We start from the raw sequence: 71,630 nt of genomic DNA on the forward strand, positions 1-71,630 counted from the left end.
AGTTGATGCAAAATGTACTTTTACTTGACTTTTACGATACTGTGAACATGGACAGGGTTTGAGGCGAGCCGGAACAGATCCGATCCTTTCTACAGCTGAGGCCCTCGAGATACGGGACATTACTGTATACACATATATGACCTGTAATATTATATATATATATTATATGTGATGAATAAAACATACGTTAACACTGAATTAGTGCAATGCAACAGTTTGTATATTTTCTTTCTAGAAAGATTTCATGTGGCCTGTCGCCAACACCGTAGGGGCCTCCACCTTTAACACCTGAGCATGGGGCTATGGTCACAGAGGATCACCTTTATAATAATAATAAGCCTCTTGTCTTACCCGTTTGTCAATATCAACCTTAGCTTCACCTTTTCCAATTATTGGCCAGATGAACATATCTAACTTGAATTTGACAGTTCAAACACTCATAATCCAATATCTACAATGAAGGTCCTCAGATGTCATGATAATTTGTTGGATATATTGGACTATTTGTTGTGTACATGTGCAGAATATGGCCTAGGGCTAAAGCTAAAGCTGACCTTTGTGACTCGTCATCTGGTTATTATGAATCACCACAGCACATTTCAAATTGTATTTATTTAATAGATACTACATTGTTATTAACCAAGTCCTGTTCAAAAAGCTACTTTTGCCAGACAGCGAAAGAAGGTCAAGAATTAAAAATAAATACAAAAATCGTTAGGACTTGTCCTCTTGGGACCATGAATATTTACCCAATTTAATAGCAATCTAGTTCTCAGGATCTCCTGGTCTGAGCCAGAGTGTTGGTAGATAGATGGGCTGTCGATCCTTTTGCAACCAATGAAATGGTTCATAAGGAGATTGGATTGCTTGGTTAAGACTGTACAAGTGGAAGCATAAAAATCCTTACCTCTCAGAATAAAAAGGTGGACGTTCCCTAAGTTCGGTTTTGTGATATTTTCATTTCAAAGGCAGAACTTTTACCTGCAGCCGCTGCGTATGTCCACTGAGAACATGTCCATGATGCTTTAATAAGAAGCGGGTTTGTCTCGGGGACAAGGGCCCAGTTATCTCTGTGTTTCTAACTTGGGATTTCCGCACTGAAACGCTCTGTTTGAGAACTAAGTCCGATTTAGAGGAGAGAATAAGAACCATGTGTGTTTAGACTGAGGAGCACAGTGCAACCCAACTCTCACCATTCATTCCTATGCGTATGCTTCCTCCGGGTTGGGGTTTTTGTCTGGATGATCTGTGATAGTTCAGGCATTAGACCGTGTCAGAAACTCATCACATTCATATCAGACGAGCTGAAGCCAAACGATGGTTAGAAAACAAGTTGATTTAGAGAGAATTGACAAACAGGAACCTCCGGATCCTTTACTGTTTCAGACAAAGACACAAGTGGATGAATCTATCACAACATCTTTTGATCAAATATGTGTTCACCTACCTTTAATCACTATCAAAAGAAAATGTATTATTATTATTGTTAAGATTCTATACAATACAATGTATGTAATAAGTAGTGTGGCCTTTATTTCTTATCTCATCATTTATTTATATCTATATATGTATTTTTTTTTAATCATAACTATATCGTTCACTAACGTTTATGAAGTGCCAAGCCCTAAGCATTTATTTTTATCATTGTTTATTTGCCATAACCACAATCACACGATCTATAGTGTGGAAAAGAGATTTAGAAGCGTTGATTTAATGTCTTACATTTTGCCATTAAATGTAATCCTGAATTTTGTCCAATATCCATGCTATTGGCTGGTGAAAGGCTTTGTACAGGGGTTTTTAAAGTTTTTTTAAAAAAATGGATACAATATAAATGATGTGTATTGGCATACCAAGTCACGCCCCTAAGAGGTTAATTGTTCACATCTTCTCAATGCAATGAGATATCAACAAAGTGCAAGATATCGTTTGATCAAATTTAACCAATGATGATCCACAGAAAGTTTCGTAAGAATCGGACATAATGTTTAGGAGGAGGTGGAAATAAAGTGTTTTTTACAAAATTCAAAATGGTGGAAAATCTAAGTAGGCGGAGCTTAACCGGACGCCAATATTTTTTGTAGAGTGGATGGAACCGGACATGTGTGTAAAATATCAAGTCGATCGGTCATAGCAGGCGATGGGTATGAGCTGTCAATCCTAAATTCAACTCTAGGGGGCGCTATCAAACTTTTTTCCAACACCCCAATAAAATTGCAATTTTCAGTCAGATTAGTGTTACATTTTTGAAAAATGTAGGTTAATCCCAAGCACCTCTTTTCCCTACACAAAGCTCTACCATGAGAATAATAATAATACACATTTGAATAACAATAGGTCCTCAGTGCTCGGGACTAATTACACAAAAATCCAGGTAAAGAGTTGATTTAAAAAATGTAGTTTGTAGTTTTGAGCATTATTCTTTTTGTCGGTACAGATAGTGAGGAATAATCAGCAAATCCTTTTTGTTTTCTCTTCTCTTGATGCATGAATAACTTGCGTACTAAACTGCAGCGGCCCTTTTCTCCTTGAAGCAGGAAGCATGTTGGACAACAATCAGTTTTTTCTTCGTAAAAATCTCTGTATTTTTTAATAAATATGTCAACACTTGGGGCATTCGGGGTTAACGGTGATGTGAGAATAAAGGTCACAGGGTCACAATAATCCTTAGATGTCGTGGATATCCATACACAATGTCATGGTAATGACAGTGACATAGTAATTGGCTGATGATGAAAAAGTCATTGTTCATGTTTACATTACATAATCACAATATGATTTATATGAGTAAAGCATTGAATACTGCCTCAAAACCATTTTTACCTAAAGTCAGTTCATTTTGTAAGAATATTAAAGTGACTTTATCAGTTTTACTGTGGACATATTTCAGTCTTCCAGCCTTCATGCTTATGAGACCACCTCTCCTCTGGAGCTCTGTACTTATTCCCCAACTAATAACAAACCAATCAATACATGGAGCAAATTTAACGCTGCAGCCGAGGGACCGCCCGGGGATTGAACCGTCTTATGAGAAGAGACACCGACGCTTCAGTGAGGAATCATTTGGTCTTTGAGGAAGCTTTCATAAAGCAGCATGACACATAAGTACACCACTAAAAAGCTTTAATTACCTCCTGCCCTGCAGTGATTGGACGTGCAGTGAAGGCTGAAGTTTACTGAACTGTTGACGACCTTGTTACACGACTCAGGAACGTAAGATATTAGAGATACGTTTCATTTTCCTTCCACACAAAGATGTTTACTACATGCTCTGTGATATTCTGTTAATATCATGTTTGAGTTATTGACAACAACATTATTGCTTATCATCACTTGCCCTCTATTTCCCTTTATAACAGAGTATGTTGAGTATGTTGGGTGGTGTTTGTGTCCATCTGATAACTGGAAGTCTAATATTCATTCTCCTTTTGGCTCGGCTTTAGTCTCCAGCAACTCCTGAGGTTAACATCTCTCTCATCTGGACAGTGGGAGTATCAGAGCGGTCTGCTGCTGCTGGAGGACTGCTGTATCTTATTAAACCAATCACAACTATGCAGTGCAGCAACAGATAGAGGAGGAGAACTCCAGATGAAATAGGCAGCCAATGGCCGGTGTTTACCCACATCTTCATCAGGCCTGCAGACTAATGGCATTGCATCAAGAGAACACTTAATTGTTGAACATTCTTGAATCTTTGTAAGCTTTTTTTGAGACAAACAAAGGACCAAGTGGCCTGTTTCGGGTTTTGCAGTGTAAGAAATCAAATCAGCTAATATGTCTTTCAACTGCACCCTTGTCTCATGAAGGGTGCTTCAATATTTCAGCATTAGTTGGTTCTCTAGATGTTGACCTGATTGTTTACGAATACATGAAAAACCATTTCAACTCACTAGTATAAACCACCAGTATAAACCTCTATTATAAACCACTAGTATAAACCACCAGTATAAACCACCAGTATAAACCACCAGTATAAACCTCTATTATAAACCACTATTATAAACCACCAGTATAAACCACTAGTATAAACCACTAGTATAAACCACCAGTATAAACCACCAGTATAAACCACTATTATAAACCACTATTATAAACCACTATTATAAACCACTATTATAAACCACTAGTATAAACCACCAGTATAAACCACTAGTATAAACCACTAGTATAAACCACTAGTATAAACCACCAGTATAAACCACTATTATAAACCACTATTATAAACCACTATTATAAACCACTAGTATAAACCACTAGTATAAACCACCAGTATAAACCACTATTATAAACCACTATTATAAACCACCAGTATAAACCACTATTATAAACCACTATTATAAACCACTATTATAAACCACTAGTATAAACCACTATTATAAACCACTATTATAAACCACTAGTATGAACCACTATTATAAACCACTAGTATAAACCACTAGTATAAACCACCAGTATAAACCACCAGCATAAACCACTAGTATAAACCACTAGTATAAACCACTATTATAAACCACCAGTATAAACCACCAGTATAAACCACTAGTATAAACCACTATGATAAACCACCAGTATAAACCACCAGCATAAACCACTATTATAAACCACTATTATAAACCACCAGTATAAACCACCAGTATAAACCACTAGTATAAGCCACTATTATAAACCACTATTATAAACCATCAGTATAAACCACTATTATGAACCACTATTATAAACCACTAGTATAAGCCACTATTATAAACCACTGTTATAAACCACTATTATAAACCACCAGTATAAACCACTATTATAAACCACTACTATAAACCACTATTATAAACCACCAGTATAAACAACTATTATAAACCACTATTATAAACCACCAGTACAAAACCACTAGTATAAGCCACTATTATAAACCACTGTTATAAACCACTATTATAAACCACCAGTATAAACCACTATTATAAACCACTATTATAAACCACTATTATAAACCACCAGTATAAACAACTATTATAAACCACTATTATAAACCACCAGCATAAACCACTATTATAAACCACTATTATAAACCACCAGTATAAACCACCAGTATAAACCACTAGTATAAACCACTATTATAAACCACTATTATAAACCACCAGTATAAACAACTATTATAAACCACTATTATAAACCACCAGTATAAACCACTAGTATAAACCACTAGTATAAACCACTATTATAAACCACTATTATAAACCACCAGTATAAACCACTATTATAAACCACTATTATAAACCACTAGTATAAACCACTATTATGAACCACTAGTATAAACCACTATCATAAACCACTATTATAAACCACTATCATAAACCACTATTATAAACCACCAGTATAAACCACTATTATAAACTTCTATTATAAACCACCAGTATAAACCACCAGTATATACCACCAGTATAAACCACCAGTATATACCACCAGTATAAACCACCAGTATATACCACCAGTAAAAACCACCAGTATAAACCACCAGTATAAACCACCAGTATATACCACCAGTAAAAAACACCAGTATATACCACCAGTACATACCACCAGTATAAACCACCAGTATATACCACCAGTAAAAACCACCAGTATATACCACCAGTATAAACCACCAGTATATACCACCAGTATATACCACCAGTATAAACCACCAGTATATACCACCAGTATAAACCACCAGTATATACCACCAGTAAAAACCACCAGTATAAACCACTATTATAAACTACTATTATAAACCACCAGTATAAACCACCAGTATATACCACCAGTATAAACCACCAGTATATACCACCAGTATAAACCACCAGTATATACCACCAGTAAAAACCACCAGTACAAACCACTATTATAAAACCACTAGTATAAACCACCAGTAAAAACCACCAGTATAAACCACTATTATAAACCACTAGTATAAACCACTATTATAAACCACCAGTATATACCACCAGTATAAACCACCAGTATATACCACCAGTATAAACCACCAGTATATACCACCAGTATAAACCACCAGTATATACCACCAGTAAAAACCACCAGTATATACCACCAGCATAAACCACCATTATATACTACCAGTATAAACCACCAGTATAAACCACCAGTATACACCACTAGTATAAACCACCAGTATAAACCACCAGTATAAACCACCAGTATAAACCACTATTATAAACCACCAGTATATACCACCAGTATATACTACCAGTATAAACCACCAGTATAAACCACTAGTATAAACCACCAGTATAAACCACCAGTATAAACCACCAGTATAAACCACCAGCATAAACCACTAGTATAAACCACTAGTATAAACCACTATGATAAACCACCAGTATAAACCACCAGCATAAACCACTATTATAAACCACTATTATAAACCACCAGTATAAACCACCAGTATAAACCACTAGTATAAGCCACTATTATAAACCACTATTATAAACCACCAGTATAAACCACCAGTATAAACCACTATTATAAACCACTATTATAAACCACTAGTATAAACCACTAGTATAAACCACTAGTATAAACCACTAGTATAAACCACCAGTATAAACCACTAGTATAAACCACTAGTATAAACCACCAGTATAAACCACTAGTATAAACCACTAGTATAAACCACCAGTATAAACCACTAGTATAAACCACTATTATAAACCACTAGTATAAGCCACTATTATAAACCACTGTTATAAACCACTATTATAAACCACCAGTATAAACCATTATTATAAACCACTATTATAAACCACTATTATAAACCACTATTATAAACCACTATTATAAACCACTAGTATAAACCACTAGTATAAACCACCAGTATAAACCACTAGTATAAACCACTATTATAAACCACTAGTATAAGCCACTATTATAAACCACTGTTATAAACCACTGTTATAAACCACTAGTATAAACCACCAGTATAAACCACTAGTATAAGCCACTATTATAAACCACTATTATAAACCACCAGTATAAACCACCAGTATAAACCACTAGTATAAGCCACTATTATAAACCACTATTATAAACCACCAGTATAAACCACCAGTATAAACCACTATTATAAACCACTATTATAAACCACTAGTATAAACCACCAGTATAAACCACTATTATAAACCACTATTATAAACCACTAGTATAAGCCACTATTATAAACCACTGTTATAAACCACTATTATAAACCACCAGTATAAACAACTATTATAAACCACTATTATAAACCACTATTATAAACCACTATTATAAACCACTATTATAAACCACCAGTATAAACAGCTATTATAAACCACTATTATAAACCACTAGTATAAACCACTATTATGAACCACTAGTATAAACCACTATCATAAACCACTATTATAAACCACCAGTATAAACCACTATTATAAACTACTATTATAAACCACCAGTATAAACCACCAGTATATACCACCAGTATAAACCACCAGTATATACCACCAGTATAAACCACCAGTATAAACCACCAGTATATACCACCAGTAAAAAACACCAGTATATACCACCAGTACATACCACCAGTATAAACCACCAGTATATACCACCAGTAAAAACCACCAGTATATACCACCAGTATAAACCACCAGTATATACCACCAGTATATACCACCAGTATAAACCACCAGTATATACCACCAGTATAAACCACCAGAATATACCACCAGTAAAAACCACCAGTATAAACCACTATTATAAACTACTATTATAAACCACCAGTATAAACCACCAGTATATACCACCAGTATAAACCACCAGTATATACCACCAGTATAAACCACCAGTATATACCACCAGTAAAAACCACCAGTATAAACCACTATTATAAACCACTAGTATAAACCACCAGTAAAAACCACCAGTATAAACCACTATTATAAACCACTAGTATAAACCACTATTATAAACCACCAGTATATACCACCAGTATAAACCACCAGTATATACCACCAGTATAAACCACCAGTATATACCACCAGTATAAACCACCAGTATATACCACCAGTAAAAACCACCAGTATATACCACCAGTATATACCACCAGTATAAACCACCATTATATACTACCAGTATAAACCACCAGTATAAACCACCAGTATACACCACTAGTATAAACCACCAGTATAAACCACCAGTATAAACCACCAGTATAAACCACTATTATAAACCACCAGTATATACCACCAGTATATACTACCAGTATAAACCACCAGTATAAACCACTAGTATAAACCACCAGTATAAACCACCAGTATAAACCACCAGTATAAACCACCAGTATATACTACCAGTATAAACCACCAGTATAAACCACTATTATAAACCACCAGTATACACCACTAGTATAAACCACCAGTATAAACCACCAGTATATACCACCAGTACAAACCACCAGTATAAACCACCAGTATATACCACCAGTATAAACCACCAGTATAAACCACCAGTCTGCGTCTTGGTGCCAGCTGGTGACAACCGTCAGACTCACCTGAAGACGCAGGTGACATAAGGACTGGCCTTTTATATACACTCACACTGCTAATGTAGCCGAAGACAGGTGTCAGCCATCTTGAATGTTTATGACAGCGCTCTTTTTCCCTGTGTGCTGCTGATGTCATCAAGAGCCGGCTGTTATTAATGAATAATGTCTGGCAGCGGGAGCTTAGGTTTCAGTGCAAGTTCAGGCCTAAAACGAGTCCATGGCTTCAAATGATCTTAGCAGAGAAGGAGCTCTTTGTAAAACAATAAACAGATCAGCGTCATATTACAGGCCACAGGGGCCACAGGGGCCTCACGCAATGACAGACTTGTAGAATGGGGCCATGACCATACTCAAATATTAGGTTCATATAGTACGGCACTATTTGCTTCACAAATGTATGTTTTATAAAATAACCTTCTGACACGCAGCTATTTAGCAGATTTCTTGTGTTTGCATGGCTTGACGTCTTCATGGTAAGAGAGGTGTCCCCTCAAGAGGAGCGTCAGCAGCACCGGCTCGGCAGGAGGAAAGTGTGCGGCGGCTCTGAGGGAGAGCTTCCACCAGCAGCTGTGCTGGCTCAGAGACAAGCCCAGAGCCGGACTCAGAGCGGGCTGCTGGAGCCACGCTGTGTAAGCAGCTCCCTGGTGCTGCCTTTGGCTCTGACTGAGTTTATCCCAAAGCGACACACACTCTACTCCCAGCAAAGTGGCCGCCTGGCGGCGTCGAGGACGAGGCGTGGTAATGGTTGTGTTCTCATTGAATTTAAACCAATAAACAAATTATCAAAACGCACACGGACCAGGGATTTTATTATTGACATGTGCAGTTCTACTTCTTCTGAGGACACACCGGATGTTAAGGTGACTCACTATCGCCTCTCAAAGCATAAATATAAAGTATAATTATAAGACAGGACGGGCCAGTGCTAGCTAGTTAGCATGCTAATTCCAATAGCTATCTCTGCAACACAATACATAGACGTCTTTGACATAATGTCAACACTGTAGCCTCTTCACATTCACTTCCTTTTTTAATATTTTAAACTAAAATCAAACAATGGCTGCAGCTTCAGTGACGTCACTTACTGGCTTCTGGAGGACATCTTGAAGCTTGGATTGGGTTTACTGGTCATTAATATCATTCTCAGAGTCAGAAAATCTGAATTGTGTCAAACTGAGTGGAGGCAAGCAGCATAGACTGATATGATATGCTATGAATATGAGTTCCTCATCAGAAAGCATTGGGTGTATCTCTGCAGGTTGGAGCCTAACGGACTACAATTCCCTCTGAAAAGGAGTAAATTCCACAAAAGAAAAGTCCTCAATGCCCAGCTTCAGAGCAGTGGCGCTACGGAGCATGAATTAGTTGCTGAAATGAGGTTGACACAGTCTTAGAGAATGCAGTCAGGCTCTTTTTGAAGTCTGCCATTCTGTGCAAACTTCAAAACAAAAAGGTAAAAGGAGTCCAACAAGAAATGTGAAGAGTGCAGCCCTGGTTTTAAGGAGGCGCTGAAACCCATCAAACACGGAGCGTGTGGACAACCTGCCCTCCGGCCGCCCGTCATCCGCCTGAGACACAGACGCATCAAGGCTTTTCTCCAAGGTGTGGAGAAGTATGGGAGCAATGTGACTGAGGGCAACAGGTTACGGAGCTGGGCAGAAAGTGAGTTTGTTTCCGAGGTGTCGGGGTCGGCCAATAGAAGGGCCCGCCATGGACGGCCCACCTGTCCCCGGGGTGGAGAGCCGGGTCGTGTCTGCGTGGCGGCTCGGCCAGATTGACTGCTCTGCTCGCTCACACCTGTGATGTCAGATCAGCCTCGGATAAGACGCGTAGGAACGGTGCGCTGTCAGAAGCTGTCTCACAGCTCAGTGCAGCGGGCCCAGAGCGGAGCCCTGGGGGACGCCAGCAACACACACTCACTATTTATCTCATATTTACAGAGGAGCGCCAAGAATGTGGCATGTGTGAGGATTAGAGTTCCTGTGAGTGAGATCAGATCTACAGACGTGGAAGAGGCAAAGCTGCCTTCACTCATGTTCAGCAATCAAATCTCACCTGATTCTCCAAAACACGCAGCCCTGCATGTTTGTTTTGAACAACTCTCCAACATTCACTTGATCTGTTTCTGAGCTTGACATCCAACGAAGATGAACCTCTTTTTTTATGTGCATCAACAACTGAACATCATTTTTTGATATGTTGACATGAGAATGAAGTACCATAAAAGTAAGTATGTCAATCAAAAAACAATACAAACAATTATAAAATGCTACATCAATGTAATAAAGGGTTTGTTTTAAGTTAAGCCCTAGCGTCCCCCAATTGGGGGACCCTTTTATATCAGGAAAATCAAGAAAAAAATCATGGTATAAATCCCTCCCCCCCAAAAAAACAAAGATGTTAGGTATCAAATTAAACATAAAAATCAGGGCTACAATAATATATAATCCCAATGTACAACCTCTAAACACAACTCAAACAATAAATAGGATTAGGGGTTAGGGTTAGGGTTAGGGTTAGGGCTAGGGCTTAAAGCTTAAAGGGCTACATGATCCAGGTGTTTTAGACAACTATAGGAGTAGTTCTTACATTCCCTTAGATATTGAGAAAGCAGATTACAACTTTCTACATAACAGTTTCTTTTAGGTGTTTCTGTCACGGCACACGGCACATTTTCTACAATAAAAGAATCCCGCGGAACACCACAACCAAAAACGTTACAAAATGTCACATTGTAGCATAATACAGCATGGTACAGTATGGAAGGTAATTATTGCGCAACCTACTGGCATGGAAGAGTATTTAACTACCAGACCAGCCACTATGTTGCAGCTCAGACGCTCAACAATAGAAAATGATTTGCGGCAACTAAGTAAAATATATATTTTTTAACATAAGTGAAATTGGACATTTTCCCACGGCACACCTGACGATCTCTCAGTGGTTGAAAATCACTGGTCTAGAGGGCATCATAGCACAGAGACACAGATGACGTGGACCTGTGTCTGTACTTGCCGTGTTGGATGTAATGCTGCAGTCGACACATCAGAGATTGGAACATGTAACTGGCATTAGCTGGTTTAAGTCTTTATCAGATTGATCTTTGTTTGAACATGTTCGAGGTTAATCATCCAATTCCAATTCCACTCGCCTTTTACATGCTTCTGTAAGCACATATTATTAGGAAACACGCCATAAACTAATAAATTGTTATAAGGAGGATAGGATATCTATTGATCAAGCCAGATAAAAGCAACCATTTAGCTAAACTATGCCCTCAGGAGAAAACAACTGGATGACCTGCAATTGTGTTGTTTTTTATGCTAAACCAGACAAAATGGAACATATTGTACGAGGCCTCAAACACCTTATAGATATAGTTACCGTAGATCACTTTGCCCTGATCTCCATCGCCACTGTAAGGAACTGCTGACTGGTTTTTGATCAGGAAATGGTTCCTCAGGTCTAATGGGAGCCATCAAGCTCTTCTCCTGTGGAACCAGTTACCAGTTCCAGTCTGGGCGGCAGACCCCCTCTCCACAGTTAAGAGTAGTCTTTCCTGTGTGAAAACACGATAGTTAGGCCTGGCTCAGGCGTGCCCTGGACCAGCCCCTAGGTATGCTGCTATAGGCCTAGACTGCTTGGGACTTCGCCCTTTAAGGCCTAACCCGAACCCTAGAGACGTGTGGCTACAGGTGCGGCGCTTCAAATAAGGCCTTTGCTGTGTGTATTGGGTAAAAACAGCGTGATCTATGTAGCAGGGCTGCATGCAACAGGCAAGCAGACGGGACACATTTTCATTTAAGCAGACATCAAGCTCTGGCTTTATAATAATTATGGGGTGACCTTGAATTATATACTCAACCATTCGTCTTCATCTGTCCCACTGTTATAAACAAGCATCTATTCTAAACAGAGGAACAAGGAAGTAACGCCCGCCTCTCCCTTGATTCGATTGGCTGTCATTGGTTAAGTTGTACTCAAACTCATTGCTGACACACTTGTTATAATCCAGTAGAGGTTCGCTGTAGAAACATTGTGTTTAAGATACATGTCGCTCCCTCTCACGAGGAGTTGTGTGAGCACGTCTCGTCCCTCTGGCCTCTGAATCCCCTGAGAAATGTTTGCCGGTAACGCCGAGGCCAAACGTTGTTGGGCGGCAGGTTTCATCGTGCAGAAAGCCACTGACATCTGTCTCCCTCTGTACCTTCCGCCCGACTGACCTCAAACCATGAGCCGTCTTTGTGTGCTGCCGCGTATACGCATCATTTTTTTATGATCAATTGTTTGGCAAAGAGGCAGCTGTTTGTCTTTCATCCAGCGGCCTGTCGGAGCGGAACTAATGGGAGTTATTCCACTCACGGCTCATACAGAGGAGGAAGGGATCTGCAGGTAAATATTGTTGCCGTCTGTCAGTCATGAAACCAGGCTGAGAGGTAGGGGAACCACATGCACGTCTGAGTGAACCAGATACTGCACGTGCACCTGCCAGGTAGGACCTCCAGAAGGGGAATCACACTGCAAGGACAACTGGACTAAACTCTGAGGCGTGAGGGTTTGCAGAACCTGTCTGGGCCGATGGAGCGCTGTGTAGTTGCAGGTGTGCATTAGTCCACTTTAGGGGTCAAAGGTCTCCAGGGTCAGAAAGGGAGGAAACCAAAGGATTAGTTTAGACAACAAGATCTAGATGAGGTGTGAAGTTAGGTCGATGCAGCTTTAACTTGGGTCAACGAGGGATGAGGTGTAAGTTATGAATCTAATACAATTAATCAAATATATAATCATTTGAACATCGTACATTGACCACGAGAGCCCAACGTCCCCGAACAATGAACTTCAAGTGGAGAAGAGTTCATCACCGATTACAGATTGTTTGAGCGGTAAACACTAAATGTTGTCCGACTTCTCCTGGTGGGGAAATGTGAAAAATGCAAAGACCGCATATTTGCATCATAAGCTCTCATTCCACAACCCCAATTTGCACCAGTTACTTGTACATGCCTTAGTGTCATTTAGAGTCCTTTCTCCTCACCAGACAAGGAGGTCACATGGTCCCAGTAACTCTGCAACGCTTGTTAATGTAACCGTAAATATGAGACCTCTTTACATCCTAATAAAACAGTTCTGTAATACAACTCAGAGATCCCGGCTGACAGAGAGGTGCATTAAAGATGGACAAAATATTAGACACTTTCAAAGTTATAATCCTAAAATTAGAACTTTTAAAATTATAATCTAACTATGAAGCAGGGGATCTGTGTGTGTTCGCATATCTCAAGAAACGCTCATCTGATGTACTTCAGGCTGTTATGATGTGGTGTGTTTTGTGTTCCTGTTTTATTTTGTAGTCTTTGTCTTGTGTGTCCTCTGTTTCCTGCACATCCTCCCCCTTTTGTTTCTTACACCTTTTTCCCTCTCGGCCTGTTGGAGGCTCATCCTTAGTTTTTTTGTAAATAAATATTCTTCTTTAACTGTTGCTTTGGCGATTGGGTCCTTTTTTGTACCCCACCCCGTAACACAGGCGCTCTGCTGGAGTGCTTTGTGACATTTGGTGCAATTGGGAAACAACACGTTTGATATTAACAAACCAGGAACAGACACACGGGAACAACGCCACTAATGATAAATAAACTGTGCTTGTATCTCTTCCGACCACTCACAGCTCTTTAACACCATGTCATCATTCACCCATTCACACCCATTCACACACTGATGGGAGGAGCTACCATATAAGGTGCCACCTGCTCATCAGGACCATCTAATCATTCATACACTGCTGGAACAGCTACATGAACCAGTGGAGCCAGAGATCGAACCACCGATCCTCTCATTAAATAAGATCCAAAACAATGTTCTTCGCTGCTCTGTTAATGCGTAATATTTACTCTCTGTGGGAAAGTACTCATGAGGAAAACAACGGCTCAGAATATGCGTATTAAGACGAGGCAGAAGCCCCCGATGAGTAAAGGCCTTGAGAATACTTTAGTGGAACGGCGTCTGTGAGGTTAGTTAAGGTCAGCATAACAATCTATTTGTTGCCTGGAGCAAGAGAAAGGAAAAGGGGAAGGAGAAGGCGCTGATGAGTGATGGAGAGCCTCCTCCTTCAGGGTGATCGCAGGAGATGAGAGGAACCAATAAGGAAAGAACAACCCGTTCTGAGAGAGCTGCTGCTTATCAAGACAGATCTCGGCGAAGGTTTGGGGAAAGCGAGCTGAAGCGCAGTGTGGAGCTCTGTGCTGTCAGGATGATGGAGAGCCGGCCAGGTGTTGCCTCACATCTCACGCTGTCGCACACCTCGGGCGAAAACTCTCACCTATGGAATCCTGTGAATTCCTCACCTCTTTCCTCCTCACTCTTTAAACTCTGACTTTCTCCCTCCTCCTCGTTTATCTCTGCCTCTCTCCGTCTCTTCTACCCTTTCATTGCATCACAGCTTCCCTCATGTCATTACCAACATACTGCGTACTAGTACATTAGTGTGTGATACATACTGCGTACTAGTACATTAGTGTGTGATACATACTGCGTACTAGTGCATTAGTGTGTGATACATACTGCGTACTAGTACATTAGTGTGTGATACATACTGCATACTAGTACATTAGTGTGTGATACATACTGCGTACTAGTGCATTAGTGTGTGATACATACTGCATACTAGTACATTAGTGTGTGATACATACTGCATACTAGTACATTAGTGTGTGATACATACTGCATACTAGTACATTAGTGTGTGATACATACTGCGTACTAGTACATTAGTGTGTGATACATACTGCATACTAGTACATTAGTGTGTGATACATACTGCATACTAGTACATTAGTGTGTGATACATACTGCATACTAGTACATTAGTGTGTGATACATACTGCGTACTAGTGCATTAGTGTGTGATACATACTGCATACTAGTACATTAGTGTGTGATACATACTGCATACTAGTACATTAGTGTGTGATACATACTGCATACTAGTACATTAGTGTGTGATACATACTGCGTACTAGTGCATTAGTGTGTGATACATACTGCATACTAGTACATTAGTGTGTGATACATACTGCATACTAGTACATTAGTGTGTGATACATACTGCGTACTAGTGCATTAGTGTGTGATACATACTGCGTACTAGTACATTAGTGTGTGATACATACTGCGTACTAGTACATTAGTGTGTGATACATACTGCATACTAGTACATTAGTGTGTGATACATACTGCATACTAGTACATTAGTGTGTGATACATACTGCGTACTAGTACATTAGTGTGTGATACATACTGCGTACTAGTACATTAGTATGTGATACATACTGCATACTAGTACATTAGTGTGTGATACATACTGCGTACTAGTACATTAGTGTGTGATACATACTGCGTACTAGTACATTAGTGTGTGATATATACTGCGTACTAGTACATTAGTGTGTGATACATACTGCATACTAGTACATTAGTGTGTGATACATACTGCATACTAGTACATTAGTGTGTGATACATACTGCGTACTAGTACATTAGTATGTGATACATACTGCGTACTAGTACATTAGTGTGTGATACATACTGCGTACTAGTACATTAGTGTGTGATACATACTGCGTACTAGTACATTAGTGTGTGATACATACTGCATACTAGTACATTAGTGTGTGATACATACTGCGTACTAGTACATTAGTGTGTGATACATACTGCGTACTAGTACATTAATGTGTGATACATACTGCGTACTAGTACATTAGTGTGTGATACATACTGCGTACTAGTACATTAATGTGTGATACATACTGCGTACTAGTACATTAGTGTGTGATACATACTGCGTACTAGTACATTAGTGTGTGATACATACTGCGTACTAGTACATTAGTGTGTGATACATACTGCGTACTAGTACTTTCGTGTGTGATACATACTGCATACTAGTACATTAGTGTGTGATACATACTGCGTACTAGTACATTAGTGTGTGATACATACTGCGTACTAGTACATTAATGTGTGATACATACTGCGTACTAGTACATTAGTGTGTGATACATACTACGTACTAGTACATTAATGTGTGATACATACTGCGTACTAGTACATTAATGTGTGATACATACTGCGTACTAGTACATTAATGTGTGATACATACTGCGTACTAGTACATTAATGTGTGATACATACTGAGTACTAGTACATTAATGTGTGATACATACTGCGTACTAGTACATTAATGTGTGATACATACTGCGTACTAGTACATTAGTGTGTGATACATACTGCGTACTAGTACATTAATGTGTGATACATACTGCGTACTAGTACATTAATGTGTGATACATACTGAGTACTAGTACACACTCAATTAGTATGTGATACATACTGCTTACTGGTACACACTCAATTAGTATGTGATATATACTGCGTACTAGTACACACTCAATTAGTATGTGATACATACTGCTTACTGGTACACACTCAATTAGTATGTGATATATACTGCGTACTAGTACACCCTCAATTAGTATGTGATACATACTGCTTACTGGTACACACTCAATTAGTATGTGATATATACTAACCTATACTCTAAATGAACAATGTTCATGGTATTACCAGCACACTCAAGTCCACTCTAACGATGAGTCTTCACATCAGTATCATTACGACGTTGGCGGTGGACTGGATTGACATCATAATAAAAGTAATAATGCATTTTTATAGATTATAATGTATTACAACTATGGCAATTATAATACACTATGATAACTGCTATAATAAACATGAATGTGCTTTGATTATTATTATAAATATATACCGTAAAAGTCGGGTTACAAGACGCTCCTACCTCCGGTCAGTGTCCCGCTGTAGCAAGCTAGGAGCAGCGCTAGCTCCCCGCTGCTGCTAGCTCCCCGCTGCTGCTAGCTCCCCGCGTCCCCTCTGCCCAAGTCAGGTGTCGAGCCGGGGCTGGTCCCGCTACCTTCGGTGGTTGTTGGGGAGCTAGCAGAAGTTAGCGGGGGAACTAGCATGAGCTCCAGCTGGCTACAGCGGGGAGCAAACGGGGTTTAGTAGTTTAGTAAACTAGTTTAGTGAACTACTGTTTAGTAGCGGCGTGTAACCCGACTTACATGTTATATACATTCATGCAGCGTCTCTCAAGTCTTACGACCACTCAAAGCGCTAAAGGTACCTCACATGTCAGGCGACCACACACCTGATCACCAAGATGTAAACTCATGCACATTCACGCAATTCAACAAAAGACGACAACAATTCAAGAGAATGCTTTTTTAATTTTATTTCAAGTACCAACACTTAAGTTAAGTTAGCAAATCTAAAATGCCCTCTTGACAATGTCCATATGATCTCAATGGAAAAATAAATAGCAAAGCAATAGTAATTTAAACACTCATTAAACAATGCAAATAACATGATAAATAGCAGAATCAAATCATCAATGAATTAGGATGGGTTTTGTACTTTTTAAATAGAATTTCTTGATTTATTGTATACCAGCACGTTGGTGATGAATAAATAAAGCGCTGTCTATACTAACATGCAAAACTGGATGTTTTTCTGAAGAACAGTAATTACATTTAGAACATTATATACATCCTATCAATCAGTTGGCCCACTTTTATTTTACACCAGAAGACCTTGGTAGTCGGCTAATATTACATCACCAAAACTACATTTGTCTAATCGTCCCATCAAAAACAACTTAAAACTTTATTAAAGTACCTATTAAGCTGCGTTACAGACGGAGAAACACGGAGCCGAATGTTTCTGTGACACAGTTTGATTTGGAGTCAGTTTTTCCAACTTTTCATAGCACTAATAAACACTTCCATTGTGACATCTGTACAAATGTTGACATCCAACAAAATGGAGGCCCACTGCTGCAAACGTGGGAAGTTTCAGGTTCAAGTTTTCCCTTTTCCTTTGGCTGATGGAGGTCGGTCAGGTATTTTTGGTGGGTCCGGTGTTGCGGTCACATTTCCCTCCTCACTGAGTCGTGTCTTACAGGACTTGTGTCTCGTGTCTTCACCGACCGGGCTCACCTGTCCGGGGCCTGGGATCACGGTGCGGCGGGTTGGCGGGTGCCAACGGCGGTGGGGGGTTCTCAGGAGGCAAAGTAGGAGCTCTGCATGGAGTACAGGCGGTCGATGGGGTTTCCCGCCTGGGCCTGCAGGGAGCCGACATCCGGAGTGGCCATGAAGCAGTCGCTCAGACTGGTCAGAGAGGTGTCACTGTCCATGTCATGGAAGATGATGTCAGTGCCTGAGAAGAGCAGGGAGGAAACGGTGGAGTCAAACACAAAGGCCGTGGAAACAGGGTTCATACACATTCATGACTTTTCCATGACTTTTAATCAAATTTCCATGTCTTTAAACCAAATATCCATGACTTTTCACCACATCTCCATATTTCCATGACTTAACCACAATCTTTTCCTGAACCTAACCAACTACTTTTGTTGCAGGTGTAAACCTACCTTGGAATTTTATTTTGAAAAAACACTACGGAATGAGCAAAAACTACAGGAGTACCTAGAGCCAGGGTTCAGACACATTCTGACCAATGGATTTCATGACTTTAAACCAAATTTCCATGAGCAAAAATGTCGTGAAATCTGGGTGTGAACAGTAAAAAGTGAGTAAATGTAGTATTTAAACTAACAATGAGAACACAAAGCATACAGTAAACCTTAAATGACACAAATGAATGAGACAATAGTTTGATTAAATAATAAACATTTATATAGATGCCTGTATGTATGCCTGCTTATATTTTGAGTCTTTCTTTTAAAAGCATAATTATTATTTCAAACTCAGCGTAAATGAACGACATGAACACATGAATATAACACATTTACATGACTTTTACTAAACCTTTGGGATTTTATTTTTTTCAAGGACTTTTCCAGGCCTGGAAATAACCATTTTAAAACTCCATGACTCTTCCAGGTTTTCCATGACCGTAAGAACCCTGAGTGTATGAAGTCCACTTTAACACAGATATCTCTACTTAAAGCTGCATTCAGTGATTTGATTGGCCACAGAGTTGACAGAGGAAATGCACAACCAGCTGACAGACCTGACATATTGCATTACTGCCATATGAAAGTCTTTGAAGACATGAAACCACGAACAATGAGTGTTGATGATAGCTCTCTGTTGGGTCGCTTCCTTCAGAAGCTGTTGCTTTTATATAAAACGATCATCAAAGTTATAGACACATTGCAAGTTGAATAGTCTTTTATTAATAAATAATAATGTTCACATTGAATGGGACTTCCTGGGTTGACACTGACGAGGCAGTCGGTATGGAACGAACACCAGCAGCTATATTTAAACGTTCATTTTCTTCAGATGTGGAATGATAGTGAAAGTGCAAAAGAATTAGCAGTTGTATATTTGATTCATTGAAAAGAGTCTCCACAACCTGTTGAGCCCTGAGTCCCCCTAGGGGGGAGAAGCCCTTCTAGCTCCTTCGTGAGGTCTGTTCAAGTAGTCGTATGAACCCCAAATGAGTTCTAACACTTGTGTTATTTTATTTAGAATTTATTTGTGAAACAAATATATATATTTAAAAAAAAAGTATGTTCAGGGCCTAAACAACCGCCCACATATAAGACACCTTTTTGGAAAATCACAATAAAATAAAGCATTGAGGTGTTACGAAGGAGTTTCAGTCAAAAAACTGTGTGTGAGACGTGTGATGCGTTCTAAGAAGCAATTTAAATGAAGTTAATCAACGCTGTGGTTCCGGAGATCCTTTAGGAAACGTCACTTGACTTATGTTCCTCTTTTCTTGTCCGATAATGGACGCCGCGGGGGGCGGGGCTAAAAAGCAAAGGAAACAGAGTGAACCCAGAGAACAGGTCCTGTAGAGGGAGGCGCTCACCGTAAGGGTTCATGTGGTCCCCGGGCATCTGTGGCGGCGTGAGGCCCTGCTGGAAGGGGTCGGCGTGGTAGCCGCTGTGCTCCATGCTCACCAGCTGCTGCTGCTGGTTGGGCGCTAGATGCCCTGAGTAGGAGCTGCGCAGGCCCTCCATGCAGCCCGGCATCCCATCTGCAACAAGCAGGGCAACAAGCAGGGCTACACCTCTGGAGCCACGCAGAACATGCACACATCGTCTTCCTCCACCGACACTGAGTAAAGTAAACCTTCTTCATCCACACCTCCGGTCTAATAACGGTGTTGGGCAGTTAAGTTACAGTGACGTGAATAACATTGAACATTACATGAGTCACTGATCCCACGTTGACGTTTGGGGTCGCTGTCTTACTGGGAGTCAGATGGAGGGTTGTAGAGTTTGGACTCGTCTGGGTCTTGCTCCATCAGAGGAGAAACACAACTCACAGTTATCCAGAGTTGTGTTATTCGTGGATTAGACCTGGGTGTGTGACCTCGTCTATGCGTTTGGATCTATGGCTGAAGGGCTTATAGTTAGGCCCCTAGATATGCTGCTTATTATCATTATTATTCTACTATATCCACTGCTGCTGTTATTTTTGGTAGTTGTAACTTTCTCTCCATGCGTATACTACTCATTATATGAATACTTTCTGTCACATTCATGTAATGTGTTGTAACTCTGTTACGTTGTTCATTCTGGTCAGATATTGCATATGTTGCTTCTGTGCATCCTGATAGAGGATCCTCCTCTGTTGCTCTCCTGAAGGTTTCCTCCTTTTTCTCCCCCTTAAAGGGTTTTTTGTTGGAGTTGTTCCTGATCCGATGTGAGGTCCCGGGACAGAGGATGTCTATGTGAACAGATTGTAAAGCCTCTGAGGATAATTTGTGATTTTGGGCGATACTAAATAAATTGAATTGTTAAACCTGGAACATAACAGCTCCCATTTACACTTACATCTACGGCAACCATTCAAGTAAGTTACTACAAGCAGCCCCGGATGCTTGATAATAACTCCGTATATTATTATGCATCTCTTGCTCTGCAGCTTTGAGCTCCAGCACCGTCGTGAACACAGACCCTGATCATCTGTGTTTTCTCTCTACAGACTACGGACGCTGCACAACAAATGGTTTCCTTATAGGAGCGCATATCCTGTCAAAGCATTGTCTAAACTGACTGGCTGTTTGATCCTGAAGATATCTCAGCAGTCATGCGTGAGGCTTCATCTCATCCTAACATCAATGTCAAACAACCCCCCCGCTTGCTGGTTTGCTCAGCTCATTTGGTTAACAACAGCAGTTTCCACTATAATAAACCCTGCTGCTCTGCCAATATTGACACGCTGGAAGTCCCTGAACAGATAGATGCAGCGCTTGCCAAAGCACTGAGACACTTATCTAAACTGTCTGCTCGTATCCGCGGTGAGACCACAGTGGCAATAAGCCCTCAGCGAGGAGGAGCAGGTCCACGTTTACTGCCGGGGAAAACTCACATCCACCAGCGGAGACGTCACTCTGCTTCAGAGCATGGGACTCGCTCTAAAGCCGACAAAACTGGAAGTGTTTGATGAGCGACTCCACTCTGTTATTGCTCCCCTAATAAATGTAATATTTCAAGCTGTTTCTCCAAATAAATCATAAATTACCTAGCTCTCAGTAATCACTGTCGTTACAATTATAATGGGCAGATTAAATCATGCAGATGGACACCAATGATGCTGTTTCAGAGAAGGCAGCCAGCAGTACAGTATATATATATATATATATATATATGTATATATATATATATATATACACACAGATAATTCCTCACCTTGGCCGAGCCGTTGGCTGTTGTGCTGCTCCTGCTGTTGCTGTTGTCTGCGGGCTAACTTCTTCATCTGTAAATACATTAACAGTAAAAAAGAGAGAAGCTTGGTATGTGGCTGAGAGACATGTATTGAGACACGGAGCTCACGTGTTAACATCTTCTGAATGATGTTTTTAAAGTATCAAGTGAGGAACACAGGTTTGAGCTGTGTAATAAACAACATGTCCAGTATTAATAACAATAAATACAGAGGTGTGACGGCTTTGGATATCGTGGTGTTTAGGGTTAGCAGACAGTGATGAAATATCATTTAGTGACATCATTCACAAGTTAAAAGATGAGATCATGATAATATACTTTTCACACACATCTCAATGTCATACTTTAATCTAAACAAGACAAGAGTAAAGTGAAGGAATGGGCTGATGGGCCTGTATTCATTTTACTATGGACAATCTAATAAATAAAGAGACATAAAACATCTTCATTGGACGTGTCTGTGTCGGTTAGCGTATCACTGTTTCCCTCAACAAGAAAGCCAACGAGTTTTCTATTGCAGAAAATATGCTCTGTGGCAAACAAACGGGAATTTAAAAAAATCAAGGTTGGGATATTAACTGGCGTATTTTATGACACAGAACAAAACATTAAAATCTCTTCAGCTTGTTTTAACCACAGTCCTTTATTCCAGGCATCGAACCAAGAACCCATTCAGAAGAACCATTGACTTTCAGGCGAGGAACTCATTCCAGCAGCACTACAGGGACAGAAGGAGATGCTATGAACTAATATCTAAAGTAAGTGGACATACCTAAGTACCATGTGGACAATTATAATGTAGTGAAGATCGTTGCTGTTTAAGATTGTCTTATTGAGACCCTTGACCAGTTCAGACATCATTTTTGAGATATGTCACTTGTTATGTAAAGATATTTTCTAAATGTTCAGTAACTATCACTGTGTCAGACTGTTTGAATACATAATGCTGCATCGGACACTTTCCTCCTAAAAGACCCAGTGAGGTTAAATGCGAGAGAGATAACACATTGAAGTGGGTCCTTTGAATTATTGTTAACAGATTATTACAGATCCCATAAACAGTCCTAAACCAACTCTGTGAGTCTGACTCCAAACCCAATGGTTCACACTGAAGATGTAAATATATATATATATATATATATATATTTTTAAAGCATCACAAACACACTTTAAATATTTTCTGAGTACTTTCTTGTCGTTGCAGTCGGTCACTGCAGCTTTTATAAAACGTCACTCAAACAGGAGGAAACAGTGCATTTTCTGGGGACTTTTTTCCGTGGCGGATTAATCCACATTTGGTGCTCTGGTGAGTGTTAGTGGCAGCAGGACGGTGTGTGTGGGACTGAGTCAAAATAAACCACAGTGTGTGTTCATGATAATGAAGCAACATGTCACCCAGTGCAACAGTGGGGCTCACTGGTGTGTTTTTAACTACAATGGTGCTCTAACCTGACGCGCCAGATGGTTGTTGTTGTTACACACAACCATCTGAGGAGCCAGGCATTGGAAACAGTTTGGAAAAGGGCAAAGCACTTGGCAGGTGATTGGATGAACCATCTGTCAATCAAACTCTTGCCAAAGCCAGACGAGAGCAGAGCGAAAAGCCGTCAGACCGTCTGAACTTTATTAGAATCGTCGTCTACATACAGGTGCATTGATTTGATCCTACACATTAGGAGGAGTGAGCTGGGATCTCAGACAAAGACGATGCAAAAGATACGAATAGACACAACTTGATCGCTTAAAATTCATGTAATTCGCATATTCACTCTGAATGAAATATTTCCTGTCATCAGCATAGATCTTTGTTTACTCATAATAGTTCAGAGACCGGATGGAACATGTGTGTACATGTGTGTGTATGAATAGACTAACAAAGCATGAAATCTGACTTTTTATATATCTGCATTATTACAGGGTTCAGATACATTCTGACCAATGCATTTCATGACTTCTCCATGACTTTAAACCAAATCTCCATGATCAAACATTTAGTGAAATCTGGGTGAGTAAATGTAGTATTTAAACTGACAATGAGAATACAAAGCATACAGTAAACCTTAAATGACACAAATGAATGAGACAATAGTTTGATTAAAAGAATAAACATTTATATAGATGCCTGTATGTATGGCTGCTTATATTTTGAGTCTTTCTTTTAAAAGCATATTCAGTATTTCAAACTCAGCGTAAATGAACGTCATGAACACATGAATATAACACATTTACATGACTTTTATTAAACTTTTGGGATTTTATTTTTTTAAAGGACTTTTCCAGGCCTGGAAATAACCATTTTATAATTCTCTCTTTTCCAGTATGACCATATCAACCCTGTATATAGTTATCTCTGCAGCCTTTATCGGTTTATTGCAGGTAAATCGCAGAAACATATCTTAATTGTGTGTTCATACAGCTGAATCTCACACACCTGAAGCCTGTAGCTGCCTGAAGTGATAGATTTTGGTTTGAGCTCGTGATATTGCATGAATCCAGCTGCCATGCGAGGTAAGAGCTCCGTGACTGAGATGAACACGCAACACGCTAGTAGACACATGCATGATACACTTTTTTTTATAACGAAATATCACCAGATTTCATTAAAGCATCAACATACAAGTATTTTGTGTACTGTCAAGCAGCTATGTCTGTGAGGGGAAGAAGCTGGAGAAGGCTATAAAGGAGCCAACGGTGCATAGTTACCACGATTAGTTTTCAGCAAGGAAAAGATGTTTATGTCAGTACACAGACGCTGAACACTAATTCCACTGCATCTGATTGATTGTCTTATATTTTTGTCAAAAGAGAAGAGGTGGTAAAACTGTGACCATTCCAACATCACTAATATTTATCCATCATTCCAGCATTGATTGAGATATACTGTAGCCTGTGTGACTTTCTTATTGACGGATTCTGACTTCAGTAAAAGGCCGATTGGATATTCAGACTTTGACGAGCTTATTCTCCCAAATGCCACCAAGCCAAGCAAATAGTAGATTATATATTCTAGATCCACTGAAGCTTAACTGATGTAGAACTGGTTTAGACAATTAAGCACTTTTGGCAAAAAAAGACAGAAAGACCCCATTTTCACAGGCGATCCAGATCTGGATAATGACATCCATTCTGGCAGCTTTGGGAATGTCTTGTTACACGTTAGGGAGGCCAACTTGGTGGACTGGACCACAAACATGCTTCTGAGGTCAAAGGGTCAGGTCTGTTGAAAGAGGGTCCTGTGACCGACAGAGACAAACACAGGACTTTTACCCAGAAGACTGCTGTTGGTGTCCTGTGTGAAGCCGAGCTTTTACTCATTTTAACGTCAGTTACTTAAACATTTTAAATAAGAAACATGCTGATTTTAACCCAAACCACCATCTTTTTTGATAAACCTAACCAAGTTAACCGTACAACTAAGTTTACCTATATCAGTGTTTCCCCTACCATTACATTAGGCCCCGCCCACTAACCATTATATTAGCCCCCGCCCCCTACCACTATATTAGGCCCCGCCCCCTGTCATTTTCTCTATAACGCCAGATCACAACAGAAGTCATTTAAGGTTCCCTTTCCTAAAGAACCTTGTTCTTTTATTAAACAAACTAAACGGCCTCATGTTATTGATCTTATCTTCACGACGGCATGTCCTTCTGTCTCTCCATGGTCGCACCTTTACCGCTCTTCTCTAGCAAAAGAATTGCTTATAAGCTAAACTAGTATCTAAATATTAGTTATTTTTTTTGCACATATATGACTTTATTTGCATTGTTCTAACAAAGTGACTGCACATTTTATTTCTTTTTGTCTGATGGAGCAATCTGGTCTACTATAAAGTGATTGCAATGTTCTTTATTCTATAATTTATAAAAGCAAAGATGGAGGAGTCAAACATTTTGTTATTGCAATAAAAATTCTGCATGGACCATTTTGTTACAGCTTTGTTGGGGCGAGAACATTGTTCTTCCTTCAAAGTGGGCGTGACGGAAAAAGTTTGAGAACCACTGTTTTAAGTGTGTGTGTCCCCTAACGCTGTAAAACCAGGGGAAACACTGTATGTTAGAAATGTAACTGACCTTTGCTCTCTGGTTCTGAAACCAGACCTGGACCACCCGGACAGTGAGTCCTGTCTCTGCAGCCAGGGTCTCTCTCACCTGCAAGTCACAGCAACACTCATCAGACATTTCTACACATTAAATCATATAAGTACATCATAGCGCTGTGCATATTTCCCGAATATCACACAGGCATTATTTTCCTTTCATTTTTTTCTTCCTGCCTACAAAAGGGACAGTTGAATATTACATCATTTTAGACGGTATCAAAATAAGACAACTGCACCATGGGTAATTCCGTATAGTAATGATATCTGGATGCATCTGTCACTGTAAAGGCGGAAATGTCTTGGCCGATCTAAAATGTTTTTGACAAAATATACTTGTTAAAAACTGCAGCGATCGCATCTGTGCCTTTCCAGATTTCCCAAAAGGAATGACAACAAGAAGGTGATCCAATCTGCCACCAAGCAAAGCTTCAGAATGACATTCTGAAGCTCGATAAGTGCATCATTGGAGGGAAATATCTCAGACGACTCGATCTTCTGTGCTCACCTTCCTGCAGGGTTTGGAGGACACGTCGAAGGAGGCCTTGAAGGCTCTCCTCTGCTGGGTGTTGAGGATGGTGCGTGGCCGTTTGGGCCGGCGAGGGTCTTTGCTGTCATTGCTGCCCTTCCCGGTTGGGGGACACTTCTCTGACTTCACATCCAGATCCTCATCCTCACTCTTATCTGTCACCGGACAGAAGAAACAACACAATTCTTTGATTTAAGATTTGACTTCCGTGCAGTGTTGTGTCTTCTCTGTAATGATGCTTCAAAAAGACGTCATTAAGTCCTTCAATGGACGCCACTCGGCCCACGGCGGGAACCCCGGTTACCTGAGTCCGAGTTGTCTGGGCTGACTGTGCCCAGCAGGTCCCTCTCCCTCTCGTAGTCGCTCTTGCAAAGCAGCTGACCTTCTTTCAGAACAAACTCGTCTCCTTTGCACAGCTGGCGATCACAGACGCAGCAGCAGAAGCAGCTGAGATGGTAAACACTCTCCAGAGCTCGCATTACCAACTCTGTGGGTGCGATCTTCTCAAGACAGCCGCTGCATTTGGTGGCAAACAACCTGAGGACACACAGGAGAGAGAAGAGTTCTAACCATGCATAATGAATGGAGTGTTCAATAACCACATTACATAATTTCCCACTGGACTTGAGACCCACTGTGACTAATAGCACCATTCCTATACTCAGGGTGCAAGGGAGCGAGGAGCAAGTTACATAACTCACATGAAAAGGTCCTGATGGACTGTGTGAGATTAGTAGTGCTAATAGTTAGCGTTAATACATCTTGATAAAGAAATGATTCACTCATTTAATGCACCACCCGGCAAACCTGTGAAGTGAACTAGAATCAAAGCAACCCCTACTGTTTTTGACCAAAGCTGGGGCTAGCGGACATGCTACATGCTACATGCTAATGGTGGTTCCTCCGGTGGGGACTTCTGCGTTCACTCAGGAACTTTTACCCTGAATGCGAGGCAATAATACCTGACTGCAGAGCCCAGTTCAGCTGAGGCTGAGTGGACTGGTTATAGTGGGACAGAGAGGCTGAGTGGACTGGTTATATTGGGACAGAGAGGCTGAGTGGACTGGTTATAGTGGGACAGAGAGGCTGAGTGGACTGGTTATAGTGGGACAGAGAGGCTGAGTGGACTGGTTATAGTGGGACAGACTGAGTGGACTGGTTATAGTGGGACAGAGAGGCTGAGTGGACTGGTTATATTGGGACAGACTGAGTGGACTGGTTATATTGGGACAGACTGAGTGGACTGGTTATAGTGGGACAGACTGAGTGGACTGGTTATAGTGGGACAGACGGAGTGGACTGGTTATAGTGGGACAGAGAGGCTGAGTGGACTGGTTATATTGGGACAGACTGAGTGGACTGGTTATAGTGGGACAGACTGAGTGGACTGGTTATAGTGGGACAGAGAGGCTGAGTGGACTGGTTATATTGGGACAGACTGAGTGGACTGGTTATAGTGGGACAGACAGACAGACTGAGTGGACTGGTAATATTGGGACAGGCTGAGTGGACTGGTTATAGTGGGACAGACAGACAGACTGAGTGGACTGGTTATATTGGGACAGGCTGAGTGGACTGGTTATAGTGGGACAGACAGACAGACTGAGTGGACTGGTTATAGTGGGACAGAGAGGCTGAGTGGACTGGTTATATTGGGACAGACTGAGTGGACTGGTTATAGTGGGACAGACGGAGTGGACTGGTTATATTGGGACAGACTGAGTGGACTGGTTATAGTAGGACAGACAGACTGAGTGGACTGGTTATAGTGGGACAGACTGACAGACTGAGTGGACTGGTTATAGTGGGACAGACAGACTGAGTGGACTGGTTATAGTGGGACAGAGAGGCTGAGTGGACTGGTTATAGTGGGACAGACAGACTGAGTGGACTGGTTATAGTGGGACAGACTGAGTGGACTGGTTATAGTGGGACAGACTGAGTGGACTGGTTATAGTGGGACAGACAGACTGAGTGGACTGGTTATAGTGGGACAGGCAGACTGAGTGGACTGGTTATAGTGGGACAGACAGACTGAGTGGACTGGTTATAGTGGGACAGACAGACTGAGTGGACTGGTTATAGTGGGACAGACTGAGTGGACTGGTTATAGTGGGACAGACAGACTGAGTGGACTGGTTATAGTGGGACAGACAGACTGAGTGGACTGGTTATAGTGGGACACTAGAGAAAGCAACTGGTAACAAATTATTTCAGATGCCCTTGAACATTAATCAATTAAGTTGAATGACAATGTGATAAAAGTAGTCCAAGATATTTTCTCTAGACCGAGCTGAAGACAACCATCATCACCAACACTTTCTTCTAAAGATTATGTTTTTAATTAATTAGCATAAGTAAATATAATAAGTAAATGTTCTCTAATGGATCTTGAAAATAAGTAAAATGTTTGTTCTGTACAAAACACTCAATCAACAGTATTTCATTTATTTTGCTGCAATATGGCAACTAAAGCCTCAAAGGATTTTATGGCTTTGTTTGACAACTAAAAGCCTTTTGTGCACTCTACACATTTCCTGATTAAATGTTCAACGTATATCTCATACAACGGTTCCTATACAGTATTTATCTCACGGAAAGTTACCCTTCATTCTATCTGCGTTCTCTTATGAAAGTCCAGCAAATAATTTCCGTCACGTGCATCTTTGAAAAAAAAGGTTTAGGCAACATATTTTTATAGATTAATCCAAAAATAATTTTCTCGATTAGACGTTTAATCTAACAAATAATTTATTGATTATTCTAAAGAGTATTTTTTAAACTCCCAATTAATTGAACATTTAATTTAACAAAAAATAAATATCTGATCAGTTTTTCACATTATTCTAATCAACATATTTTTGATAATTGTCGACTAATCGCCCCAAACTCTTTGTCTTTTGGATATGTAAATGGTTTTACATTTACATGTGTTTAGCATGTTGCTTTTCCCCTAAATGGCCCATAATCCAAAACCATTAGCAATAAATTATCTGGTAAAGTTTGAAAATGAAAGATTCCGTAACAGATTCTTGAAGGCCATCAAAGGTCTTATTCCTCATTGCAATGTATCTTGGCAGTGGCTGCTGTACTTTAATGGACAACAACTGATGCTCTTTACTTTAGATAAGTTTGGAAGTAATACTAGTGTGGCTCTGGTGTCTGATCTGGGAACAGGTTTAAAGGAGGTCAGAGAGGGATGGGAGGAGGAAGCTTAAAGGCAGGTACAGAAGGGCTGGTGTTTGGACAGCTGCACTCCTCCTCCTCCTCCTCCTCCTCCTCCTCTCGGAGTGGGACTCCCCTCCTCTATTCAGCAGCTCTGCTGTCCATCACCCTCCTTTACATCTACACTACAGGCACGTCATTGCAGATAGCGGTGGCTGTGAAGTACGAGTTTGGTTTGAATATGAAGTTTGACTTTTCATAACCTGTGGCTGCTGAGAAACCTGTCACGACCAAATGTACCTGTTCTAACAACAGGTATACATCCAATGAAGTGTTCTCTCCACGGACCAAGAAGCATGCACATTAAAATGATCTGTTTTAATAAAACACTGCTGAATGGAAGAGACCTGAACTCCTAAATGTGTCACTATTTCCAAACCAGTTCGACAGTGTTTACAGGAATCATGTTCCTCTTTTTTCACACATTTAAGTTGTACAAACTCATTCCCTAGCGAAAGGTAACTCCTCAGAGGCAATGTGTTGGTCAGCTGCACGGCTTTCATAATGATGCTTTGAATGGCTTTGGTGCAGAATAACTCAACAACACATGGTTGACACATGGGACGACAGAAAGCTCAAACGGTTTCTCCGATCTGGAAAAGAGAATAACAGTGCAATGTCAATCTGTTATGTATTGTATCTACTTTTAATTTCATTTCAAACAAAGGACTTTCACCACTGTGCGTTTCTGCAAGCGTCACATGAGGCTGTTATGAAATGTATTTATGAAAAAAGAATGGTTCAGAAACATCGGCATCGCTCAATGCCCCAAAAAACCCTCTTGCAGGCCGTCACCGTTATGCTCCACAACATTACAGCTGGAATGCAGTGCTTTGCTATTCTTCTCCTTACCAGTAGAATACACTCCTTCAGTGTTGTGCTCAGAGCTCTGCTGGAAGCTTTGTTTTCAGCCAGAAGATAAGCATACTAACTGCTGAGTTATGCATGACATATACAGAGCACTGTATGCTCCCATGACTGCTCTCCTGGACGAACGTATTACTAATGATGACCGTAGCATTAGCATTCTGCTGTTGGTTCTGTCCAACACATGCGGGGAACCTCGCAGCTTCAAGGAGCCGCTAGCGAGGCTTTAAACTTAAACAAACAGCTTCTACCGAGGCTCTAGACTTTTAGTCTTGTTTATTCCAAAGCCTTGTTTGGTGCAGCTTTCAATGTGAGCGAACAGAGGATTCATGAAAAGTCCTCAGCGGTGGATTTCAATGAGGACCTGGACCACCACTGCTAGGGGCCGCCTTTTTGGAGGACCCTCCTTGACCCCCTGGCCCTGTGCCCTATGCTTCCACACTGCTCCAGCGGCTTAACAAGCATAAAGAGGTACAGGATTAAAGAGGATAAGAGGAGTGGAGAAAGGATGAAGCAGAAAAAAACAGACTGTGTGTGTTCCTTCACTGTTCTCTTGTTTGCTCTCCCTCCTCGGGGAGCCGGGTGACCTAAAGGAGGAGCTGGGTGGCAGCTTCGGGTGGCAGCTTGTTGGAGGTTTAATTAGTAGGCGTAATCAAAAGATGATTGTGAAGGAGGCAGGGGGAAATAAAAGCCGGATTCAGAGAGTGGGGATGTGCTGTTTGCTCAGTCAAAGCTCAAGAAGTCAGAGTAAGGCCTCGGGATTCTCTGGGGACTCACTTCAACATGTTTGTTAGCAGGGAAATGATCTCAGCAATCAATGAGGCACTCATGTATTCACCTTCTGGAGGTCCACTCTGCACTGAGGGAGTCTATCTAGGTGGTGGTGGAAAAACAAGCGAAGGTGAGTTATGCGATCGGAAAATAAAACCATTTCATCCTGATATGTACGTGATGTACATCACATGGTCAAAGGCATGGACACCCAAACCAAAGAGGCCAAATCCTCACATTCCTGCGACATGTGAGAGTTGAAGATGTGATACAACACCGTGGGCGTCCACCAGATGTTGGAACCGTCCTGCAGGGATTTTCTCCCATTTAACCACAGGAGCAATAGTGAGGTCCAACACTGATGTTGGCCGAGTCCAGTTCACCCAGAGGTTCTGGACGGGGTTCAGTCAAACCATGTCTGTATCGGCCTGGCTTTGTGAATGGGTGAACTGTCATATTGAAACAGGAAAGAGACACAATCTGTTGCCACAAAGCTGGAAGAACCCTGTTGTCTGGAATATCATTGTATGTCTGCGTTGTTTACATGCAAACACGGGTTCTTGAGACCACAACCTGTTGACGCAACTTCAGCGTCTCTAACTTCAAGCACCACAAGATCCCCGTGGCACAGGAGAGGCTGCCATACCGCATTGAAGAAAATAAACACGCTCGAAGTTGGTGATGTAGGATTGTTCTCATCTACACACCAAGACACTTGAGTATGGATACTCGTCTGCAAGTCTGTAAGAAAACAGACATCTGCTGTGATTGTACTGCTAAGAGAAACGTGTATTCATAATAATGTAATCTGTCTTTCTCTAAAAGGATTTGCTTTTAAAAGAAATGCGTGTTCTTTCTATCTTCACCGTACAGTTAAAAATACATCTTAGTCAAGTTCCAATGTGATTGGTTTATGCCTTTCAGAATAATGTACCTTGCTGTGAAATAAATCAACAAGCTTTTACACCACACAAACACTAAATACATTTACGTGCAAATTAAAGCACCCCAAATTTGTAAAGGCCTTATTGAAGAGAAATGAAATGTCAATTCTGATGGATTATCAGGCTTGCCTTCACTCCTGGTACCTTGGTTTAAAGGTTGGGATGAGCTTAATAATAACCAATAATTGATTTATGACGTTTCATTAAGAAACAAATCAATAGCCAGAGTTTGCGACACACATTCGACAACCCTGTGAGGCGATCCTCCAATCCACAAGACCAGGAGCATGACCTCAAAGTAAAACTCATTCTAGCCCTACACTCTCTAATATACAGGCGACTTAAGACACAAAGAGAGAGAAAGGAGACTTTGTACCTCAGAGCTCAGGGACAGTGGGAAAATTGCATTGTGGGAAAAAGGAGGTTGCCATGACAGCTGTTGGCAGGTTTTGTGATATTAAATCTTGGCTGTGATCGAGTGGTGGTGGACACCCTGCGTGAGACGGGTGGATCCTCACAATCTTATATATCAACGCCTAAGGGACTTTATGTTTCCATGCTTATTGTATATGTTGGTGCATACTTGTACAGAACGTTTACGAGGACGCTTGTTTGTTCCTGCTTTAAGACTGCAGAGCAAGACTAGCAGTGCCCAATGCACTGGGCACGTTATCACAGTGAAGTGCAGTATCCATCAGGTCCACGCTCCATGTTTAAACAGCAGGTGGAGGTGATTGTCTATTCCGCCAATACAGCAGAGCTGTGTTGGAAAGAGAAGAGGGTGTTTCCTTCTCTTGGCAATGAAGCAGAACCAAATGCGATGCCAAGTACCACACAGAGAGAGTCAAAGAGAGTGAAGGAGGGCGCGTCCAACGCCAAGAGGTCCTCGGGAGATCCTCAGGTCCGATTGGTGACAGTGAAACAAAAGAAAGGGCCGTTGTGAATCAGGTGGTTTATAGATTTGAATGCAACCCGGTTTCACTCCCAACTCATCAAATACCGACGCTTGGCCGCTGCCCTCGGGCGTCTGATACCAATGTTTACCGGTTATCAGGCTGGCAGCTAACTCCAGCAAAAACCCATCCCTGTCAGTGTAACGCTCAGAGCAACGGACGTGCTGTAAAAACAGACAAGGGAAGGAGAGAAGGGAGGGAGAGAAGGGAGGGAGAGAAGGGAGGGAGAGAAGGGTGAATGGCTTAAAGAAAAACAGGGTTTTTACCCAGGAGACCGCTGTGTCCTGTGTGAAAGTAAACGTTGACTTATTTACCACAGTTCCATTACATTGGCTACTTAACACCAATTACTTAACTAGATATTTGTATTATTATTATTTTAACCAAAACCACAATCTTTTCCTGAACCTAACCAAGTACTTTTGTTGCAGGTGTAAACCTACCTTGGAATTTTATTTTGAAAAGACACTACGTAATGAGCAGAAACTACAGGAGTACCTAGAGCCAGGGTTCAGACACATTGTGACCAATGGATTTCATGACCTTAAACCAAATGTCCATTACAAACATTCAGTGAAATCTGGGTGTAAACAGTCAAAAGTGAGTAAATGTAGTATTTAAACTAACAATGAGAATACAAAGCATACAGTAAACCTTAAATGACACAAATGAATGAGACAATAGTTTGATTAAAAGAATAAACATTCATATAGATGCGTCTTCTTTTTAAAAGCATATTCATTATTTCAAACTCAGCGTAAATGAACGACATGAACACATGAATATAACACATTTACATGACTTTTACTAAACTTTGGGGCTTTCATTTTTTTCAAGGATTTTTCAAGGACTAGAAATAACCATTTTAAAATTCCATTACTTTTCCAGGTTTTCCATGACCGTAAGAACCCTGTAGAGCGTCATAGTTTGAAGCTTAGGGCCACTGACTACGCGTCGTTAGCTTCCAGTGCAACACTATCTGATCAGGATGGAATATCTGACTGAATAACCGACGCTCTCTGCCCGTTCCTGAAAAGACAAACAGACCAGCAGCCAGAGACAGAGACACAGAAAGACAGTAGCCTCCGAGCGTAGTTCCCATGACAATGAGCCGAACAACACCAATAGCGACACAACCCAAAACACAATTCTGTAGCTTACTGACAGCAAGTGTGAGCGTGTGTCTGTCCTGATTGGAACCCGGCAAACTGTCTAGACATCACACCACAAAGCGAAAAAAGCGCAAGAGAGAAGAGGAAAGGAGAGGCGGTGAAAGGAATGGAGGAGAGGACAGGAGAGGATCCTGCCTGCAGCTGCACTAGTTTTGATCATCTCTATCTGGGGGATTGCTCTGTGTGTGTGTGTGTGTGTTTTGTTTTTCTATCCTGGTGGGGACCATCACCTGGCCACGGGGACCACTTAGTAACGTGAGGACCGGTAGCAATAGAAAACAACCCTCTGAAAGTCCTGGTGCAGTTTTCTTGAAAAAGAAAAGTGGACCTCCCAGAGTTCATTTTCATTACTCTGTGTGTGCCCCGGTGGTCATACATGGTATATTTAGAGCCTAGTTGTATTAAATCAGAATTATCTTTTAATCCCCTCCAGCATCATCATTAAAACTGTGTCGGTCGGTTTGACTTTCCCATTGTTTTGCAAGTGCCAACTTAATTTGATTTTTCTGACACACTACTCCATGTTTTCTACTAACTGAGAGAGTGATGGCTAAACCTGAAAAAAATGCAATTCATGTAGTGAGCCTCCGAAGTCAAATGAAGGGACTCGAGCTACTGATTTAGAGGCTTTCCCAGACATGTTAATGGAAAAAGAGCTCGACAACCTGGAGCACCAGTGAGGGCAGCTTCATGGTACGGACAAATGCACCGACGACAAACTGAGTGCCATCCAGACCGAATATTGCCTCAATAAAATCTGGGATTACGACACTGGAGAGTGCTGTAAGAGACAACACAAAGGCCATTGCTGCAGATGCTGGAAATTAAAATACGGAGGACAGAAGCAGACGCTGCAATATCCGTGTCCTCAGCCTGCAGGAGCGGACCGGGGGGGTCTAATGCAATATCTCACACGGTTACTACCGAAATGATTTACACCTCTCAGTCAGACAGCCAGAGGTCATGCAATAATTATGCAGGAATTTGAATATATAGCTGGCAGCAGTCCTGGCTGGGGTGTTTTCTTTCTTCTTTTTTGGCAGGTGGGTACAGGGATGAGGGTACCCTCTGCTACACACACATACACACCTACACATAAACACAAAGCTGCAGCCGGATCATCGCTTACATGTGTGTGTGTGTGACGCCACGGAAAGGCGGCTAAGAGGTTAGCTTAGATGCTGCAATAGCATTAGTTATATCAGGAGTGGAAAGCTTTTCTCCATCAAAAGAAGAGAAAAGAACGGCACTAAAGGCTTTTCTTGATGTAAAAGATGTTTTTGCTCTTCTGGCTTCTGTAAGAGTTTGCTTCAATCTGACAAAGGTGCATAAAAGTGGCATATTCAACTATAGTGTAATTCCTCCTCAGTTAAATAGGTTATCTGTGCATTTGCTTATGCAGTAAAATTTAGTTGTTGACCGAGGATTGGGAGATGGACCATCAGCCAAGGACCACATAACTGTCCCTTCCGTCACCAAACAATAAGCCACTCTATACACTCTATACCACAACATCTGACTGCTGGAGCAACTGCTCTGAGCATCTAATAATGATGCGGATGGGTTTACGCTGGAAAGCCCGGCACGTCTCCTCCAGAGGCTGAGGGATGCAGTGCCTTGTCTGCAGTGTCAGACGCCGTCGACCGTGATATATAAATTAAAATATAGCTGATGAAATGAACACTAATATGGTGCGTGTACGTTTTGGACCTTTTGATGTATGATCTGTCATCTCTACCCACTTGCTGCCCAGACAAAGCTGTCAGGTCTCAGCACCGGGAGGATGACACCCAAAATCTAGATTTGCCGCTGTCCCCTTAGACAGTTATGAATCATTACATTTCACAAAGATGATAATAATTGTTGCACATGGTGGGGGAGGACATGCTGTATACAATGAGTATTGCTTCATTTAGGGCCAACAGGCTTTCTGGCCCCTGAGCATCCCCCTGTAAGCATTGCTTTGGGTCTTGATGGAGTCATATTTCCTGCTCCTCGTCATTGCTACAGCGATGACAGCCTCCGGCTCACCGGTCGGTGTGGCTGGTGCTCCAGCTGGCTGTCACAATTCATTTGTTTCCCGACACGCTGCTGTCCGTCACCACACAATGCCTTCAATAGCCTGCCTTCAGGCCGCTAACCCCTCCTCCCCCGAGGCCAACCGCTCACCTGTGCTCGTCCCCGCTGCTCACAGCGTTGACTCCTCCACCTCCACATGCAGCCCACACGAACCCGCACTGATAATTAATTAGTAAAGCCACTTTAAATATACCTGAAATGTGAATTAAACAATGTGTGCTTGTTACTAGGACAGACATGAGCCTGATCTTTCAAGAATTTGTGTTATTGGTTTGACCATGAATGCCAATCTTTCATGATTATTTCACATGTCAATGAAAACGAGAACAAAACCGTTTACCAAAATGCTGAAATATAAATATAAAGGGGAACCGTCATGAAATGGTAGTCATGTGGAATACATCCTATAAAACAGGCTAAAGCTATGGGAGCTTGGTGAAAAATTAAGTAACTTATGCAGCTGTTATTTTGGATAGTTTAAAAAGCTACGCTACTAAAACTATTATGTCTAACTGGGGACGTGGAATTTGAAATTTAGTCAATTAAACTGAAAAAGTCTAATATAGATATATATGAGATATATTGTATATATATACATACATATAAATATATATATACAAACATATATGTATACATACATCTATATATTGGAATGTAATGTTGTATTTATATGCAAGTGTAGTTAGTGAGTTTATACTATTTTTATGTTCACAGAAAACTTATCCAGTTTCTGCTTGTTACATGCATCTTATCTTTTTTCAAAATAAACTAATAATAGGTTTACTTAGTTTTTTGGCTACTTATGCAACTAAAATACTGTGTTAGGTTTAGGAAAAGATTGTGGTTTGGGTTAACAAGTATGTTTGATATGTAAATAACTACAATTGTTAGGTAACTGACTTTAGTAAAGTACAAAACTATGTGACAAAACTCGCCTTGGTTTCACGTACATTGAGGACATGAACAGCGGCCCCCGGGGTGAAAGTCCTGTGTTTGTATTGACATTACAGAGTTAGTATGCTGACTTTATGACTCTCCATTATTTGTGGTCCTTTTACACTTTTAGCGTAGAGTTATCCCTCGTGACTAAATATATACAAAATACAGAACTACATATAGTATTGTACAATTGTTTTTCATGAAAAATGTACGTACAGAGTTTATGTTCATGGGTTCCCGTCTTGGGTTTCGTGTGCGAGGCTATTTTAAAGGCCTTTATGTCAGAGACATGGACGTTATCATCAGTGCTGGAATAGAACTATTTGTTTGACGAGTGTCATTGGCCTTTTGTGAGCGAGAGATAATAGACACACCCACAGAGGACTGATGTCCCAGCTGCACACTGAGAGGCGGTGACAAGCCTGTGTCCAATTCAACCGCACACCCACTCTGATTCATCACAGGGCTCTTTTGTTGAAGATGATCTCTACTTTCTGAACACAAAGGGCAGGTGTGAACTGCATGATTTCGGGTAGGGTCATTCTAACCTGTGTTCACGCAATAAAACAACAGTTAAGGTTAAGGAAACATGGTGGGTATATAATAAATGCTCATGTATGGTGTCTGGAGAAATAAAGTTGAATATAAAATAAAGCCTTTGAGCTTTACTTATGTAAAATACCGGTGTAGAAATACTCTGCATACCAAATTATATGAGTAAAAGTACAAAATCATCGAATGACCCATTTCAGAATGAGATATACTATTGGATTATAATTACTGATCACTTTAATGTTGTAATTTATGACCAATAATGTCTTTGAAGTAGTACTACAGATTATTTGTTGACAAGTGTAGGAGTAAGTAGCAACTAAACATACAAATACATGTAGTCAAATTTAGTAGTAGAAGGGTGGGCGACATGGCAAAAATATATGACCATTGTTTTCCAGGATCGTATTTTTTAGGATGTTTCCACATTTCGTTTTCATGTTGGTTTTTTAAAGACTATTTTGCAAATTACTGAACAGTCCAACAAAAATATTGCCCTACAAGGTAACAAAAACACCTGCAGCCTTCACATCGGCATAGATTAGATCCCCACTCAGCACATATTTTAAAGTTGGTTCACCTGTTACTTGTGAAGAAAAACAGAAGCAAATGAATTTGAGTTTTCATTCAAACTAAATTATGCCTGGTGTGGTAACTGCATGCTAAATTGGTTAGAGCACCCATGACCAAATTGCCTCCTAAGTATTATTGGTTGCTGGCAAACAATGTCGCATATTAAAGGCATTCTTTTTTAAATGGAGTCTGGTGCAGCGCTCACTGCACATAAAACGCACCAGGGATACATCACATCACTTCCATCTATCTTCACAGAGGACAATGAGGATCTGTTCTCACCAAATATTCTGTCTCTCCTCCATGTGTGGAGAGCCTAAGGCCGGCACCCAGTGAAACACCAGCTCCAAACAACTAATAACTTGGGAGGAATTGCATTTGTTAGATGTTTTGCTGGAGAATATTGCAACAAACACACTTAGCACAACCGACTTAGTGTGTGCTAGTAGCTCACTGGCACGGTTATTAATACAGCTTCATCATTCACCATCCAATATGGTCAAATTGCACACCCCTATACTCAAGTAAAATACTACAGGTACCTCAACATTGCAAATTATACATTCATTTTACTTTGAAAGCACACCGAGTTGGATTAAACTGGCTTTCCACACTGCATGCTAATAAGAAATGAATGAATGCAATAATGAATTTACAGTATGAAAGGATTAATGGTTGCAGAGGGTGAAGGCAATAAAAAACACTTTATTTTCAACATGTTAATTACAATATATTAAAATGTGCCTCCATTTTAAGTGTGAATGTCCAATGTGTGTAGATTATAAAACTAAGCAACACATCACTGGGCCTACGGACACGTTCTGCTGGTCCAGAGCCAGCTCACCGGCCACATCGCTGCGTCGTTAGTGAGCAACATTAGCCTTGGAGATGTTTGTGCAGTCTGTAGCCTAGTTGGCTTTCATATTGCGTATTGAGACTTCAGCACAAGGTCACATTGCCATCGGCTATTTTGCGTAGTGACACTATGAGTGTTTGTTTTAAGTGAATTTTTACCCAAATCTTCAGTTTCTCCACTAAATGCTCATCTGGTCTTAGTTTGAAAATGACTGCTCTGTAACAGAGAGTTTCTTTTTAATAAATACCGTTGGGCATTAATCTACTTGCATTAAAGGTGAGACATAATTTCCATTCAGCGTGTCAGTCAGCTTGGACCTGCTACTAATAAACATCCTGGAGGCATAGGGACTTAACACCACTTATACCCTCATAAATAGACACGCTTTGAGCAGATAAAGAGGGGAGGGGGGGTTGTGGATGGAGGCAGACTTTATTTCCCCGGGGATCCCCCATCCTCCAGCCCCGACATTTGTTTGAGGAAGAATACATCACTGCTGGCAGTGCAGGTTGAGTGTCTGCAGCCGCCCCTCCCCCTCCAGCCTCCACGGCCTCTCCCATGCGAGACAGAAGCGAACCACCACCGACGGATACCTGGCTCCCAGTCTGACAGAGAGGCCAAAGGAGTGATGACCTCCACTTGTATAAGCTGTGCTGATCGGCTTTGTTCCAGACAAAGAATAATCGGCGTTTTGTGGGGAAAAATGACAGAATTGTGAGATTAAAGTCAAATGTATTCTCTCAATTATGACACGTCTCACGAAAACTTCAATGCAAATTTGGAATCAAAGTCAATTATGGGGAATACAATTAAAATTAGGCGAGTTTTCATAATTTCAATTGGTGTCGCAAAAACTGACTTCTGATAACTTTTAATTTGTCTTATTGCACTCGGTGCGTCAAGGTTTTACCATTTATTGCAGCAGCATGCATGTTGGTGCTAACGTGATGCTCTGGAAGGAATCTGAGCAAGAGACAGACAGTCTTTATCTCAGAAGCTCTGGCAGAGTCTGAAATACACAACATGTAATGAACGTGAGCACAAGAAAAGAAAAATACAAAATCTAAATTCACGTTTGATTAAAAGCTGATCCAGGAGGAGGCAGTTACCTTCCTGACAGCGGGCAGAAAACTGAATGAGCTTGAAAGGGTTATTTGGAGTGTTGTGAGATGTTCCAAACCTACCAAGATACGGAAGAAAAAGAAAAGCCACATCCAGACGTTTGATTCTCAGTTGATGTTTTACAGATTCTTTTTTAATGAAAAACCTGCTCTGATGTCACAGGTGGTAAACATCTGCAGCTTGCATGGTCTGACTTCAGCAGTCAACGTGTTCTCGCCACCAACTCGTCTCATACCGCCTGGGAAGAGACCTGGTCAGAGACCCAGTCAGTGACCTGGTCAGAGACCTGGGCAGAGACCTGGTCAGAGACCTGGGCAGAGACCCAGTCAGTGACCTGGTCAGAGACCTGGGCAGAGACCCAGTCAGTGACCCGGTCAGAGACCTGGGCAGAGACCTGGGCAGAGACCCAGTCAGTGACCCGGTCAGAGACCTGGGCAGAGACCCAGTCAGTGACCCGGTCAGAGACCTGGTCAGAGACCCAGTCAGTGACCTGGGCAGAGACCTGGGCAGAGACCTGGTCAGAGACCTGGGCAGAGACCCAGTCAGTGACCTGGTCAGAGACCTGGGCAGAGACCTGGTCAGTGACCTGGGCAGAGACCTGGTCAGAGACCTGGGCAGAGACCCAGTCAGTGACCTGGTCAGAGACCTGGGCAGAGACCCAGTCAGTGACCCGGTCAGAGACCTGGGCAGAGACCTGGGCAGAGACCTGGGCAGAGACCCAGTCAGTGACCCGGTCAGAGACCTGGGCAGAGACCCAGTCAGTGACCCGGTCAGAGACCTGGGCAGAGACCTGGGCAGAGACCTGGGCAGAGACCCAGTCAGTGACCCGGTCAGAGACCTGGGCAGAGACCCAGTCAGTGACCCGGTCAGAGACCTGGGCAGAGACCCAGTCAGTTTCCTCTACGCACATTGTGTTCTTTTCAAATAAACTTCCAACGTGTATTTACTTACTGTTCAGGTTTACTTGGTTAGAGTTAGGAAAGAGCGTGATTTGAGTTAAAATAAGTGTTTTTTTACGTAACTGCTGTTAGAAAAGTACAAGAAGTTATGTCACAAAAAGTGAGTACCGTAAAAGTCGGGTTACAAGCCGCTACTACCTTCGGTCAGTGTCCCCGTTAGCTCCCCGCTGTAGCCAGCTGGGGCTCCTGCTAGCGCTCCGTTACTTCCCCGCTAACTTCCGCTAGCTCCCCGAAAACCATCGAAGGTAGCGGGACCAGGCTCGACACCCGACTTGGGCAGAGGTGACGCGGGCAGTAGCAGCAGCAGCGGCTGGTAGCAGCAGCACTAGCTAGCAGCAGCACTAGCTAGCAGCAGCACTAGCTAGCGCTGCTCCTAGCTAGCGCTGCTCCTAGCATGCTACAGCAGGGACACTGACCGGAGGTAGGAGCGGCTTGTAATCGACTTTTACGGTAATATGACCTTGACCTTGTGTCAGACGGGACCCAAACAGGGTGAAAGTCGTGTGTTTGTCCGTCTGTCTGTCAGTCTAACACAATGAGAAGTAGATCATGTATGTGATTGTTTTAAATGTTTTTTGTGTTAAACAATCCTATACTGTTTGGAGAACTGGCTTGCTTTACACAGTACGCTTTTGTGACGCAGGATCTGCTGCATTCAATGACCTCATGTAGTTTAAGTCTGCCTTTCTATATATTGCATGTCATCTAGTCCCTCTCTCCATCTCTCAGCGGTCACCCTGCAGCACAGTCCAGAGGGTTTCTTGAAGCCGCGCAACCGTCGGGGGATTAGAAATGTATATGTTTCTAATATGGCGTTCATCACTGTCACAAAAAAAAGAAACCCAAAACATTTCACCAATATTCCCATCCGAAGCCGACACTAGCGCCTCACACGCGTGTATACACACATACTGGACGTAAATACACATTCACAACGAAAAGGTCCAAAAAGCCTCAAAGTCCAGGTTTCCAAAGAACAAAGATAAACACAAGTTGAACAGCAGTGACGTTTATGAGCAGATCACATAAAAACATGGCCGCCCTCGCTCTCAGCAGCATGGCCTGAGCCTCATAAACCAGTTGAAACTCCCACGCTCCTGTTAAAAGACAATACTCACTCTCTTTTATTGTTTGTGTCATTTGGAGCTGAACTGCACAGGAAGATATACCCTGTGCTTTAGCCATGGTTCACTAAAGTAGAACAATCTCCAGGTAAGAATGATGGTCGCATGCAACCAGAAGAGGAAAAGTGTTTGTTTGGTTTTACAGGAGACCAGGGTGGACATCTCCTGTTACTGCAACTGGACTTCCTGGATTACATTTCATTGTTCAGCCTGGTTACTCCATTATGTTTAACTACACACACTATAGTAGTTGTGTAGGGTCGACGTATCACATCAAAACTCTGAACAGCCATTTATAATAAATATTTCAGACAATAAAAATATATGTGCATGAATTAATGAATTATTGAATGAATATGAGCCTTTAAAAAGCTAGATAGACTCATATTCCATAAGCAGAGGAGCTTTTCTGAACCGTGTGCATTCTTCCTCATGTAGGTACAGTGAGTCCAGCTCTGAAGAGTCACTGCTGGTATTTGAACTCACCAGATCAGATGACCTCTGTGAATACTTAGACACTCTAACTGCATAATTGGATAATGGTTTCTACATTTCAAAGGCTCTAATGATCCACCGCAGTAGAGTCTGAACCCGGAGAGATGCAAGATAAAGAGAAACCGACTCTTCAGCGCTGTTCTGGGTCACATGTTGAGCCGAACACCTCAGAGACACACAGGTAGCTCCTGCTGGGGTCACGGGAGAGGCTGGCCTGCAGGTGAAGGCGTGAACACACACACACGCACGCACACACACACACACACACACACACACACACACACACACACACACACACACACACACACGTGCTGCCTCACCATTTCCAACCTCTGAGATGAGATCATGATGTTGAGGCCCAGTAATAAATGAGGACATGGTGGGTGAATGTGTTTTTTCGGCTCTTTGTTTAACAGCAGCTTCATGTGAGGGAACCCAGCTCAGGCTGTTCTCATACACTACTCCTAGCTCTATGATTCAAGTAATGCTGTTATGATTCATCTACAACTCATGTATGCAATACTGTTACACGTGAGCGTGAGGCAGGACAGGTGAGAGACTGTAAAGTCCTGTGAGAAACCAGAAGTCCACATTGACTTATTTGTACGTTCACGTAAGGTCCGTACTCAAGTAACGTCACTTCCTTAGTTCTTTTTACCCAACCATTGACTTACTTGTCATTTAAACTCCATACTTAACCCTCTGGAGTCGGGGGTCATTTTCTCGATTTTACATAATATCTTAAATTCACCTTTTAAAGGCACTTGCATATGATAGATACCCATGTGTTTTACATAAAAAATTGCAGAACAATCTCAGCTCTCTATATAACGTGGCACCCTTGTCATAAGGCACACGTGTAAAGTGATAATATGGCCCTAAAGCGGTACTTCCGTAGATATTTTGACCTAAACGATGACGTATTTGTCACGTAACCTCCGTACTTAAGAAATACCATATTTGCTGTTATTCTATTCTTTTTCGTGTCCATCAAGGTAAGGGAGTTTATTGTCATTGTAAAAACATACAACGAAATTAAGTTGGCGACTCATCAGTCAGTAACAGGTAAAAACATGTATAAAAAACAGAGACAAGACATTCTAATTTAAAACAAGACATATAAAAATAAATAAATAATAAATCACAGGTGTTGCGTTATTGTCTGTTTTTGTCTATTTTACAAGCCATATGTGTGGATGATTCTCAGGCTCAAACATCACTTGATGAAGTATAATTTCATTGTGTCTTTTTAACAAAGGATCGGATGAGAAGAAGATTCTCTGCGTCCAAAAGTAAAATCTAAAGTTGTGTGTGGAATAACATCAGCTTCAGAAATGTTGCAAATCAGACTTCATCTCCATCTCCTGCTCTGTGGTAAACACACTAGTTTCTCCCTGTCGGCATCGTGTCAGCAGACACACAAACGGGTGACAATCACTGCTGAGCTCTGTGCTCCAGATTGTCAAAAGTGATGCAGCACTGGAAAAAAATAATCCTTGTTTACATAGTATATTTGAATAGTTTGGAATCATCTCCTTAAAGCTGCACTTGGCAACTTTGGGTTTTGGTGGCACCAAATGAAAAAAGGAAGTGGTTTCAGAAATGCTGTAAAGTGACATCATGTTACTGATGACGGCATGATCAGCACTACAAAATCAAAGTTCAAACAAACGCTGGTCCTAACTGTTGACCTCATGCAAGCTGCAGGTTAAAAACCAGCTGGTTGTCCCCGTGGTGTCACACACTCACAGTATTGTAGAGAGAGAGAGAGAGAGAGAGAGAGAGAGAGAGAGAGAGAGAGAGAGAGAGAGACATGATGGATGCTGCAGAGAAAGAGTCCAACAAGATTACAGACGTCTGTTTGTCCTCGTTATTAAAAAGAGGGACAAGGTTTATGCAAATGATCCGCAGCAGCGTAATTAGACAAGGAATATCAATGAAGTGATTACTGTTACACTGGTGGAGGAGCGGCGCTCTGACACACGTCTACTTCCTGTCCCTCAGGGGAGAACCAGGGGCAGAACACAGGAGAACAGAGAATAATAAAGACGGAGGGGTGTGTGTGTGTGTGTGTGTGTGTGTGTGTGTGTGTGTGTGTGTGTGTGTGTGTGTGAATGTCTCCTTTGAGAGCAGGGAGCTAATAATGTGGACAGCTTGGAGCAGGCAGGTTTTAGATGAGCCCTTGGGGTCTTGAGTCGTCTCAGCCTTCTAAATGCCAGCCAGATTCCCGGGAGAGGCCAGCAGCGCTGATATAACGATTAAACAGGGGACGGGGGGGATGGGGAGGGGGAGAGAGAGAGAGAGAGAGAGGGAGAGAGAGAGAGAGAGAGAGAGAGAGAGAGAGAGAGAGAGAGAGAGAGAGAGAGGGAGAGAGAGAGAGAGGGCGAGAGAGAGGCACAGCCAACCACAGACTGGCCAACATGATTCTGCTGTCATTCTGCTGTCATTCTGCTATCAGACCGAAACCAACTTCCAGGTTAGTCAAACCTATCTGGACGAGAAAAAGTAAACTTCCATCAGAGTGTCAGGACCAAGCTTTGTCTGCGCATTTTCCCGATGCACCGAGGCTGTTAACAACACTTCAGGTCCTTCTGGAGTGGATAACAGACGGTGTTTAGAGGGACAACATGTCCTCATGCAGCGGTTCCTAGGACGTTCTGCGAAAAGGTTTTTGTGCAACACGTGTCAAATGTTGTTACATGCATCTTTTCAAAATAAACTTCCGTCTTCACAGGAAACGTAGTTTTAGGCAAACTAACTAAAAACTACTTAGTTAAGTTTAGGAAAAAGTTCATCCTTTGGGTTAAATAACCACGGAAATAATCCCGAAACTAATTACGAAAGCTACGTGACAAAAACATCAATGTTGAGAACGAGCGTCCTCCCTCCCTCCAGCCGTCTCTCCACGTCCTCGTTCATGATTTACTGATAACATACAAAATACATTAGTGGGATATCTACAGATTACAGCACACTACTTTTCGTAGGTATTATTACAACTGCGTCTCCACTTCCTCCCACTGTACAGAAATGAAGCCAAAATATTCCGTATACGAGCGCTGCCATCCTCCTCATTTTGGAGGCGGAGCCTGTGCAGCAGTGATGAGGCCCGACCCGCTTGTTAGCGCCATTGTGCTCCATGTCAGTAAAAGTATTGGATCACTCTTGAAAATGAAGTCCCTCCTGATTGAACTGAAGTGATCCTGAGTTTATATGTAATTGGTGGACTCAAAAGGCCGTGTTTGACGAGGAGGAAGTGGGCTGTGAGCGCCGAAACACCAGACTAGAGAGGATTTGTGAAACTAAAGCAATAAACAAATCAGTGGGCTGGCCTAGTGTTGGGAACAGACATGACATAGTGGAGGACATATAAAGCACACTGATGTCCGTCTGTCACACGTGAACTGTTGTTGTGAGGGTCAGCGAGGACTTGGTTCTTATTTTCCCTCCGGCTCGATGGTAATAAAGATAATTATGAATTCAACAAACTCCTCAGACGTGCCGTCCCACCCCGGGTGCTCTGCGAAAGCGTTACGGCCCACAAGACTAAATAGCCGGTGAGCGCCGACCCCTCACCCGCTCTTTGATCCGCAGGCCGTGATGAATCTCCTGCATGGGCGCTTTCATGTCGGGGACACATTAAGGACTCAGACGGGGACGAAGTGCAGAGGTGCTGTCAGGGTGGGAAAGTGAACGGTCACAGATAAAAACCCTGAGTGGGAAAAATGTGGCATGTCTGCTAGAAAGTAAAAACCCACAGGCCGGCACTATTTATTGGCTATGGACTTTCACTCAGGCTAACAACACAGAAGTCGGGGAGTTCACTCTATCGTTAAAGCAGCGGCATGATGTCAGATTGTTCCTGTGGTTGAAAGTTCCCCTTATTATAATGTCACAAACAAGTCGTCAGTCCTCAGACAATACTATGGATTAAGAAATATCCATGTTAAACAATGACTAATATTAAACCATGACATTTTAACAGCAACATCTTTTCCATAAACAATGTTTGGTCGTTACTCTGTGGGATTCACAGACCTTTCTGTTTTTTGGTACAAAGTAATATGAATAAAAAACGTCTGTGGATTATACAGAGCAACTGTTTGCTGGTGGCGCTTTTTAAATGTAATTGTTCAATGCTGTGAGACTTTAAACACAAAAATCTGTTAAATTAATCGTGACACCAAACCAAGTATTTTTGATTTTTAAACCTCAAGTTGTTTTGTTTATATTCACACCGTTAAGTTTTACTTTCACAACGTGGGTAAGGTACAGGTTGGCCCGTCTGAAGCATTAAGGCCTTCACGCACCAGGGGCATGACGAATAAATTAAATGAATATTTTGCTTTCAAACTATTCATACAGGCAGCAATATCCGGTTCTGATTCGTGAAGCCAATGCATAAGTGTCTTAAACCTGCATTCTCTCTCCTGTCCACCAGGGTGTGACTCCTCTGGTTGTATAGAAGTCTATGCTTCATGGTTTAAAGCTGCATTCTCTCTCCTGTCCACCAGGGTGTGACTCCTCTGGTTGTATAGAAGTCTATGCTTCATGGTTTAAAGCTGCATTCTCTCTTCTGACCACCAGGGGGTGACTCCTCTGGTTGTATAGAAGTCTATGCTTCATGGTTTAAAGCTGCATTATCTCTTCTGACCACCAGGGGGTGACTCCTCTGGTTGTATAGAAGTCTATATAAATGACTATACTTCTAACATTGTAAACATGAGTTTATGTCTCAATCTCTAGTTTCAAGTCTTCTTCAATACAGCATGATGTTCATTTAGTAAAGTATGGTCATTTAGAGTCAAACAGACCATAAAGCAGGGGATGCTTTAGGGCGGGGCTTACTGTGATTGACAGGTCACAGACGCAACCAGAGCGATATACCGAGTCCCTGCTTTACTTCTCCGCATTCCAAATATGGTAACTTCCGTTTCCTGGTTGCAAAAAGCCAAGATGGCGACGGCCGTAATCCAAGATGGCGACGAACAAATCACCAAACTGGAGGCTTCAAAAAGGCAACGGGTGACGTCACGATGACTACTAGTTTTGTGTGAAACCGATCAGTGAACTCTCGTCTTGTTGAACAGGAACAGTGTACAGTTTAAAATGTCGAGGGCTTTTATTGTGAAGGACTGAAGAAGTGGATCTGTTGAGGCTCCTTCATCAAGGTTGTACTAGAGTACTAGAGATTGACGTCTTGGTTCAAACCACTGAGCCTCCTTGTTGTTGAGCACTAGAGCGTAAATATTGAATATGTACATTCTGCACGTGATTGGATGATGCCTTCATCTCTGAAAAAAAAAGTCCTTACTTGAAAAACAATTACGCTACTTTTGCGCCATGTAACGTTTGTGTCAAAAAAAAGTGAGAAAAGTTTGAATGATGTGCAAATGAATCACGCGCCGTTAGCCAAAACAAACACTCCATCGGCAAAAACAGGTGAATATTTAATTCCAACCATTGCATGTATAAAGTGAGGCAAGTAATACTCAGTTAGGGTTAGGGAGAGATCGTAGTCACAGTTAGTACCAATGGTGAACTTAATTGTAATTCTATGACCAATCTCAGTTGTCTTCTCCCTCCATTGGAGCGAACGGTATAACAAGAGTTTTAATGCAGGACTTCACTTTAAAAAAGGTAGTTTTCTGCATTACCATATGTAGGTGTACGATGTAGATATTAGAACCCATCTCACTCTAAATCTCAGAGGAACGTGAACTAAGAGTCGTTCACACCTCCTTACTCCACTGTATGTGACCAGAGCTGAGTTCAAACGGCTCCGCTGTGGTATGAGTCCATGATGGATGAGGTGGAGGTTCAGATGCAGATTCATCATCATCCTCGGAGTACAACAGACTGCCAGCGGCCCCTTGATGATTTGCAGCTCTCTCAACTTTTAGAGTCCGTCCCAGTGTGGTAGAGGAATGCCAAGCTGTTCTGAGGTCAGCGGGAAGAAACACAGATCACTTCCTAAATGACTATCACCTAACCTGTGATCCAACAACAGGAAGCTGACTGCGTTATCAAATGCATCTGAAACGTAGCCACGAACTGTGCAACTAGCTTCATATGAGGAAAAGCTAAAGACGACGTTCAGATTGTTTTGGTTTTTTATTCGTCTAGTCTTCAGACTTTACAAATACGTTTTTATGTTCTAATTTTGAAACGTATTTTTTTTTTTTGTCATTTCCTCTTGTTTCCATTTTCCTTATATTCCTCAATGTCAATGGTCATCGCATAGCGAGCAACAGTCACGATAACGATAACGAGTTCACAAGGAGGTTTCTGTCCCGGGAGGAAACCAAAGTTGACGTTGACTTTAAGCTAGTTATTAGCATTATGTAATAAATCAGCTCAGGGTGGTTGATGTAACACAAGACAGGGTCCATACACATTGTGACCAATGCATTTCATGACTTTTCCATGACTTTAAACCAAATGTCCATGACAAACATTTAGTGAAATCTGGGTGTGACCAGTAAAAAGTGAGTAAATGTAGTATTTAAACTAACAATGAGAACACAAAGCATACAGTAAACCTTAAATGACACAAATGAATGAGACAATAGTTTGATTAAAAGAATACACATTTATATAGATGCCTGTATGGATGCCTGCTTATATTCTGAGTCTTTCTTTTAAAAGCATATTCATTATTTCAAACTCAGCGTAAATGAACGACATGAACACATGAATATAACACGTTTACATGACTTTTACTAAACTTTGGGGGTTTTATTTTTTCCAGGAACTTTTCCAGGCCTGGAAACAACCATTTTAAACTCCCTGACTGTTCCAGGTTTTCCATGAGCGTAAGAACCCTGACACTAGTTACGTTGGTACGGCATGTTTCTGGTGACTGGGTTGTGACAAAGAGAGACAGATTACTAACCCTCTGTATCTTTACTCTCATCTTAACACCCAAGATCTTTGCAGCAGCGCTATATCTATCCATCATTTCTACTTCCCTCATTCATCCATTATTTCAATAGACACGGGGATGATGTTGTGTTTTCCTCAGACGGTAGCCGGAGCTGCCTCCTGCTCCCTGAGCCAAACAGAGGCAACTCGTGTTGCCTGTGTTTGAAGTCAAGGTGGGGTCAGAGGACCGGTGGCATAAATCACTGCAGTTAGATGATGTTGGAGACTGTGGGAGGACGACAACCTGCGGCTGCCGGGGCCGCAGTCTGGAGAGGCGATGAAACCCAATCTGCAAAGTTTTCACGAGGCCTTGTTTTTGTAGCGCCGAGCCGGGCCGTTGATCAGCTGTGGTATCCAAACAGAACAGCGCTTTAAGGAGCTCACGCTGGGCCCCGTGTTGTTGCTTTGGGTTGACTCTGCACCCCCGCCCCCCTGCTCCCGGGGGGACGGCAGTGTATTTAGACTCCTGGACAGCCTGCTGGGTCTGGGTCCAGGATTTACTCCTGGATCCGCACCTGAAGGGGTCTCTGCTTTGATTAATGCTCAACACGCCAGGTCCTCTGGTTTCTAATAAAATAAACCTGCTCTGTTTTACAACGACATGTCCCACATACGTCCCGGTTAGAACATGAATAATGGAGGACTCACACACAAGGGCAGGGAGCAAAATGCATGTGCAACGACAAACCCTTCAAAGACAAAGTCAACGGGAGAGGAGAAGGAATCAGTTTGAGTGGAAGATGATGAGTTGGACATTTTTAGACTGAATCAGTAGCATTCTAAAATTGTGTTTTTTAGGTCAATTTTTTCATTAAATAATGGATTTGCATGAACCCTTGACACACACACACACACACACCATTGTGAACAAATGAAAAGTATGTAGAAGAGACAGTACACGGCATGCTGCTGGAGAGGCTCCTTTGATCTGAGGAGAATAGATAATAAGAAGAGCCGGTACTCTGCCCACAAGGTGGGAAAACATGCAGAAACTCCCCTACGACCTATCCTCATTTTAACCATTCGAGGTCAATGCATAACCTAAAACATCTCACAGGAGTTACGCAACTCCTGGTTACCTTGTAGACGCGACCAGGCTGATTAAAAAAACTCAGAAACTCCGTCACTTGATTGCATTCGGACTGAAAGACAACCGTGAAGCCTCAAAGGTTCTCAATACGACATTGGGAGCAGAGGGATTGAGGGATGAGCCGGCGGCTAAAAGCTAGCAATGCTAACAGCACAAAGACTAAAAAACAACGACATCAGAGATAACAGTGTTTCCCGGAGGGAGCAACTCAGGGTCGGAAATGTACATATTTTTTAGGGGCAAATTTTGCCCCCAGTCTGAAATCCAGGGGCATTTAAAAAAAATGGGGGCATTTTTTAACATTTAACCTTCGTTCAAAATAATAAATACACTTATTTAGGCTCACAGTGTTTCCCCTACCATTATATTAAGGGGGAGGGGAGGGGGGGCATCTTTTCTATAGCGCCAGATCACAACAGAAGTAATTTAAGGTTCCCTTTCCCAAAGAACCTTGTTCTGTTATTAAACAAACTAAACACGTGTGGCACAGGTGAGCGCTGAGCCACACACACACACACACACACACACACACGCACACACACACACACACACACCAGCGGACAGAGATGGTGGAACAATATGTGGCGTGAAAAGCAGAGCGTCGTTGAAACGCTCCCAGGTGAAGACTGCAGCACTCTCTCCTGCTCCGGGTTACAAACGAGCCAAAGTGTGTGTGTCTTGTACCCAAAACGGGCTGCTGAAGGCTGGGTGTGGGGCGGAGACCCACAGACATGTTAGGGAAGTCAGAAAGTATTAAGAAACGGACTAACACATGTTGGTTTGAAAGTAAAAGGAATATTTCCCTTTAATTTATCATATTCACATTCAACTCCACACATAACTTACACAACAAGCACTGACAAAAAACACCTTTTTATTGGGGATTAATAATCAACCCTGGAAGACGACAGCAGTGTGTTGGCAGTGTGTTCATACACAGGATGAGATCTCCTCACATGAGGTGATGAAGACGACGCCATTGTATGATTTCATAAATATCCACATAACAGCTCCAACGATAACAGGGTGATGCGTCCAACAAACACAAGACTGAGCCTGACGCTCTGCACTGAAGTCCTAATGTGTGACTGTTTTCATGAACTATGTGGTTATTTTGCCTCAAGCTAACTTTTGTTTTGTAGAGTAATGTCTCGAGTAAAGCGCTTTATTTATTCAGGATCAGCTCATTCCTTTCATCTGCAGACCTAGAAAAGGTCGTCTATGCTTTTATGTCCCGCAGACTTGATTATTGCAACGCACATTAAAAGACTGCAGGTTGTACAACACTTGCATTCTCTCTACTGTCCTACACACATAACTATTTTACACACATAATATACACACATATACATCATTTATTTTTGTGCAACACTGTTATATCTTTTATATTTTGTGCCTTATTTTTATTTATTTTTTACCTTTGGTTTATTCTAATTCTGTGTGTTAGGAGGACCCAGCAAAATAAGCTCTTCATTGAATAGAATAACTGTCTGTTATCTGTGTATATGACAGTAAAAACATCTTGAATCTTGTCCACCAGGGGGCGTCTCCTCTGGTTGTATAGAAGTCTATATAAATGACTCTACTTCTAACATTGTAAACATGAGCTTGTGTCTCAATCTCTAGTTTCAAGTCTTCTTCAATACAGCATGATGTTCATTTAGTAGATTATGGTCATTTAGAGTCAAACAGACCATAAAGAGGAATATGCTTTAGGGCGGGGCTTACTGTGATTGACAGCCACTACCAGAGATGTAAATGGAGTCTTTACATCACTTCTCCATATTATAAATATGGTCACTTTTGTTCACTGGTTGCAATAAAAACCAACATGGCAATGGCCTTGTCTATTAGTCCAGATACCCCACACGTGTGTAAAAATACATAAAAGGGAGCTTTTCATAATATGTTCCATTAGAAAGCCAAAATACGAAGATGATAATGTGTTATAAGTCCTTTAAATGAGGAAGTAAAAACCTAGTGAGCCATGTTTTATTGACAAGTCCAATGGAACCCGTGGATATGTCAAATCCATCAGATTTGAAGCCCCTTTTAAATAAATGTCGGTATGCTTTATAGGGAGTGAATGCGTGTGTGTGTGTGTGTGTGTGTGTGTGTGTGTGTGTGTGTGTGTGTGTGTGTGTGTGTGTGTGTGTGTGTGTGTGTGTGTGTGTGTACGCGCTTTGAGACTACTGATATGTGTTGTTGCTTTTCCTTCCAGGTTGTAAAAACATGAGCGCAGCGGCTACAGAGCAGTGGAGTTCACCTCCTCTCAGGCTGAGTCTGTGAGGACCGAGGAGCCGCGATTAAACCCTCGGCCACTCGTTTTATTGCCGTTACATCAATATTTCTTCTCCCTGAATGGCGAAGGAAGCAATTTAAGCCACCGCATAAAGCAGCGAGGCGGCAGCCCGGGAGAAATCCTCCCGACGCTATCTCTGACCCGGATCCTGAGCCGCACTTGATTAAAAAACAACATTTAATAAGACGATGCCCCGGTAGTCAACAAAGACTGTAGCGCTCACACAGGGAGGAACAAGCAGACGTACAGGGTAACACTGTGATTTGGCCCATTTTTACCATCTATAAAGTATGTAGACAATTAATAAATGGTTTGGAACGGTCCTTTTCCAAAGGTGTGGTCGCACAACAATGTATGTTGGGTCACCAAAACATTTTCTTTTATTTAAAATGTATATCTGCAGTTCACTTTTGGGACACAAGAGGGAGCCTGAATGTTCGTCGTGTTCCGATAACTAACTGAATCCAATATGAGAGGCTAGCGTACATTTATCCTAAATGCATTTATTCTGTACAAAGTATTTAACAAGAGTATATGTTTTCAATATCATGCATGAAACAACGTGGTGATTCATTGAATGTAAATCTCTTCTAAATGGCTGGTTTAGCCGTTTGAGAAAAGAGCGATCAGGAACGCACACATTCATTCGGATAAAGATGTGTAGATGAGGCCCGTTGTGAATCGGGTCATTTATGTCTTCTTTTTTTTTTCGATGGGTCTCAAGAAAAATAGTTTCAGGAAACACAGGTTTAGAACTCACTGCAGCGTAGTTATGGTTACAGCTCAAAGGACATTTTAGGTGTCATACCTCTGCACCTTCAGATTCACTCAATTGTTTTCTCTCATTTATGAAACATTTCCTTTCAGAAATAATTCTGTGGCATTCAATATAAATTAAGTGTCTAATTTCTAATAGCGCTCTGATGATTTTAAATATTCCTAACATTAACCTATGATATTTCTCTCTTTCACTATTGTGTTCTTAGGCTTTATTAAATTGATTGACATGATTGTGTTGTTTGTAACCTATCAAATGGTCATTTCTTCTCATATCCATAAATCCAGTGAGTGTCCAGAGCTTCTCCACATCAGTGAAAGACATTAGTTTGTTGGCCGTCGGTGTTTGTAACTCGTGACGATCAACAGATCAGGAAGAAGAACGAAGAAATATAAAGAATAAAACAAAGAGATTTGTTTTTTCTTAAAAATCAATTCATGGATTATTTTCGTCCCTCTTGGAATTATTTAAATGTACACGTGGCTGAAAGAAATACGTTTGAACGATTTGGAGCATTTTATTTTATGTCCACATCTTGAAATGCAAAGTGTTGTGAACTTTACTGTCTTTGTTTGCATCCGATGTAAAATATCCAATAATGTCTCTCAGAATTCATCTCTGCATTTTAAACGCTGACCCTCAGGATTAACTCATGTTTAACAATTCAAGCATTAAGTTGAAACACACTTTGAGAAATGGAGACTTATGGTTGTTATTATTTTATTTTTACTGAAACTAATCATACCACTATGATAATTTTGTGTTAATCTTTATTGTATTATTGCTTAGTATATTAGACTTTAGTTTACAATGTCTCACTATTAAAAAAAGCTGAAATATATGTACATTTATTTTTGGTGAAATCTTGTTTATATTTTTTTTAACTACATATTTATATCTATATTTGAAAAGATAAAACATTTAAAATATATCTATGCAGGCTTTTATTTTTTGTATTAATTGTTTGACAAATTTGATTTTATTGTGGAATAACATAGCATTTCATCATAACTAAATATAATCATTCTATTTCTATTCTATATATTTTTGTTCATTTCAACTGAACCCGTCTCGTCTCCATCACTCAGTCAAATACACTTTGTATATTTGGCAAAAAATACAATTGTTAAATTGTATTTTTCTTTGACACATATTTGACCTCACACTTGTTTTATCTCTTGTTGTAGTCTTGTGTAATTTTAAATCTTCCTCATCTTCATCATATGTAACAATTTTGTATTTCTTTTTTAGATGGTGTTCCAAAAACCAACGAACAAAAAAAAATGACAAATAAGGGGTTAAAGAGGTTAAAGGTCAATCTGTGTTGTGAAATTCCCCGTTTCCCGGGTTTGAAGGAATGGGACGCCGCGCCGTGTGGCGTATTATGGGATGCGTGTGGCCCATTGTGGGCGGCAGACCTCCAGCCAGCGTCTCCAGCACCATACGGGACAAAAGGCCCTTAAAGAAAAGCAGACAGCCTCACAGAGAAGCCCAGCAGAGGGCCGATGTGACAGGCAGACGGCCCGCTGTCAGCGCTGCAAGGCTGTCTGGGAAACAGAAAAAAGGAAAGACCTCCAGAGGAAAGACCACCCAGCTGCACCAACACTCAGTTAACCACTTCCAATTGGCCGCCGCCGCGTTTACACTGCTCTCTGCTGTGAGCAACACTCCTACCGCTCACAACTTAGCACTCTTCTTCTGTGCCATTTGGATTCCTAAAACCAGGGCCTGCACATCTTCTACAGCAGGCTGGGTGCTGGGGTTCTGCTCACTGGTAACCGCTGTGAATTATGAAGTTACTAGTTATGAGGTGTGTGTCTGGCCATGCTGTAACAACACAACGCTCCACCCAAAGCTCCTTTCAACCACAGCACGTTGTCCAGCTGCACCTCACCCTGCATCTACAGCATTATTAGTTATGCCATATTTAAAGCAACCTGTGCATATTTTAGAGCCCCCATTCATTCCAAACTAATGCGACTCGGCCTACACATTAAGGTCAAAGACTTCTCATTTAATGAAGTCATCCAGAAGTGATGCAATCAGTGTGTGGGCTTCTCCGGTTATTATTAATGCAACCTCTCATTTGCCCAACATGATTATTAGATTCCAGTAGCCAATGTTCTCATATTTCTTTCAAATGTAAATGTTATAATTTAATAGAAGAGATAGTCTGTGGATAAAAGAAAAATAATGAAAAAAATATATGAGAAACCGCCATGGCTGCCTTTGTTTTCCTGGATTCGTTAACCGGAGATGTGACTTACGCCATTTGCGTAAAGAACAAAGTGGCCCCGCAGTAAATAACGCCAACTTCATCAATTCACGTAGTGATATCTGTAAAGCTGAACCAAAGGATGCACTCGTTTCCCGGGGTGTTCTTCCACAGCAGGTCTGGTTCTCCTTCACGGTCTGGCTCTTATCGGCCTTCCGCCGTGTCGCGGTGCGGTGAAGAGAAGCGCGTCACCGGGAAACACACCGCGGGCCTTCGCGCTCCTGAGGAGGCCCGGCCGGCCTACACACCGCGGGATTCAACACAATAAACACACACATAGGCTACTCGGGACCGACCCCAAACACACATGCCGGCCCAGAGGCCTCAGCGCGCGGAGCGGAGCCTTACCGCTGGTAGTCGGCCTTGCAGTAGAGCCTCGTGTCCCGCAGGTAGCAGGTGGCGGTGAGCGGCCGCTGGCACGCGGCGCACTGCAGGCACTCCTCGTGCCACGTCGCGCCGTTGACCCGCAGCAGGAAGCGGTCGGAGATGACCCGCGCGCAGCCCGCGCACACCGCGGCCCGCTGGAGAGAGGCCCCGCCTGACGGGGAGGAAGTGGGACACAAATCAAACGCTTGGAACAAAGCAGGAGGAGAGGGTCCATCTTCATCCCGTCGGGTTCGCGCGCTTCATTGCACTGTTTGTTACTTATGAATAAGTCAATAAAAGGAAGAATAATGACACAAGCACCCAGTCCGGTCTAAGTCTTCTCACTGTTCTCGCTCTCTTTAACATCTCTATGAAATACCATGTAGCCTTTCTGCCACGACCTGCGTCATCAAAGAGCTTTCATAAACAGATTATGAAGCTGAAAGCTATACTTTCATATGGCTGGCCGAGGCCGGGCCTCCATTATGGCTCACAGCTCTGAATGTTCCTTGTGCGTTAACTGCGTCACGTGTCGAGCAGGTTTAAGGTTCAGAACATCAGGGCGAGAAAATATATATTATTTCTTGATTCAATACTCAGGCCCTCCTCCCAAACTTTATACAAACATAACAAGGTGAATAGGTGACACGATTATTGTCATTGCACAACGAAATGCACACGCAGTGCGCACAAAACTATCATAAGAGTTCATAAAGAGTCATTTATGAAAAGCTGCACATGAATAGAACTGAAGAGACACGATATAAAAACTTGTTTCTTGTTTCAACCTTCATTATTGTTTACCCAGGATATATACATATATATATATATATATATGTTTAAAATCATAGCTTTAAAAATAACGACTTTCGTTGTTTCTGTCCTTATGACAGATGTATGTTATCCATAGCAGAGCTCTCTATAGGCTTATTGTTAACTTATGGTTCATAATAATATCAAGAATAATAGTATATATATATATATATAATTTAAACATTATAATATGTATCTATATATTGTTATTATTATTAATAATAATATTAAGATGCCTATGCATGTATAGTTTTTCCTCCAATACTTCGATATATATGGATATTTACGTATCCATTCATACGTGTATCTATATATTATTATTAATAATAATATTAAATGAATACTATAATTATTCTAATAAGCCAAATCTTAGAGCTGAATGAAGATCTGCTGAAACGTCATCAAAGAAAGAAAAGAAAGAGCAGGAAACCCCTCCGCGGTAACGAGGCCGTGAACTCACCGATCATGCCGTCCAGAGAGCCCGCATCAGTCCGCAGACGATCCTCTATTTTAATGTCGTTCAGCATCTCAACCCGCGGCGCGCGGACCGCCGCAGACACGCGCGAGCCTCTCCGGAGACCTGTTGCCACTTCCACGAGCCGCGAGGACCCGGTCTGCGGGACGAGGTCCCGGTCTGCGGAACGAGGACCCGGTCTACGGGACGAGGACCCGGTCTACTGGACGAGGACCCGGTCTGCGGAACGAGGACCCGGTCTGCGGGACGAGGACCCGGTCTACGGGACGAGGACCCGATCTACGGGACGAGAACCCGGTCTGCGGGACAAGGCCCTGGTCTGCGGGACAAATCCCCCACAAAGCCTGGCAGCGGCGGACCTGCACAGCAACGCGATGGTGAGTTTGTAAAATCCGCGAAGTTGAACGAAATAACCCCAGACGAGCTCTCAGTCTCCGGGGAAGACCTGCGGAGGAGGACCGGCGGAGGAGGACCGGCGGAGGAGGACCGGCAGCAGCGGGTACATCCAGGGGTGTGACGGGAGAGGGTCCGGCGGTCCTAACCTGGATGTGCCATCCCGAGCAAGAGCTCCTTCAAGGAGGGTCACGGCAGCTGGAGCCCTCTTCCTCGTTCTCCTCCTCCTCCTCCTCCTCTTCCTCCTCCTCCTTCTCCTCCTCCTCCTCCTCCTCCTCCTCCTCCTCTTCCTCCTCCTCCTTCTTCTCCTCCTCCTCCTCCTCCTCCTCCTCCCTCGCCGCTCTGCAGCGGTATTGGTGCCGGGGGTCCGGGTGGATCCGCTTTCACGAGGAGCTGCACAGTGACTCTGATCCCATCTCCTCGTGACCTCACACCGGGCAGTGGCCCCGGGCCTCCCGGTACTCTGCCTTCTCCCCGAAAACCTCCTCCATGCGCGCGCGGGGTGACATGAGCAGACCTGCAGCCCGCCTTCTGGGGGTTCAGCGCCGGTCTGCAGGCGGGTCCGGGTCTTTAGACTCAAGTTCACTATTCAAAGTCCGGGATTCATGACTTCTGATTGCACCGGCAGCATCAGACCCGCATGATGAGCAGGACCCCCACACAGGGACCCCTCAGACCGCCTCCACCGAGGCCTGCAGAGGGGAGAGGATCCAGAACCCCAAAGAGGGTCCTGACCCCCTGGTCGGTGTTAGGAGGTCTCCGTTTACTGAAAGAATCATTTAGCATTTAACTAGTTTTTTAAAAACGAAAATTACAAATAATTACAAACAATTAGAAGATTTTTTTTTTAAAGGTCTATAGTCAGAATTGTTGGTGTGTGTGTGTGTGTGTGTGTGTGTGTGTGTGTGTGTGTGTGTGTGTGTGTGTGTGTGTGTGTGTGTGTGTGTGTGTGTGTGTGTAACATTAAGGCCACGCCCTGTAACAATGTATCTGGATTGTGAACATATTTAAGCAGTTTATTTCATCACCCCGGTATCAAATATATAAATATTAAACATCTTTTATACGCATTCCCTCATTATTCGTGCTGCTGTCTAGAATCCATAATTATATTCATTTTTATGTATCTTTTTATTTTTAGTGGGCTTTGAACGGCGGGCCTCTAAGTCTGTCAACATCACCTCACGACCCGCACACCTTTTCTATTTTATCTTCTATTTTATCTTCTTCTATTTTATTGCCACAGATTAGATCTGCACGTGCAGCCTGCTGTCTCATTTGCATAATGACGCGCAACTGTTCAAAGGAAACTTTCACAATGCGGATAAATATTCACGCCTCTATTATTGAATATTACGCACAGATAGCATCACGTGATTCAGACATTAGATATCCGGCGCTTTCCAATAAAGCCTTTCAGATTGATCCGCGCCCGCAGGCCTGAGATCAGCTGTTTGGAAAGCAATATAAAGTCATCAGCTGTCCGCGGCGCGCGCTGCGTTTAGCTCGCAGATAGGAATCATCGTGATGTATGAGGCGCGCGAGGAGGCCTTTATTAACGGAAATGAAATCCATTGAAAGACGCGCGCGGGTCGGGTTCAATTAGGCGCGTGGGAGAAGTGTGTGTGTGTGTGGGGGGGGGGGGGGGGGGGGGGGGGCTCTAGACCCGCAGACCCGACCTCCTGTTACCCTCCAGGCCCGTAGACCCGTTAACCTGTAGACCTGTATACCTGTAGACCTGTAGACCTGTAGACCTGTAGACCCGTATACCTGTAGACCTGTAGACCTGTAAAGTCCTCCTGTTCCTTATAGAACACAGGTTGTTGTATTAGGTTGATTGGATGAAACCGTCAGCCTCTCCAAGACATTATAGGAGAACTCATATTAAAAAAAGGTTATATACAAATAAACTTATATTTTTTTATATACGATCAGCAAAGTTTCTAAAGGAATTGTAAACGATGGTTAAAGAAAATGGATTCCAAAAAAAAAAGAAAGTGTATATATATATATATATATATATATATATATATATATATATATATATATATATATATATATATATATGATGATTCATGCACAGCGTTTAATCTGAAGTTGTATTACTGAACAAGGTTATTAATATGACTATTATTAGGCCATCATAAACCTGTTGTTAATCAACATGTTCATTTCATGTTCAGTTCGATTCATTATTGAATATGTTTGCTTGTTTTACAGGTTTTTTTTCTTCATTTCATAATGATTCAAAGTCCTTCATTCTTTTAGAAACATTCATTTTGTGTGCACATAAAACCCTGAACCGATGGCAGAGCCTCCGTGAGGGAGGGTGGGTCGTCTCCATGTGGGTCCAGTCCTGACGCCCGGTGGGCAAAAGATGAAGCTCATGGAAACACACTGAGGTCAGAAAGCAGAGCTCAGAGGAGAACAGGGAGATGAATAACGTTGTAATTGGAAGTACATAAGAAAGAAGAATCCCTCAAAAACCATCCTTGATGGATTCCCTTTGATGGAAGCTGTCAAATACGTCTCACACCTGTTATTTTAATGGGAGGCAACCTTAATTAATACAAACCCAACAACGTAACATCATCTGCATTGAGAGAACATGACAGGAAGAATCATTGCTATGAGTGCATTTATTATCCTTATATATAACAATATATAGAACAATACAAAGAACAATAATATTCAACTCATCCGTATGTCTGTCACTCACCATCAGTCACATGTGACAACAACCCAGAAGACATTGTGACAAACATCTAGCGAGTGTGCTTCTGTCCTCAGATACACAATGTGCTCACCCTGAGCGTCACCGTTCTTTGAATACAGTCGAGCTTAGACTTTTAGTTTTTAACACAATATACTCTGATGTCAGTCAGGAGGCAACCTCCGGTTCTAAAGAGTGAAGCTGATGTGGAAGTGTCTGAAAACCTGCATTCTCTCTCCTGACCACCAGGGGGTGACTCCTCTGGTTGTATAGAAGTCTATGCTTCATGTGTTAAACCTGCATTCTCTCTCCTGACCACCAGGGGGTGACTCCTCTGGTTGTATAGAAGTCTATGCTTCATGTGTTAAACCTGCATTCTCTCTCCTGACCACCAGGGGGCGACTCCTCTGGTTGTATAGAAGTCTATGCTTCATGTGTTAAACCTGCATTCTCTCTCCTGACCACCAGGGGGTGACTCCTCTGGTTGTATAGAAGTCTATGCTTCATGTGTTAAACCTGCATTCTCTCTAATGTCCACCAGGGGGTGACTCCTCTGGTTGTATAGAAGTCTATATAAATGACTCTACTTCTCTTGATTTATTCCCTCAGTAAACATTGAAAACATGAGTTCATGTTTTAATCTCTAGTTTCAAGTCTTCTTCAATACAGCATGATGTTCATTTAGTAAATGATGGTCATTTAGAGTTAACATGAATATAAAGGGGAATATGATTTATGGATAGAAATTGTCTTTGTTTTTTCAACGAGGTACTTTACCCATTTTGCAGTGTTTTCTTAGTTCATGAAAGATTATTTTAACATTAAAAAAGTGTCTTATTCAGCGTTCCATTGTACTTGGCTCCAACCTCTCCTGTCACTTCAGGGTTCCAAAAACCAAGATGGCGACCACCAGTAGGCCAAACTCAAGGCTTCAAAACAGTCCACAAACAAATGGGTTACTTCACGGTGACTAAGTCACTCCTTAAAGTCTAGGGATGTTAGCCTTGCCAAGAAAAGTACAAACATCTAAACCACGGCTCTTCCCTCATACCTTTTAATAGTAATAATTATTTTTATTATATACCAGAAGCACAGAAGTGCTGGATATTTACATGTTGACGTGAAAAACATAAAAGATCCTCCACAGTATATAATACTCCTGAAATGACCCTGAGGGTGACCTCTGGCTTCGGTTCTGAAATGCAGTTCCAACATATACTCAACAGAACCTCTGTTCTGCCCTACATCATATATTATATCTACAAGCCTATGAGACTAATAAATACTCTTGTCAATAATAATCATTAACACAGGTATTCTTTTGGTTATGTGCAAGTGACGTTGGGAAATACACATTTGGATTCTGTACCCTACACACACGTTTTAAAGTAAAGATGTAAAATGTGACTAAAAGGCCGGAGCCCTGCTCTCGGCACACAATATGAAGAACCAAACATCCAATATCCTAATATTCCTTTTAGCTTTGGTCTCCACCAGCACTCACACATGACCATCGTTAGAGTCTTTTCTAACGGCTTTAGATGGGAATGTAACATTTGCAGAATTTAACCTCATCTAGTTCGGCATGGTGGTGGCTAGCTTGCACGGTGGTGGCTAGCTAGCTCGGTGGTGGCTAGCACAGTGGAGGCTAGCTAGCACGGTGGTGGCTAGCTTGCACAGTGGTAGCTAGCTAACTCGGTGGTGGCTAGCACGGTGGAGGCTAGCTAGCTTGGTGGTGGCTAGCACGGTGGTGGCTGGCTAGCACGGTTGCATCATAGCAAGAGGGTCAGGGTTCGATTCCGGGCCTGGACGGCCCTTCTCTGAGGAGTTGGTATGCTCTCCCCACTCAGGGTTCGTTCTCCACAGTGCAAAGCATGCATCATGTGAGCGTAGTGCTCCGTCTCTCTGGCGACTTGTCCACCACGCCTTTCCCAATGTCAGCTGGGATCGGCTGCAGCCGCTGCAACCCGGAACAGGATAAGCCGTTAAAGATAACGGATGGATTTAATCTTTTCTTTATCTCATTTTACCCCCAGGCATATAGCGGGTTAACAGACCAAGGGACCATGCAGCCCAAGCAACAAACTCCCCAACTGCTCATTCTGCTAATTTGCAGCAGCCGCCGTCTCATAAGAAAGATGCAAAGGAAAGAGGTTTGATGTTCTTAAGCATCAGAAGCCACTCGCTGCCTGTAAACATGCTGCAACACATGTATACAAGAGGATACGAGTGTCACAGCGGCGGCGACGCTTTGATGGCATGTGCCCCACCACATTGATTTCCATCATTTCTATGATTTTAACAAGCAGCGTTTGTCAAAGAGAGCTGTAAAAACGTGTTTCAGGAAATCCGCAGCAGCTGACGTCTTCGTAAACCCGTTTTTATAATGTCTGTGTGTAAAAGCCCTGTATGATGGATCTGAGCATGGAAAGTTTAATGGAAAAGTAGGCAGTAATCTTAAAGTAGTTGTGGTGGCACCAACACAAAGCACTCTGGGTCGTTGTGTGCGGCACACTCTGTTCTGAAAAGTGAAGCCAATGTGTAAGAGTCTGGAACCTGCATTCGCTCCTCTGGTTGTCTAGAAGTCTGCAAAAATCACTACTTATCTTGATTTATCTATTTTTTGTTTAAAATACTGCAACCGAGGGAACGTTGGCTCGCTAACATTAATAAGTTTGTCTCTGGTCGTATGTCATGTCATTGGGATATTCAAACGCAACTGGTATTGAAATTACCATTTATGCTTTTTTTATTATTAATGTGACCAGATTACATGCAAAGTCAATGCAAAGACGCGGCGCCCAGCGAAAAAGCGGGCGGCACGATAGACGCGTTTGAGGCGGAGCGAACAGAGCGAAGGACGCGGCGCGAGTTGAATTATCCCAACTCCGTCGGAGAAATCGTGTGACGCAGAGTTGCGTCAGCCAATCAGCGTTGAGAATCTCTGCCCGTCATCACCGCCGTCTTGCCGTTCCTGAATGAAACTAGCGCTGGTAGCGGCTTCATTCAGACGCTGTTGGGGGACTACGGATAATATTATGAACCCAGACACCATGGAGTTTGATCTTCCGACATATATGGAATTTACACAACAAGTATAAAGCAGAACTAGTGGTTATTTCCATGGTGGATGGAGGAAACGGTATCTGTTTTACGGAGATAACCCAGACGCAGTTTCTGGAGGAGTCGGTGAAATTCACCAAGCTGTGTGCGGCTACGGATGATGTTATGAACCCAAACACGAGGGCGTTTCATGTTCCGACATGTTTGGGACTTCCACAACAAATATAAAGCAGAACTAGTGGTTATTTATTCCATGGTCGATAGCGGAAATGAAAGCTCTTTTCGTGGCAACGGAGATAAGCCACGCCCCCTTTGACGCCTTCGGTGGGAACACCCTTTTATTGTTGAGCGAGTAAAGTACCACGGTTTGGTGTGAACGCAGCATAAGTGGTTGAGAATAGCTGCTGGTGTTTTTAGCGCCCTCACATGGTTTCCATGTATACGTGTTGCCATTACAGAGCAACAACATCTGTACCCAGAAATGAAAGGAATTCAACTTTGTAGTCAACTTGAGTTAAAACCCATTTATCTTAGTTTAGTTCATTACTGCTAAGTTGCCGCTTCTTCATTGTCTTTCCAGCGCAGGTTTTAGCCGCTTCGTAGCCCCGCCCCCCAATTTAAGCATTGGACGTATACACGTGTCTAATCTGGTGTATGGAAGGCCATCTCCATTACTGGTATTTGTAGCACTTTGTATACAATACTTCTGAAAGAAAGAAGACACGCTCTCAGAGTTATTAAGACACTCTCTTTGTTATTGGTGTCTGGTGGAGGTTGTAATGTGAGACGAGTGAGGGTGTGTTAACTGTTGCTTGTGCAGTGAGATAACATGTATACGGTTTGTGTGGAAGTCACTTACCTCTGTTGTGTCTCCTCTGCAGGGTGCTGCGGCTAAAAGAGACCCCAGGGGACATGAGCGCCAATTTACAGTTCCGGGAGATACATGTAGTAATAAGAGGGTTAGTGGAATTGTTCTTGTTCAGGCTTCAGACTCTATTGTGATGTTATATTTGTTGTGGTTTGGGTAATTTGGGAAGCTGAGTTTCCAGTTGTGTGGTGTGGTTGAGGCCCTCGTCAGTGGCACGCTATGTAAAGCTGCCATGCTGCTTCATGCTACTCCGATAAGATGACTTTCATGTTTCCTGTTGGGACGCAGGGTCCATCCCAATTCTCTTCAGAGTCGTTTCCTCGCTTGAACCAGAAGTGGTTCTGCGGCGCCAAACAGACGTGACAAAGCTCACGTGAGGGAAGCGGGGATGCAATTAAGAGATACCTGGGTGGGCGGAGCCTAACCTCTGTCTTTACTTAAAGACCAGCCGCTACGTGGCCATCCGAACACTGGGTTTCTACGATGTATCGTTATGGTAACGGTGAGAGGAAGACTGCCGTCATGTAAAACAAACCATCTGTGAGTGGGTTAGGGGTCAGGGTTTTCCCACTCAAGGTTGGTTGAGGTTTAGGAAATATCATGGTTACAGTTGGGGAAAAAGAAGCCATTTTAAGACGACCAACTCTGGTCTGTTCTCTGCCAGCTGGTGTCTCGTTCTTTGGTTGAATGAATAAAATGGTTTGGCAAAGATGGAGGATGAAGGAAACATCGGAGGTTTAGACCCTGCTCCATAAGGTGCAGGTCATCCTCACGTAAAGCACATGAAGGAGCCGTGAAGTTGGGCGAGAGCAACTTCGCTTAGTTTCTGAAACTAAAGCCGTCTTTGTGGGAAAGCTCCACATGAGCAACAGAAACCTATTCACACAATATCTTCCATCACACCACATCCCAAACTATGCAAAGTCTTCTCTAAAATGGTATTTTTGCATCACAACTCTAACTCTAAACTCCAAATCTAAACATAAAACACTTCATATAAAACACCGTCATCAGCAGTCTTTGTCTTTTCACTTGAGGCATGCTTTACATGCAGAATATGGACCCTCGTGCGATGCGTTCATTCTCTAAAACAGTGTTTTTTTTATGATATTTAGATATATTTTGCTTCTTTCAGACTAGTGGAAAAGGAAAACATCCAAAACACACATTCAGGTGTTTATTTTATTACTTTGTTTTGGTAGATTTCTCCTCAATTCACCAAAAGTTAGCATTGTAATACAAAGAATCTTAATGTAATTGTTGTGAACCTCACCTGTTGTGTCTCTTTAACTCATGAGGACATGAACATGGTCTCTGTTTGGTACTGGAAGCAGAAAACATTGCAGCTACAGTCCTCTCATCCTATTTTATCCTAAATCAGAGTCTATTGTTGTGCACAGTAAAGAGAAAAACGGAATCATTTTTAAAGTGTTCAAGCTCCGATTCCTCAGTTGGTTCCAGATGAGAACACGAGGAACCAGGCCAGCGGAGCACAGAGAAGAGGACCAGCTACTGTCTTTCTAGCCAAAGACTTCTGAGCCCTGAGGTTCACCTGAACAGAGTTTCCCTCCGGGTCCCACTAGAGACGAGACGCGTCGTCGGCTGAGCAGCAGCCCGTCTGCACGGCTTCAGGCGCCCGTGGGTGCTGCCCTCTGGCCGGCCTGCCTATGCCTTTATGTGGAAACTAGTCCGTGCTCTATTAATCAAGTAAGCACAGCCCCGTCATCAGCCCATTACACGTATTTATCTCACCGTAATCGCTGACATGTTAATTACACGTAATGACAATCCGTCTCACTCAGTGCTGTAGGGGGAGGTGTGTGTGTGTGTGTGTGCACTACAGTGTACCTTTCCTGATGATTCACTGGTAAAGCAGACGAAGCAAGCTTTTGAAAAGCTGGTTAGGAGCAAGTAGAGGAAGTTTAGGCTGTGAAGCAGAAACAAAACAAGTTGCCTTCTAACCGCCTGATAGGTGAAATGTTCACTACGTCAGAATTTGCTAAGCAAAGGTGTTTCAATATCTATTTAGTGCATCAACTCTTTTTGGACAAATGAAAGAAGAAAAACTGAAGCGAGCGTAAAAACGTTCTTGGCACAATGGAGGAAGTTTTATTGAGCTTTTCTAATGCGATACTTCACAATACTCATAAAAATACTTGAATGTAAACTGGATGCAGCGGAACATCCTGTTATTTTTTACAGTGCATTTGAAATATTATTTATTGGGACATATTAAGCAATAATAATAAGAGAGAATGCAGCTTTAACACATGAAGCATTGATTTCTATACAACCAGAGGAGTCAATGTCAGCTTCAATGTCGAGGTTGCAAGATCCCGATTTTAAGGAATTGGTCTCCACCCCAATACAATGGAGGAAAATCAGCATTTCTTTATTTGGAAGTTGAATTATTTCTCTGACTCTGATGATTTGCGTCTCTATTCCACGTAGACTGGAACATCTGTCACTGTGATTTAGACCACAACACATGACAAAGTAGGGTCAAACATGCAGCGTTTTTCCCCGTCTGTGGTGCAGCGATGCGGCTCCACTCCATAAAGCTGCCGGCTGGAAGAGCCACATGTTTGCTGTAGAGCTAATTGACTTGTTTGAGAGTAAACCGTTGAGAAAATAAAGACACACAGAGATGAAACGCTGCAGGAGAAATGAGCCACCTGCAGCGCGTGCCAATTCAAAGCAGTGGAAGGCGACCGCACTGGGAGACTCCCGTTAGCTGCGAACACAGCTCCTACTGCAGGCGTACAGAGACCGGATGGCCCGTGCCAACGGGTCCGGCACCCCATACTCCTGCAGCACCCCCCACAAAAACCCCCGAGGGACTCGGTTGAAAGCCTTCTCCAAGTCTACAAAGCACATGTAGACTGGTTGGGCAAACTCCCAGGACCCCTCCAGTAATCTTGCGAGGGTAAAGAGCTGGTCCACTGTTCCACGACCGGGACGGAATCCGCACTGCTCGTCTTGAATCTGAGGTTCGACAAGCGGTCGGAGCCTCCCTTCCAGCACCCTGGCATAAGCTTTTCCCGGAGGCTGAGCAGTGTGATGCCACGATAGTTCGAGCACACTCTCCGGTCCCCCTTCTTGAAGATGGGAACCACCACCCCGGTCTGCCAGTCCATGGGCACTGTTCCCGACCACCATGCGACACTGCAAAGGCGTGTCAACCAAGACAGCCCAACAATGTCCAGCGCTTTCAGCATCTCAGGGCGGCTCTCATCAACCCCCGGCGCCTTGCCACCAAGGAGCTTTTTGACTACTTTAGTGACCTCTGCCAGGGATATGGGTGTTGGTCCCCTCTCCGGGGGACATGTTGGCCGGGTTTAGGAGTTCCTCAAAGTGCTCTTTCCACCGCCCGACGATGATGATTTGCTCTGACTCTGATGATTTGCGTCTCTATTCCACGTAGACTGGAACATCTGTCACTGTGATTTAGACCACAACACATGACAAAGTAGGGTCAAACATGCAGCGTTTTTCCCCCTCTGTGGTGCAGCGATGCGGCTCCACTCCATAAAGCTGCCGGCTGGAAGAGCCACATGTTTGCTGTAGAGCTAATTGACTTGTTTGAGAGTAAACCGTTGAGAAAATAAAGACACACAGAGATGAAACGCTGCAGGAGAAATGTGCCACCTGCAGCGCGTGCCAATTCAAAGCAGTGGAAGGCGACCGCACTGGGAGGCTCCCGTTAGCTGCGAACACAGCTCCTCCTGCAGGCGTACAGAGACCGGATGGCCCGTGCCAACGGGTCCGGCACCCCATACTCCCGCAGCACCCCCTACAAAAACCCCCGAGGGACTCGGTTGAAAGCCTTCTCCAAGTCTACAAAGCACATGTAGACTGGTTGGGCAAACTCCCAGGACCCCTCCAGTAATCTTGCGAGGGTAAAGAGCTGGTCCACTGTTCCACGACCGGGACGGAATACGCACTGCTCGTCTTGAATCTGAGGTTCGACAAGCGGTCGGAGCCTCCTTTCCAGCACCCTGGCATAAGCTTTTCCCGGGAGGCTGAGCAGTGTGTCCCGGCGCCTTGCCACCAAGGAGCTTTTTGACTACCTTAGTGACCTCTGCCAGGGATATGGGTGTTGGTCCCTTCTCCGGGGGACATGTTGGCCGGGTTTAGGAGTTCCTCAAAGTGCTCTTTCCACCGCCCGACGATGTCCCCAGTCCGGGTCAGCAGTTCCCCCCCTCCCCCCCCCCCCCTCCCCCTCCCCCGCTGAGAACAGCCTGGGGTAGCCCCTGCTTTCCCTTCCTGAGCCGTCGGAATGTTTGCCAGAACTTCCTTGAGGCCAACCGAAAGTCCTTCTCCATAGCCTCCCCGAACTCCTCCCATGCCCGAGTTTTAGCATCCGCGACCATTGCAGCTGCAGCCCTTCTGGCCTGCCGGTACCCGTCAGCTGCTTCAGGAGACCCCTGGGCCAGCCAGGCCCGAAAGGCCTCCTTCTTCAGTTTGACGGCTTCCCTCACCCCCGGTGTCCACCACCGGGTTCTCGGGTTGCCGCCACGACAGGCACCGATGACCTTCTGGCCACAGCTCCGAGCAGCCGTTTCCACAATAGAGGCTTTGAACATGGTCCACTTGGGTTCCATGTCCCCAGCCTCCCTCGGGATTTGTGAGAAGTTCTTCCGGAGGTGGGAGTTGAGGACCTCCCGGACAGGATCCTCCGCCAGACGTTCCCAGTTCACCCTCACTACACGTTTGGGCTTGCCAGGTCTTTCTAGCCGACTCCCCCGCCATCTGATCCAACTCACCACCAGGTGGTGATCAGTTGACAGCTCTGCTCCTCTCTTCACCCGAGTGTCCAAGACATACGGCCGCAGATCAGATGATACGATTACAAAGTCGATCATTGATCTCCGGCCTAAGGTGTTCTGGTACCAGGTACACTTATGAGCCACCTTATGCTCGAACATGGTGTTTGTTATGGACAAACTGTGGCTAGCACAGAAGTCCAACAACAAAACACCATTCGGGTTCAGATCGGGCAAGCCGTTCCTCCCAATCACGCCCCGCCAGGTTTCTCTGTCATTGCCCACGTGAGCGTTGAAGTCTCCCAGGAGAACTATGGAGTCGGCAGGCGGCGCCCTTTCCAGGACCCCTCCCACCGACTCCAAGAAGGCCGGATACTCTGAAATGCTGTTCGGTGGATAAGCACAAACAACAGTCAGAGCCTTACTCCCCGCAACGAGAGGGTCGCAGGGAGGCGACCCTCTCGTTCTCCGGGGAAAACTCCAACATAGCGGCGCTCAGCCGGGGGCTCGTGAATATCCTCACTCCCGCCCGGCGCCTCTCACCCAAGGCAACTCCAGAATATACATATATATACACACATATATACACACATATATATATATATATATATATATATATATATATATAAAAATATATATATATATATATATATATATATATATATATATATACAGTGTTGGGGTAGTTACTCAGAAAAGGTAACTAGTTACAAGTTACTAGTTACTTCTAAAAATTGTAACTAGATTACTTTACTAGTTACTGCATTTGAAAAGTAACTTCACTACTAGTTACTTTACTTTCCTTTTTTTTTAAGCGAATGTCCAAATTAACTGCAAAGATACATGGACAAACATCATGGCCCTTTCATCACTTTATGTTCAATAAAGGGCATCTCTTAGCCTTTCCACATAGTGTATTGTAAACATGTAAAACAAAATGGCATATAAAACTCAGCCATTAACTTGAACGAACATTAACCCTGTTCACACTGTCTGACCAAAGAAATATGCCTCACTTTAAAATCCACAAACAACAGGATACAAGCTGTGTATGGTGGGGACATTCAGGTCAAACAGCATAACACATTAAAAACAGACTTTTGGAAACATGAGACCCCACTAAACCAAATGGGGGCCGACTCCTAAGAACAAAACCAGCTTGTTATAGGAATCATTGTAGTGGTTTAAGAAAAATAGAAAAATAAATGGCACTTTTTCCCATAAAA

General features: G+C 42.6%; 1 protein-coding gene across 1 annotated transcript; it reads right to left on the reverse strand.

Moving 5' to 3' along the window:
* Positions 1–18,671: 18,671 nt before the first annotated feature.
* On the reverse strand, positions 18,672–58,653 carry LOC306751513 (LIM/homeobox protein LMX-1.2-like; the record flags this gene model as incomplete). The annotated part of the gene is made up of 8 exons (XM_079235095.1): positions 18,672–18,829; positions 20,456–20,623; positions 22,284–22,350; positions 26,393–26,470; positions 26,927–27,102; positions 27,252–27,484; positions 57,296–57,485; positions 58,587–58,653. 8 exons carry the CDS (start codon positions 58,651–58,653, stop codon positions 18,672–18,674), a joined length of 1,137 nt encoding a protein of 378 aa, XP_079091221.1.
* Between the last annotated feature and the right edge of the window lie 12,977 nt (positions 58,654–71,630).

Source organism: Taurulus bubalis (genome assembly GCF_910589615.1).
Source record: "Taurulus bubalis genome assembly, chromosome: 19".
Classification (NCBI taxonomy): Eukaryota; Metazoa; Chordata; class Actinopteri; order Perciformes; family Cottidae; genus Taurulus; species Taurulus bubalis.